Here is a 72089-nt window from a genome sequence, read left to right as displayed (position 1 = left end):
GAACCCATGCATTTACCCGGACATTGCTAGACTTTATGGACTCAATTAGTCATATAATTAAGTCTAAATGCATGTGATATAATAAATAAATAGTGATTAAGTAGTACGGATTAACCTGAAAATTTGCCGGTTGTCACATTCTCCCCCCGTTATAAGAATTTCGTCCCGAAATTCATGCCGAGTCATCCTGAACAGGAGTCTTCTCAAACAGATGGGGGTACTTCATCTTCATTTGATCCTCGCGTTCCCAAGTAAATTCAAGTCCGCGCTTGGAGTTCCAACGAACTTTAACCAATTTAATACGACTTCTCCTTAGCTTTTGGACTTTCCAATCCATAACCTCGACCGGTTCCTCAACAAAGTGGAGTTTGTCGTCAATGCTGATTTCATCCGCAGGAATGATAAGTGTCTCGTCGGCTAGACACTTCTTCAAGTTCGACACATGGAATGTGTTATGAACGCTACTAAGCTCATCGGGCAACTTTAGTTTATACGCGACGGTACCAACCTTGTCTAAAACCTCGAATGGCCCGATATACCTCGGATTAAGCTTACCACGCTTACTAAACCTTGCAACACCCTTCCAAGGAGAGACTTTCAACAAAACTTTGTCTCCGACCTCGAAGGCTAAGGGTTTACGCCGAACGTCCGCGTAACTTTTCTGATGATCACGAGCCGCCTTGATACAGTCTCTGATCTAAAAAATCTTGTCTGTGGTTTCTTGAACCAATTCCAGACCAATCAACTGTTTCTCACCGACCTCCGCCCAACACAACGTGCACCGACACTTCCTTCCATACAAAGCCTCAAATGGAGCAGCTTTGATACTCGTGTGATAACTATTGTTATACGAGAACTCTACTAATGGTAAATGAGTATCCCAATTTCCACCGAAATCCATCACACATGCACGGAGCATGTCCTCTAGTGTTTGGATGGTCCTTTCACTTTGGCCATCCGTTTGAGGATGATAGGCGTACTTAGATCTACGCGAGATCTGAATGCCTTTTGGAAGGAACGCCAAAACCTTGAAATAAAATGGCCATCTCTGTTAGAGGTTATAGAAACCGGCACCCCATGACGTGCCACTACTTCCTTGATATACAATTCATATTGTGCTTCTCGCGGATAGGTAGAAAGTGTGCGGACTTTGTCAAACGATCCATGATTACCCAAATCATGTCATTACCCCTAGATGTTCTAGGTAACTTTGAAATGAAATCCATAGAAATTTGGTCCCATTTCCATACCGGGATTTCAGGTTGTTGTAACAAGCCAGATGGCTTCTGATATTCGACCTTAACTTTAGAACAAGTCAAACACTTTCCCACGTAGGTCGCAATATCGCCTTTAAGATTGGGCCACCAATAAAATTCCTTCAAATCATGATACATCTTATCAGCACCTGGATGAATCGAATACTTCGACTTATGAGCTTCATCTAAAACTAGATTACGTAACCCACCAAACAATGGAACCCAAACACGACCCATGAAATACAACGTTTCATCTTCCTTAGGTTCCAATTGTTGTTCCATGCCACGCAAAGATTCTTCCTTAATAAACTCTGGTTTAAGAGCTTCACGTTGTGCGTCGCGACTTTGAGTGATGAGGCTCGTTTGGATCGTTAATCCTAACGCACGAACACGTAAAGTCTTAACCCTTTCTTTCTGACTCAAGGCATCCGCAACAACGTTGGCCTTTCCCGGATGATACTTTATTTCGCAATCGTAGTCGTTCAATAATTCCACCCAACGACGTTGGCGCATATTTAATTCCTTTTGATCAAATGTATGTTGAATACTTTTATGATCCGTGAAAATGGTACACCGTGTACCGCAGAGATAATGTCGCCAGATTTTCAAAGCGAACACCACCGCACCCAATTCCAAATCATGGGTGGTGTAGTTCTTCTCATGGACCTTTAATTGACGTGATGCATACGCGATGACTTTGTCTCGTTGCATTAACACACAATCTAGACCTTGATGTGATGCATCACAATAAACCACAAAATCATCCGTACCATCGGGTAGTGACAGAATTGGAGCACCGCAAAGTTTCTCTTTAAGTAACTGGAACGCTGATTCTTGTTTATCTCCCCAGTCAACATTTCTATCCTTTTGGGTCAAGGCGGTTAGAGGCTGTGCTATCTTTGAAAAATTCTCAATGAATCGTCGATAGTACCCCGCCAATCCTAGAAAAATGGTGTATTTCAGTTGGAGACTTTGGTGCTTCCCAGTTCTTTATAACCTCTATCTTGGACGGATCGACATGAATCCCTTTCTCGTTTACTACATGACCGAGACACTGTACCTCGCGAATCCAAAATTCTCACTTCGAAAATTTTGTGTATAGCTTCTCGTTCTTCAGCAATTCAAGAATAAGCCTTAAATGTTTCTCATGCTCTTCCTTCGATCGCGAATATATTAATATATTGTCAATGAAAACGATCACAAATTTGTCTAAGTAAGGTTTGCACACGCGATTCATCAAATCCTTAAATACGGTCGGTGCGTAGTCAAGCCGAAAGGCATGACAAGAAATTCATAATGAGCATAACGGGTTCTAAATGCCGTCTTGGGAATACTCTCCTCATGAATCCACAACTGATGATAGCCCAAACACACATCAATCTTCGAACAGAAACTAGAACCTTGAAGTTGATCAAACAAGTCATCGATCCTTGGTAAAGGGTACCTATTCTTGAAAGCGAGTTTGTTCAACTCCCGATAATCTATACACATACGGAAGGTTCCATCTTTCTTTTTCACGAACAAGACCGGAGCTCGCCAAGGCGAGAAACTCGGTCGGATGAAACCCTTGTCTAAAAATCCTTGGAGTTGGTTAGATAATTCCTGCAGCTCTGACGGAGCTAAACGGTAAGGCGATTTAGCTAAGGGGCAGCTCCTGGGACCAAGTCGATGCGAAACTTGACTTGCCTTCGTGGGGGAAATCCTGCCAAGTCTTCGAGAAAGACTTCAGGGAATTCCCACACAATAGGAATATCCTCAAGTTTAAGCTCCTCTGTCTTCTTATCAACTATGTGCGCCAAGAATGGGGAGCAACCCTTACGTAGGCACTTTTGGGCCTTCGTGCAAGTAATAATTCGCAATGGGGTTCCACGTCTTTCTCCATGGACAGAAAGCGTCTCACCATTGGATAAAGGAATAGAATTATCTTTTCATAACAAATCACTTCGGCACAATTTTTCGACAACCAATCCATGCCGACTACGACATCGAAACTACCCAGTTGGACCGGCAGAAGATCTATACTAAATTTCTGATTACACAAGATCAACGTGCAACCCTTAACAACCCCACATGACTCAACCAACTTTCCGTTAGCCAATTCAATAGAATAGGGTATATCTAACTTGCTTCACTCTAAATTCAACATACGTTTAAAGTCGGTAGATACGAAGCTAAGGTCGGCACCAGTATCAAAAAGAATTGAAGCATAATGATTATTGAGCAGAAACGTACTAATGTCACATTCGGATCTTATCAAGCATCCAAAGTTCTAATCACAAACGCTCATCCGCTAGCTGGATTCAACAAAAGGCATTCTCGTTTAAAGTGGCCCTCCGAGCCACACTCAAAACATCCTTGTTTTTTTTGGGTACTACCCTTTTTGAAATTAGACCGTTTCCTTATTTTAGATCCTTTGGATTCATCAACCGGATCCTTTTTATAACCACTCTTCTAGACAATGTTCCCATACGTACACGTCTTTGGAAAGTCTAATCGCAAGACTCGCCGCACTACGAATGGTCGTGAGGTGGGAAGAGATAATCATGCTATGAATTTGAGGTGCCAAGCCCCAAATGTATTGTTCAGACTCTCTTAAACTTGGCATAATGAAGTAATGAACAATTCTTAATAGCTCATGAAATCGTTGCGTATAGCCTACAAAATCGGATTACCATGATTAATTCCAAAACTTTGTTTCCAACCTTTGATTTTACCTCGCGAGCAATACTCCTCTCGCATAAGATTCTCGTGTTCTTCTTATGACAACCCGTATGCAACATCATTCCCTAAAGTTTGTACGCGAAGATCCCACCAAGTTAATGTCTTGTCAACCAAATGCATGTCACAAACACAACTGTTTGCTCGGGGGTGCACTTGCTGACACGAATAACCGACCTCGTCATTTATATCCATCGGTTAGCCTACCGCACCTTCCGTCCTAGAGAAGTCTTAGACATATATTTAAACAAATATAGTCAACCATGTGCAAGGATTAAGAATACAACCGATTGTAGAAATCCCAAATCACATCGTTGGTCATAACCGAAATAACCCCGAGTGCAAAAATGTCACAAACGACAAAAAGAATCTACAATGAGAATAATCACCATATCTAACATCCCTAACAAGGATAACTAAAACAAGGACAAACTCAACCACAACAATCCATAACATGAACAACCGCAACCCTAATGCATTGTACGTCTTGTGGGTATCACCCACATGCCTAAACGAAACAACAACCTAATGAGAGGGGACACCATGCGGTCTTAACTGCTCTCACAACATGCATTCCATTGTCTTTGGGCCTCAATCATCCAAAACATGGAATCCTTTGTTGTATTAATCCATGTGATGAATACATTATTAACGCTTGAGCTCCACGAGCTCCAATAGATTACTAGACTCCTCGTAGATGTCGGATAAAATGCGATAAGGGAGTCACAGCATGGCTCATGCCATTCTACCTTGAGACAAAACGAAACCAAATGATGGAGTTCTTCATCACAACCCCAATGGATGAGGTAAGGTACTACACTTACCAGGAACTATCCCACGTACAAGAATCCCAGAATGTTGAGGGGAAATCCCCTCTGGGTTGCTAACCTATTTCGTTCGCTTAGATACCGAGTCTTAACCTACCCAAAATATAGATAAAATGCTTGGCACCTTAACAAAAAAGGGTAGATTTCCCGCATCGTACGGTATTATGGCAATCACCCTAGTTAGCGTTCCACCAAATGGAAATTGAAGCCCATGTAGCAACTTAAGAATTTCGAATAAACAGTGATCTTTAGTTTGACCCACAAAGCCCACAAAGATTCCCATGCACCACAAGTTATGATTACGTGTGCACCCGTAATCATAAATTGCCTTGCATGGTCATCCAAGTGTTCTCTAGTTCGAAACTTAAATGATTAGTAGGAGAGGAGACACGACGACCGCCTACTTTCAACACAAAAGGATCCTATGTGACGGACCACGCGCTAACACCCACTGCCCCAACTCGTGGGATGGCGCGTCAGATGAAATAGAAGTTGAGAGAATCCATAACAAGAACAACTGGAAGGGAACCATCAAGGTGACTGCATCCCAGTCCATAATTACATAGAGGATACCATCCATACCAACAGAACACCGAAAACAACTTCCCTAACTACAAGACGTCACCACCATGGCTACGACCTCAACATCGTCGTCATTACCGAAGTCAGGCATCTCCTCATCATAGGGGAAATCAGCCACCTCCTTCGGAATAGAGCTCACGGTCCAACTTAAGAACTGCATCCACCATAAGCCTTTCATCAGACATGAGGTCAATACACTAATCACCCGAGTTAAGAATAACCATAGGGTTCGAAGACGAAGACATCATGACGTGGCAAAATAATCCGTACGAAACATATATATATATATATATATATATATATATATATATATATATTAATCACATAAACCACATAATCCAACTAACCCGTCTATCCCATGTAGACTAAAACCATGTAACCCGCCTATATCACATAGGCAAAACAATGAAACCCACGTATACCACATAGACAAAACCATGAAACCCGCCTATACCACATAGACAAAACCATTAAACCCGCCTATACCAAATAGACAAAACCATGAAACCTGTCTATACCACATATACAAAACCATTAAACCCGTCTACGACACGTAGACCAACCCATGGATGAAATGCAATGCATTGAAACATTTCATGCAAGTGAAAATGTTTCGTGCAAGCACCCTAGAGATGAGATTATAGTCTAGACTCGAGACCGAATCCTAGTTCGCTATAATCGAGGCTCTGATGCCAATTTGTCACACCCCGCCGAAGGCGGAAACGCAAGGTGCGATCATGAAAGGTTTTCAAGCATACGATAAGCAAACAACTAATATGATTAAGCATCAACGATACCGTAGTTTAACGTTTACAAACCATGACAATATATTTAGTTTACACAACCCAAATATAATACTTCTAGTTTCAAAACACATACGACCAAAAGTTATATCGTTTATAAAGTTCCTAGGATTTGTCAAGTATATTTCCGATACGATGAAATATACAAGGCAAAACCCCCCAAAAGGTATCGTCCAAGATGCATGTAACTTCCAAAAGCCGTGAACCAAAGTTCACTTGCCTGAAAATCATGCTTAAAATGTCAACATAATGTTGGTGAGTTCACAGGTTTAAATGACACAAATGAAACTTAAACTCATTTGATAAAAAAAATTAGTATGCGTAGTTAATGAAATCACGAAAGTCAAATCATGGTCTTGCAAAAACAGTGATACATGTGCCGACATAAGCCCGTAACCAAACCATAACGATGATGCCTCGCCACATCGTGCACCATGACGATGTCTAAGAATAATTGGACACAATTGCACCCCACTGGGTCACAACCGACCAGGAGCGGGGCTCGTTAAACCCAATAGATCTATTCGACTGTTCCGCGGTCATTACCACGACTAATGGTTACTAAAGAAACAATAACACGAGGACTTCCGAGCTCTAAAACCGACCAACTTATGCGAACAAAAGAGACAAAGATGGATTTCATTCCCACTACCATACCCCGTAACCAAGCATGAGTTTCCCCCGATTTAAATAAACATTTAAATAAGTAAAAGGGGCCGTGAAGACTCACAAATTGCGTTCCGTGCGTATGCTAGCAAAACCAAATGTCCAAAATAATTCCCGACCTACACGTGTCCTAATTCAATAAGACACTAGGTTTATGTACGTGTCTACCTAACAAGTCGTTCACCAAACTTGTTTAGACAACGAGATGTTAACCTTTTTAAATAAAAGTGTTTAATTCTTACGATGCGTTGGTGGGTGGTTATCTGAGAATTCCCAAGTATTTATATATATTACAACAAATATATATATATATATATATATAGTGGAATAAATACTCCTGGTAATTATGCTAGTATATTTAAGACCGCTTTTTTTATAATATTTAATTATAATTCACCAAAAGTATATAACTTTCACTAACTTGACTTAAATGTCATTTGACTTATAGAAAGATATAAATATATTTCTCCTCATCATGAAAGAACCAAATTTGTCTACGTAGGTTATATTAAGGGGGTTGGTTCTAATAACACACTTTAGGATCATCAATATATATACACACTCATGTATACACCAGATAAAAAAATATTTGACAAAAGCCATATGCTACTCCTTTGAAACAACTTGATGTCCACGTGTATATATCCACAAAGATGTGTGTGTATCCAGAACCGCAAGTTTATGAACATTTTGTAAGCGAGTAAATAATTAAATATAGCATCAAATCTTGGATTATCTTCATATGTATATATAAAAAAAACTTATATACGTTGGCTATAACAAGTGTGAATATGTTTTGTGATATGTATATGGACAAAGACTTGAGTTATTAATTCCAAGGATTAACATTTATACGTTCATACATGTATGAAAATAGCAAGATATAATCCTTTTAGTTTAACTTTTAGATTATATAAGCAGGGTGGAGATACAATATGAAGTTTATTTGGCTAGGAAGGATAGCAAGTGATCTTGACCATCCATTAAGTTAATCAAGGGCTAAGATTAAATCAGGGAAATTAAAAGGAAGAAAAGAGGCGCGTGAGTTTGTTCAAGGGCATTCTAGTCAATCCAAGCCAATAGTTTCTCTCTCCTCCAATTCCCCCCCCCCCCCATTTTTTAAACGTTAGTAACTCTTTCATACGACATTATTTTTTTTATAAAAATTGCACCAAAAAAACGAGCGTTTTTTTATCTTTAAAACGAGTATACTATTGCTATATTTAAAAAAAAAAAATTAAACCTAGTTGCGTAAAACGCAATAGAAAAACCACGTAAAACACAATGAAAAAAAAACCTAAAAAATAACATTTTTCTAAAACGCAATGCACCAAAAACACAAAAAAATGACTTATTTGTAAAACGCAATGGCCAGAAAACACATAGAAATGTCTTATTTGTAAAACGCAATGGCCAGAAAACACATAAAAAAGTGTTTTACCTAAAACGCAATGCACCAAAAACACAAAGAAATGACTTATTTGTAAAACGCAATGGCCAGAATACACTTAAAATGTCTGTTTTCTAAAACGCAATGGACTGAAAACACATAAAAAGTGTTTTACCTAAAACTCAATGCACCAAAAACACAAAGAAATGTCTTATATGTAAAACGCAATGGCCAGAAAACACTTAAAAATGACTCATTCTAAAACGCAATGGACTGAAAACACCTAAAAATGTGTTTTACCTAAAACGCAATGACTAAAAACACTTAAAAATGTGTTTTTTTCTAAAACGCAATAGCCAGAAACCACATAAAACTCTCTTATTTCTAAAACGCAATGGACACATAAAACTGTCTGTCACTGTGAACTGTCTGAATTGTCTACGAATTACTGTCTTCGAAATGAGCCAATTTCTGGAAAATTAATTTTTCTGATGCGTTTTTAGTACAGCAATTTAATTGAAAAAAAAATAGCCAGGGGCTCTGCCCCTTAGACCCCGCCAGGGGCTGCCGCCCCCGGACCCCCGCAAAGATCGTAAAACGCAATGACTAAATCAAAAACCCAGATCATGAAAATGAAATTAAAGAATTTCTTACATGGATTGAAGCCGATTTCTTCATCAATTGACGAAATTTGAATGATAGAAACACTTATCAACACTCGAATCGAACGAATCGAGTGATTATCTCCAAAATCACCGGAAAAACGAGATTTTTTTTATGAAATTAAACTGGGTTTTCTTCAAAAAAAAAACTGAAGAACACGTTGATCGGGTTCTGAATCATTGATTGGTGATGAAAATCGCACTATAATGTAGTGATTATTGAGATAGAAAGTGAAGAAATAGTTGAAGATGATGGGTTTTGAAAATGGTGGGTTTTTGAATTTACTGGGTTTTGAAAAATGAAGAAGAAGGAGTTGGATTGACTAAAATACCCTTTCTCTTTATTTTAAAATTTGCCACATGTCATAATCCTATGGCTTCCTATCCTTCCTAGCGAAAATTAACTTTCTATTTGATCTTTTCCCTATATAAGCAAACTAGATTTAGCATGTGTTGGGTGACAAGGGTTTGGTCTCTATATATATACACATATATATGTCTAACATATAATATAGACAACGTTAGGTTCATATCATATAAAATCACAAAACAAAACCTCCTACAACACATATACATATCCCCGGCCACCCCCACATACATATACACTTCATATTTTCATTTTTTAACAAAGGTTTTCTTTAGTTTTTTTTTAAAAAAAAGAGAAAAAACATAGATTAACATCTCCTTGGTGAACCCATACTTGTAAAATCAAACATTTAAACAAGATTTTAACTAGTAAAGTTGAGAACCATACCAAGCTAAAAACTCCTTAAAAGTGGATGGATGAAGGTTAGATGTTGAGGTGTAGCTCCAAATTTACTCCTAAAGCTTCTAACAACTCAACACTTTGTAGGTTTTTAGTATGATTTTTGGGTGATTGAAAAAAAGAAAATGGTTGAGTGGCTGCCTTGCTTGGTCGTAAGTAGAAAGGAGGAAGAGAGTAAAGTAGTTTGTTGTTTGTAAATTGGAAAATGAGAAGTGTGGTATTCTGTATTCAACATACAACATATCCCCTAAAGTCAAGTTCACCATACATAATAGATCACCATGGTATGGGAGGTGGTGGGGCCCTTGCTTGTTCGCAGTGGCGGATCCAGTAATTTTTTTCACCAGGTTCCTTTTGGTAAATTCTCACTAATTTTTCTCAAATCATACAAGGTTTCCACTAATTTTTTTCAATTTTTCCAAACCGAGGGGGTTCCTGGGAACCCCCAAAACACCCCTGGATCCGCCCCTGCTTGTTCGTGAATTTGGGGAATGGGTTTGGAGGTTTGGGTTGTTGAGTATGTTGACAAATGAGTCACCTTGTAATGATTTTATTCTTAGAGATATTTATGTAATTAGGCTAATTAGGATGCTTAGGAACTAATTAGCTATTATCACACTAATCGCCATTAATTAGTTCATTAGATATTGGTTTGTAGGCGATTTGGTGCAAAACGGTTATCACTCGTGCTAGTTATTCGGCTAACGAACTATTAGGAAATAAACATCGGGATTTATTACTTAGATATTCTCATGACAACTCTATTCCCCTAACATACCATACATTAACCATTGTCACTTATTGGTTATATTTTAGAGTTCGCTTGGTGAAAAGCGTTTTTAGAACGATTAATTTTTGACAAAATTAATTTATAAGCCATACGAACCCAAAATACAATACTCCAATATCCGTATTACGTTTTCATTTGTTTTTCACACTGAACATATAGTAATGCTATAATTTTAATGTTCTAGGCACATTGGACCGTATCAGTATATATATATTGATGCGTGTTTGTGTATATATGTTTTAGGTGTATATTTTAAGCCCTTTTTACACTTTTTAGCCAAGTTTTAAATTTATAAACATGATATTTACTAACACTAAACACACATAAGGGCAAGTGCACCCATCGTGGACGTAGTATAGTGCTGGTAAGATACCGAGGTCGTCCAAGGACACAAAAGCTTTTAGTACCGGTTTATCCTCAACGTCTAATCAAATCAAAATGTTAGAAAAATATTTTTAAACTAGAAAAATAAAACTAACTAAAATGATGAAAAAGAAAATAAAAGTAAAAACAGATAGACAAGATGAATCACTTGGATCCGACTCGTGTGTAGTGTAACCTTTGATTATTTTCGCACTTTTGCACTTTTTTAAGAGATTATCTTAGTTATTGTAGTAGACCCCTCTTTTGAAGGCGACGTTACCTTCAACCCAGTAGTTTGAGTCAGCAAGGATACAATCCTAAAGGGTCGGATTATTGAAAGATAATGAATTAAGTTATTAATGCATAATGTGGTAGGCCCCTCTTTTGAAGGCGACGTTACCCTTGGCTAAGTAGTCTGAGTCAGCAGAGATGCAGTCCTAAGTAGCCGGGTTAAAGTTTTAATAGTAGTTTAACTTATGAGGGGATCAAAGAGTTTGGACCCCCGCCATCCAATACCGTTGGGTATTAAAGGAGATCCTACTAAATTTGACCCAGGTCCTTTGCAGGATCTATACACTGAACAATGGCAAGACTCTTACCAAACCGTTCCCTTAACCCCCGACAAGGTAGCCAACATACCTCCATATAGACCGTGGAGATATGAATGGTGAAAATCTTTTATTTTATATAGACAGTAAAATAATGCCAAGACACCGCGGACAAACGATAAGGAAGAATCACCTTCAACATAAGAAACTAGTAATTAAAGTCATTAATACAAAACCAATTAAAAAGTGCAAAAGATTAAAAATAAAAAGTATTACACTAAACACTTGTCTTCACCAAGTGATGTAAGAGACTTAAGCAAACATGGCCTTTGATTGTCAAGAACTCTTACGATCAATCTTGGATCCCGAGACGACTCACACACTCTATGATGGACAATGGATGATGGTGGTGGATGATGGTGTTGTAATGGTGGTGGGTGGTGGGTGAAGTATGAGAGAGGTGGTGTGCCAAGGGATGAGTTGCAAGAGCTCCAAACACTCCTATTTATAGGCTGAACAAAAGCCTGGGCACGGCCCCGTGTCCACTGGGCACCACCCCGTATCCATCCGACTCTCTCTCTTCATTAATTGCAATTCGCAATTTCATTAAATGTGTCTGCAACAGTTGACCATGCCTCCGTGTCCGCTGAGCACGGCCCCGTGGTGGGCAGTAGAAGCTTCTATCACTTTGTATTTTCTGCTGACACTTGGGCACGCCCCCGTGCTCACTGAGCACATGGCGTGTTCAGTCTTCTGCCTTCTTGTTTTGCTTTGGGAAGATGCTGTTGGGGGGTCGGGCATGCCACGTTTGTTCCTTTTCTTGTATTTATGTTAGATTTAGCTGTCTTTTTGCTTCTTTTGTTCATTTGAGCTCATTTAATCCTTAAAATACAAAAGGAAGACAAAAGCACACTTTTTCCAACATTAGTACTAAAAAAGGGTTAGTTTTATGCCACAATTGATGTAATTTATATGTTGCATTTTGTGCACATCAAATACCCACACACTTGAATCTTTGCTTGTCCTCAAGCAAAACTCTTTATAATCTGGTTTTTTCACTCCCAAATGGAATGGGTAGAAGAGAAGGTTTTTGGACTTGTCATAGAGTGTCGGGATTTCCAAGATTCTTTATGTAAGTTTTATTTTTATTTATTTACAATCCTATTCGTCATGATTTATTAAAAACGTTTCATAAGATAAATTACTTATTAGGGCATAACATGCCTTTTTAAAATTCCATTTATATACAAGTTCACATACCTCACGTGGGATCACTCAACACTCAGCCGAAGGTGTATTTTTAGTGAATCACTCGAGAGCGGCATGGAACTTACTCCTACCATAGGCTTGCCGAGCAATCAATCCTCCTCCTTTTTAACTATATACCTTTGTAAATATCAAGAGGACTTTTTGGGTGAAGGGTTAGCCTTGGGCTAAAGGTGGGTGGTTGGGTTAGTGGTTAGTAAAAGGGCGAAAAGCGTAAAAAGCATCGGTTTTTTTAAAGACTTTTAATTTTTTTTTTTACTTTGATGAACCATTTTTTTCAAACAAGGTTAATTTTTGATTAACTTGTTTGTTTATTTGGTTTCATCAACTTTTTTTTTAAACTAGTAATTAAAGTCATAAGAAAAACCGAGCATTGTTACTAAAAGAAAGGGTTAAAATAAAAAGGTTTAGGTGGGTAAAAAGGGTGATTGTTTTGGGTTAAGAAATGAAAAGGTTTAGGCTCAAAGGGGTTAACTAGGGGGATTTTTGGGTAGGTGGTAAAAAAAATGAAAAATAATGGTGTAGAAAGAAAAAAGGGTTAGTCCTAATGCCTCCATCATTTACTTACTCGGGTTTAAGTTGGTAAGGACCGGGAATGCATTGTCGTGGCAAGTTCTAGAGTCGTACGAACCAAGCGGCTATTCACACAAGAAACGAAAAATGAGCATTTAGTGTAAAGATATGTATTTGTATGCTCAATAAAGGCTCAAAACTCACTTTTGTGGGAATGGGTTTTTATGTGATCAAGTATATATAATCAAATTTTAACTAAGTTTGTCATGCCGTTTCATAATTTTCTTATGTTAGTTCTTTTTATCACGACGCTATTGGTTGTAAACTTGTAAAAATATAACCTTGTTAGAACTTGAAATTCCCAACTTAAACTTAAACACGTAAAAAAATGAAAAATTTTTTTTTGAAAAAAAATTGGGATGATTAGCGGTTCCAATAGAGTTTTGTGTAAGACTTGTTAATTAGGACTTGCAAGATTCAAAGTTTTAGCACCCCCCCCCCCACACTTAAATTACACATTGTCCTCAATGTGTCCCAAAAATAAGTTTTTAGGTTGATTGAATGTGTAAAAGTGTGTTAAAAGCAAAATTTTATGTTACTGGCACTCTGGACACGGCCCCGTGGTGACCAGGCACGGCCCCGTGTTCAGGTGCCAGTGACAAAATTTAATAAAGAGGAACAGAAGCCTGGACACGGGGGCGTGTTCAGTGAACACGGCCCGTGTCCAGTTACCTAAACTGGGCGATTGCTGCAGATTGTGCAGCACGGAGCCATGTTGGGCGGACACGGCCCGTGCTAAACTTGCTGTAATGAAGAAATTTTTGTCAGATGGCCCTGTTTTCGTGCATGGGGTGATGTTTCTCGTTTCCCTTGTTATCCTTGACCATCCCGAGTGTGTTTTATTCCTGCAAATTAAACTAAAAATTAATCTAAGCTAAACTAAGGATAGTTCCGCGGAATGCCTCCGTGGTGCGCCACGTTTATAAGGGTCCTTGGCTAGAACCAAAGTGAGGTTATATATTTTCCAAGCGGGATGTTTTGCATCCCATGTTGCACCGTCGGAGAGCATCATCCAAACTCGAATCAATGACCTTCATGTAATTGATCGGGTCATCGTCCTCTACTCTCTTCCCAACTCCAAACTTCACTTCCTTATCCCCAAACTTCAAAGTAAGTGTTCCGTTATTCATGTCCACCACTGCTTGCGCGGTGGCTAGAAATAGCCTCCCTAGTATGAGGGGGACTTTGGTGTCCTCTTCCATATCTAGTATGACAAAGTCGGCCGGGTAGACGAAATTGTCGACTTTGACCAATAGATTTTCAGCGACACCTTATGGGTATTTGACGGATCTGTCGGCAAGTTGTATACTCATCTTGGTAGGGCTTGTTTTTCCTAGGCTGAGTCGTTTGAGCATTGATGCAGGCATGAGGTTAATGCTAGCCCCAAGGTCGGCTAGTGCATTACAAACGGGGGATTCCCCGATCGAGCAAGGAATTGTGAAGCTTCCAGGATCAATCTTTTTTTGTAGGAGTTTGTTGAGTACGAGGGCGGAGCATTCTTCGCCTAAGTTAACTAATTGCAATGATTCAATTTTCCTTTTATGAGTGAGGAAGTCCCTCATGAATTTTGAGTATTTAGGCATTTGAGTTAGGACTTCTATAAAAGGAACATTAACATGAAATTGTCTTAGTAGATTTTCGAATTTTGCGAATTGCTCTTTGGTCTTTTGACGAATTAACCTACCGAGGTATGGAACCAGAAGAGCCTTGGTAGGCTCTTGAATTTGAGGAGAAGTCTTCTCTTGTTGGGGCGGTGTTGTGCTTCCCTCGGTTGGCGATGGTGGAGCTTCTTCGGAACCCACGGGACGGTTTCTTAACGTTATGAGATGGACTTGTGCTTTTGGGTTTGATTCGGTATTACTTGGTAATGCGCCTTGTGGTCTCTCGGAGAAATTTTGAGCTAATTGGTTTATTTGTTTTTCAATGTTTTGTATACTAGCTTGTTGATTTCTAAAATTCGATTCCAATTGTTGAAATCGATCCGAGTTTTTCTTTTCAGTGTCGGAGATGAGGCGAGATACAGTATCTTCAAGCCTTTCTCGTCCACCTTGTTGTTGAGGGAAATTTTGTGACTCATTTCTTGGTTGTTGAATGTTTGTTCGTTGGTTTAGGCTTTGTTGGTTACTACTATTGTCGGGTTCTCTCCAACCAAGGTTAGGGTGGTTACGCCATCCTTGGTTGTAGGCACCCGTTGGAGGACCCGACGGCCTAGGTCTATTATCAATGTAGTTTACCGACTCTTGTTGATCATCTGTTTCTTTCATACAACTCCAATTTTCATGTGGCCCACCACACCCTTCACAAGCCATAACCGAGACCGTTTTTGTCATTTCTAACTTTTTGATTTTTGAAGAAAGGGCTTTGATTTGGGCTTGTAAAGAGGTGCTTTCATCAACCTTATGGGCGCCCGGGGCAATAGATTTATTGCCTCGGGGAGTGTGCCACTGAAAATTGGTTTGAGCAATTTCCTCAATTTGATTGTATATTTCATGTGGGCGGCGATTACCTAAAAGTCCCCCGAAGCTAGAGTCAAGTGTTTGTCTTGTGTGTGGCAACAACCCATTGTAGAAAGTGGATACTTGTTGCCATACCGCAAGACCGTGATGAGGACACTTTCGCAATAGCTCCTTGAACCTTTCCCAGGTTTCATATAAGGATTCCCCATCTTCTTGTGAATATGTATTAATTTCAGTCATTATTTTAGCCGTTTTAGCGGGAGGGAAATACTTATATAGAAATTTTTGGGCTAGTTCATCCCAAGTGTTTACCAACCAACTGGGAGGGCGTTGAGTCAAGCTTTTGCTCGGTCTTTTAGTGAAAATGGAAACATTAGAAGGCGGATGGCGTCATTTGATGCTCCATTGATCCGAAAGGTATCACATATTTCTAGGAAATAGTAATATGTAGATGGGGATCCTCGTCCGCAAGCCCATGGAAGGTTGCGGAGTTTTGAAGCATTTGTATCAAATGTGGCCGAAGTTCGAAGTTGTTAGCTTCAACATTCGGTGCATTGATAGCGGCCCCGAGATTACCCACGGTGGGTCGTAGGTAATCCATGAGGGTACGTTGGTCCGCCATTGGAAGTGGGTCCCCCGAAACTTTCTCTTGGTTTTTAGCTTTAAGTCTTTTTCTGAGAAAGCGTTCGGGTTCTTCTAGAGGTTCTTTTATGTCTCTACTAGAACTGGAGCTCATACACTACGTAGAAAGTTCGGATGTGGTGTCTGGTTCCAAGTCCTGCAATAAAAACAGAAAAGAATGTTGGTTAGAAAGTTCACCACGGCCCCGTGCTCAGTGAACACGGCCCGTGGTCGGAGATACAGCGATTGTTTTTCGGATCCCTGTTACTGGAAAGTTGGACACGGCCCCGTGTTGCACCGACACGGCCCCGTGCTCAGCTCTCTGTAACACGAAAAATAAAAACTGCCAGTGACACTGCTGGGCACGGCCCGTGTCTGACCAGGCACGGCCCGTGCTGAGCTCTGCAGAAACTGAGAAAAACTAAGAAAATCTTAAAAAATAAAAATAAAATAGAAAAAATGATTAGGCCGCTGATTCCTAACTTTCTTAAAATCCTTGTGTCCCCGGCAGCGGCGCCAAAAACTTGATGCGTGTTAGTGTATATATGTTTTAGGTGTATATTTTAAGCCCTTTTTACACTTTTTAGCCAAGTTTTAAATTTATAAACATGATATTTACTAACACTAAACACACATAAGGGCAAGTGCACCCATCGTGGACGTAGTATAGTGTTGGTAAGATACCGAGGTCGTCCAAGGACACAAGAGCTTTTAGTACCGGTTTATCCTCAACGTCTAATCAAATCAAAATGTTAGAAAAAGATTTTTAAACTAGAAAAATAAAACTAACTAAAATGCTGAAAAAGAAAATAAAAGTAAAAACAGATAGACAAGATGAATCACTTGGATCCGACTCGTGTGTAGTGTAACCTTTGATTGTTTTCGCACTTTTGCACTTGTTTAAGAGATTATCTTAGTTATTGTAGTAGGCCCCTCTTTTGAAGGCGACGTTACCCTCAACCCAGTAGTTTGAGTCAGCAAGGATACAATCCTAAAGGGTCGGATCATTGAAAGATAATGAATTAAGTTATTTATGCATAATGTGGTAGGCCCCTCTTTTGAAGGCGACGTTACCCTCGGCTAAGTAGTCTGAGTCAGCAGAGATACAGTCCTAAGTAGCCGGGTTAAAGTTTTAATAGTAGTTTAACTTATTAGGGGATCAAAGAGTTTGGACCCCCGCCATCCAATACCATTGGGTATTGAAGGAGATCCTACTAAATTTGACCCAGTTCCTTTGCAGGATCTATACACTGCACAATGGCAAGACTCTTACCAATCCGTTCCCTTAACCCCCGACCAGGTAGCCAACATACCTCCATATAGACCGTGGATATATGAATGGTGAAAATCTTTTATTTTATATAGACAGTAAAATAATGCCAAGACACCACGGACAAACGATAAGGAAGAATCACCTTCAACATAAGAAACTAGTAATTAAAGTCATTAATACAAAACCAACTAAAAAGTGCAAAAGATTAAAAATAAAAAAGTATTACACTAAACACTTGTCTTCACCAAGTGATGTAAGAGACTTAGGCAAACATGGCCTTTGATTGTCAAGAACTCTTACGATCAATCTTGGATCCCGAGACGACTCACACACTCTATGATGGACAATGGCTGATGGTGGTGGATGATGGTGTTGTGATGGTGGTGGTTGGTGGGTGAAGTGTGAGAGAGGTGGTGTGCCAAGGGATGAGTTGCAAGAGCTCCAAACACTCCTATTTATAGGCTGAACAGATGCCTGGGCACGGCCCCGTGTCCATCCGACTCTCTCTCTTCATTAATTGCAATTCGCAATTTCATTAAATGCGTCTACAAGAGTTGACCACGTCCCCGTGTCCGCTGAGCACGGCCCCGTGGTGGGCAGTAGAAGCTTCTATCACTTTGTCTTTTCTGCTGACACTTGGACACGCCCCCGTGCTCACTGAGCACGGGGCATGTTCAGTCTTCTGCCTTCTTGTTTTGCTTTGGGAAGATGCTGTCGGGGGGTCGGGCATGCCACGTTTGTTCCTTTTCTTGTATTTATGTTAGATTTAGCTGTCTTTTTGCTTCTTTTGTTCATTTCAGCTCATTTAATCCTGAAAATACAAAAGGAAGACAAAAGCACACTTTTTCCAACATTAGTACTAAAAAAGGGTTAGTTTTATGCCACAATTGATGTAATTTATATGTTGCATTTTGTGCACATCTATATATATATATATATATACATACATAGGGGGAGGTTCATTTGAGAAGAAAATTTAATTGAGAAGAAAAAGAACAAATGGTATAATTGTAAAATATTAAGTAGTTTTTTCTTTAACCTCATTTATTACTATTTTTAAGTAATTAATTACTCATAAAGACTATTATTCTCTATCATTTTTATGCAAATTTGACTAATATTTTTAGATTATGATATCTGATGGCGATATTGGGCTTTTTTTCAGATTGATTTTATTATCCAACTTGTATTAAAAGGGATGAAATGATGAGATTCAGAACAATCGAAGGTTCTACTGAAAGCATAGGTCACGACTGGTCTGTTTATTTTGTTTGTAAAGAATTCAGGTTTTGCGAAGAAAAAACATTCCGAACTAATGTCAGATCATGTACCGAAGAAGAAGTTGAAACTTCTCTTTGTTGTGAAACATGTATTTGGCAAAGGTCTATTTTATGTTTTGAAAACCTCTGTTTGTTATGAACAGATGTTAGAAAATAAAACAGTGGTTGATATATCTGTTGACTTTGGTCAACAGATGGATGAAAACAGATGGTTGAAACCACTGTTGGGATAAAATCAATGTTTTGTGGAGAAAACAGTGGTTGAAACCACTGTTGGGTTAAAACAGTGGTTTGAAACCATTGTTGGGTTAAAACGGTGGTTTGAAACCACTGTTGGGTTAAAACAGTGTTTTGTAGAGAAACCAGATGTTTGAAACCACTGTTTGGTTAAAACGGTGGTTTGACTGTGGTCGAATAATACTGTTTCTTTAATCCCTCACGTTTAATTTAAAACCATTGTATCGAATAATACTCTACCATGGTTTTAAGTTGATTTACAGGTCTTGAACGAGTGCTCGGAAGTAGAGACTTGGTTGAGAAAGTAGCAGCAACTTTAAGACACTTCCAAAGCACACTGAACCCGTTCTTCTGTCATTTGATATTAGAAAGAAAGCAGAAACACTCCATAGGTATATTCTCAACTTAAACCATATAGCAGTAACACGCATGAGGACATTATATCTTTGTGTAGTTTTCCAAAGGAATGGAACAACAGTTGATGATATTTTTTTTTATTTTTATCAGTTTTTTTTTTTGTAGTATTTATCTTTGACTTTTTTTTAGGCAAACCTAATGATGATTGACTTTTTGTAATTTGAAAAAAAGAACGTGAAAGGTTTGTGATTTCTACTAAAAAGCAAACCCAATGATGATTGACTTTTTGTTCCACATGTGGTAGTAGCCGATACATATTCAATCACATTAAATAAAGTTGTAGTTGTAGAAACCGCCGGCGAGAATGTGAAGCAGGTGTGTGAGTGTCTACTCGGTAAAACTAGCTGTAGAAACCACCTCGACAACATAGTCTTAGGTTAGTTTACATATTTGTAGTATACAGATAATTAGATACTGCATAATACATCACACTCATAAGTCATAAGTTCTCATTAGTTATTTAAAAAGTCATTTTTAGCTAAAAAATATATCTACATGACAGTGGCTATTCATGTTGATTTGAGTTTGAGAACTTTATGATGAATCTATTTATTCCTTCCATAAAATACATTTTACTAACCACTGCCAGTTACTTGCTGTCGTAAACCACTGTTAACAGCATCCAAACTTCCTACAATGGTGGAGATCGAGGAGTTTTTCGCAGTAGAGGAAAAAAAAAGAACAAAAATGGTTCTCAGACAAGTAAGTAGCATTAAACACCATTATGTGCTATACATCTAATTAGAACAATATTTTTTACACTAATTATGTTATTAATTTTACCAGGTACAACTTTGATGTGTGAATGATGTACAACAAATTCGTCCTATATATTTTATTTGTTCTTTTTCAATTTAATTAATTTACAGAAAATACAACAAATTCATCCTATATATTAAGTTACCCTGGAGGCGGCAACTAGAAACCGCCACAACCGCAGTCAAAATTGATTCGGTCCGGTAGGTCAGAGGGTGTCTGAGGAAGGAGCCATCGTTGGGGCAGAAGGATTTAAATCGGCAAGTGGAAGATTTTTTAAAAAAGTTAACAAGGGTATGAGATTACAGCGGCAAGAACTTTGTGTGTATAGTGGATAATGTTCCAAAAGAAGTATGTTTTTTCCTATTTTCTTTTTCGATTTTGATTTCCTGTTCTTATTCTGAATTAACCAATTTATGTTAGATATATTCTTCAGACTTGTGCCCATGTGATCAAATCATATATGAGGACTTTTATCACGCACACCAAGTGTTTGATGATATGTTAAGGAGAGGATATCATCCAGATGGTGTGACTTGCACAAAACTGATAAAAGGTTAGTGTATGAAAGGTAATGTAAGCTAGGTATAGAGATTAACTTTTAGTTTCTATAATTCAATTTTTAGTAATCGATTATGTACATAGTTATTAAAAAGTATTTCTAAAATAAGAGATTTTGATAGTGTACATGGTGTTCATGAAAAGTGGGCAAGGATAGAGAATCAAGGGAAGATGGTGATGAGAGTCACTGACATTTTTGGTATTTTCAAGCAAATTGAGAGAAACTTTCACATTAGCTCACTCAATTTTTTTATGTTGTGAAAACAAATTAGTTAATACACTAAAAATATAGTAACCCAATCATGTTTTTTCGGGTATTCTGAATAGCAATCAACAACCCTTTACATGCCGCTACAGGTGGATGAGGATTAAGACCTACTCCAGGAACCAGTTCTCGAACATGATGCTTCTGGTCCTTTATTGTTCTCAGTTTGGGAACTCGTGTTGAGGTACGTATATGAACATTCTTTTATCTCTATAAACAAAACCATGAAATTAGCGTAGTGTTAATTTAAGAGTTTAAAAACGAATCAAGTATTTTGCTTTTGAAATGTGCAGTGGAACTCGCCGAGCTTGGAACACATATCGTATGACATGGTGGCTGAATACTTCTCTCTCCTAGGAGCATTCGAGTCTGAACTAGAGTTGTCTACCCGACAACCTGAGCCATTTCATGAGCAAATTCGAATTTAAAACTTAGGGGCATCATTTGATTTGTTGGATTTTAATCCAACTGGATTAGCTCATTTTGGTAGCACATAAATGATCACAACTTCGTAAATAATAATCATATAGTTTGTTGGATTTTAATTCAACATCTTGAATTTAAAACATAGGGACATCATTTACTTTGTTTGATTTTAATTCAACCTATAGGTTTTAAAATTGATTTCAATCTAAGTATATAGTTGTCTATTATAGATAACAAATTTTGGTACCATCTCATTTTGTGTCTACTATCATTCATTGACTAATAAAATGTGGTATGCATTTTCTAAAAACCACCCGTGTTTGCACACGAGTTGTACTACTAGTAATAATTAATAACAAAAGATCTATATTAAAGAAGTAAATGACATGTGTCATTTAGTGGAAGAAGAAAATGTCATATAACATTTAGTGGATTCATTTATTAGTATAGATTTTAGTTTTTAATATGCCTTTTCCCTTACCTATAACAATTACGAGTATTTGAATTCTACAGAAAATTAGATGAAAAGAAGAGTTAGTAAATATAGGGTCAAAAGTAAATAATTATTTTTATCTGAAAAAGGCCTCAATTCTTTCATCTGCTTTGGGCCTCTAAAGTGGTTTAGACGGTCCTTGTTTTGAGTGAGAGTAAACTTGATAAATAATATAGGGATAATACATATATTATTAAAGATAAAATAAGCAACATATATCCCTTTGTTTAACACACATACCTCTTTAATTAATACATCTCCAGTTGTTGTAGCAGACCAGATGGTCTCTGATGTTCAGCCTTAACTTGCGAACATGTTAGAATAGTGGGTATGGGGAGGCTCATCCCCATGAGGATGGGCCGCCACGTCAGCGCCACGTAGGAGGGGCTTGCAGGGGATGGACCTAGGGAGTGGAGGATGGGGCCCCACAACAATTAAAAAATATAAAACTTTATTTGATTTTAGAGAGAGATAGAGAGAGAGGAGAGACAAAGATGAGAGAGAGAGAGAGAGAGAAAGCAGCCCGTCAACAACGTCGTCTGGGAGCCGGGTTTCACAAGACGGGGCGAGGGGGCGGTGTGGGGGACCGGCATCGGGCTTCGCCGGGCCTAAGCCGGCCCCCATACCGCTTGGTCTTAGGCATTTCGCTACATGGGTGGCTATGGACTTTTTCATGCCCATCCACCAGGTCTTGGTACATCTTGTCTCCACCGGGATGTACTGAATATTTCGAGTTATGTGATTCCTCAAGAATCAACTCTCTGAGTCCTCCATAAATGGGAACCCAGATTCTATCATTCAGTCTTAGGATTTCATCCTTTCCAGGCATCAATTGTTCTACAGTTCCGCCTAATCCTTCAGTCTGAGCATTTGCCTCCAACAGGGCTTGCTTTTGAGCTTCTAATAGTTTTTTAGTCAAGCTAGTATGTAGCTCAATTCTTTTGGCATTAACCCTAATTGGTTTAGCCCTTTCTTTGCGACTTAGAGCGTCTGCAATGACATTTGCCTTACCGGGATGGTAACGAATCTCATATTCGTAATCATTTAGAGTTTCCATCCATCGACGTTATCGCATGTTAAGAACTTTTTTATTAAAAAGATGTTGCAGACTTTTATGGTCCGTGTATATAATACACTTCGTGCCATACAAGTAATGTCTCCACAATTTTAATGCAGACACCACGGCACCTGTAACGACTCTCATCAAAATTATTAATTTTTATTTTATTTGTCCAGTAGGAAACCCTAATTGAGACCCCCAAGTAATCCTGCATAAACCCTAAAATTTTCAGAACAATCAAAATCAGGATCAGGGCCCCTAAAACTCAGGGGGGGGGGTAAACCCTAGTTAGTATTATCTCGACAGTTTTTGATAGAAATCGAAATTTCTCGTTCCATCGACTCAGCTAGGCTACAAGCACACAGGGCTACCCTATGGTAGGGTGGTGCCCCTCGCGCCACGCGAGGGAGCCATTTTTCCAGTATATATAGAGGGGTGTGGCACTTGAGTTTTGGCGTTAGTTCGACGTAAAAATTCGTTCTGTGCACTGAGATATCGTCCATTTACTACAAAACACACACAATCACGAAACGCTGCCACGACAAACATGGTAATAACTCGATCGCTGTTACGATTCAATGTCTGATCGATTGAAACCGATCCAATGGATGTTTAAGTGCTTCCCACATTAGGGCTATACTTTGTCATTCGTCGTGAATTCGATGGATGTTAAGTGTTGCACTTTGTCATTCGTTGTGAGGGTGTTCATCTCGTGAGTTATCGTAAATGATGTATTAGTTACTGACCTAGTTTTCGTGTGCATGATTATTTGAATTAGGTTAACAGGCTTATCAGTAGGCTAAACTCTGCCCGATTAAATTTGCAATGTGATTCTCTTTTTACCAAAATTGCTTTCAAAATCATGTTTGGTTTCAAAGTTATAATTACAGGTATTAAGTCTTTGTAGTCTTCAATTACAGCCGGTATGTGGGGTTTTGTATACATTACTTGATAACCGTCCCCATTGGACAACGGGTTAGCCAATGGGTGATATGACCATAGTCACAGAAACGAGTCGAGTAACAAATACCGTTGGGTAATTGGTTGATAGAAACATTGTAATCACCCTTAATACTGTATATTATAACAAGGTGTCATTTTGTGCAAATGAATGATTCACTAGTATTTCCCCGCTGACAAAATACTTTAAAACATGTTTCTGGTGACCTGCTGTGAATCAAGGAAAAGTGCTATGGAGCACTAACAAGCTTAAAGTAGTGGCTCGGTAAAATAAATAAACATGTTTTTGTAAAACAGGGATTTCTCGGTGAAATTTCCCTTATTGTAAATTAGGGGGTTTATCCCGAATTGTGAAATAAAATAATCGGGCATTTTCAAGTTTAACGATCCTGTTAAAAATTCCGCTGCCAAATTTAATAAATACCACGGGTTTCTGTCTCGCGGCTCCTAAAACGGGTAAAACCGGGTCGGGGGCCGTGACAGAAAAATGTGGTATCAGAGCTACTGGTTTAAGCCAATTAAGTATTTAGAAATACTTAATTTTCTGATTCGCCATTCTGTGATTTTGTGAAAAAGAAAGATGGTTCAATGAGAATGTGTATTGATTATAGGGAATTGAATAAGGTTACAATTAAGAATCGATACCCAATGCCTAGGATTGATGATCTTTTTGATCAGCTTCAGGGAGCTAGATATTTTTCTAAGATAGATTTGCGCTCTGGTTACCATCAATTGAAGGTGCAAGAGGAAGACATACCTAAAACTGCTTTCAGAACTAGGTATGGTCACTACGAGTTTACAGTTATGCCTTTTGGACTAACAAATGCTCCGGCAGCATTCATGGACATGATGAATAGAATATGTAAACCATACTTGGATAAATTCGTAATTGTCTTCATCGATGATATACTAATTTATTCCAAGAGTCAGGACGACCATTGTGAACATCTACATGCACTCTTATTTTTGTTAAGAAGGGAGAAGCTTTACGCCAAATTCTCGAAGTGTGAATTTTGGCTATAGGAGGTGCAATTTTTAGGACACATGGTGAATCACGAAGGTATCCACGTAGATCCCTCTAAAATAGAAGCAATCACCAAATGGAAGGTCCTGCAATCAGCTACGTAAGTTGGAAGTTTTCTAGGATTAGCTGGATACTATAGGCGCTTTATTAAAGATTTTTCCAAAATAGTTGTGCCGTTAACTAAGCTAACCTGTAAAGCCGTAAAATTTGAATGGGGACCTAGGCAGGAGGAGGCTTTTAGGATTTTAAAGCAAAAGTTAACAAACGCCCCAATTCTAGCATTGCCAGAAGGAACGAAAGATTTTGAAGTATACTGAGATGCTTCTAAGGATGTGTGTTAATGCAACGCAAAAAGGTAATTGCATATGCCTCAAGGCAATTGAAAAAGCACGAAGAAAACTATACGACTCATGACTTAGAATTAGGAGCAATAATTTTTGCCCTTAAGATTTGGAGACACTATCTGTATGGAAGTAAGTTTACCGTTTATACAGATCACAAAAGCTTAAGGTACATCTTTGGACAAAAAGAATTAAACATGAGGCAAAGAAGATGGATGGAAATTCTAAGTGACTACGACTATGATATTCAATATCACGAAGGAAAAGCAAATGTAGTCGCAGATGCCTTAAGTCATAAGTATCATGAAAAGCAAAAACGAGTTTGTGCTCTTAGATTAAATCTACAGTTGGATTTAATGGAACAACTGAAGAAAGTCCAAGAAACAGCAATCAAGGATGATGCTGAAGGAATGAAAGGAAGAATAAAGGAATTGGAGCAAGGAGCTGATGGAATTTGGAGGTTCCACAAGAAAAAGATTTGGGTACCTAAGCAAGGAGACTTAAGAAATAAGATTTTAGAGGAAGCCCATAAATCTAGGTATACCATGCATCCTGGTAATAATAAGATGTACCAAGATTTAAGAAATAATTTCTGGTGGGTAGGAATGAAAAAGGACATAGCTAGATATGTAGCTAAGTGTCTTACTTGTTCATAAGTTAAGGCAGAACATCAGAAACCTTCAGGGTTACTCCAACAATTAGAAATGCCTGTTTGGAAATGGGAACTAATAACCATGGATTTTGTTACTAAGTTGCCCAAAACCAGAAAAGGTAACGACGCTATTTGGGTAATTGTGGATAGATTAACCAAATCAGCTCACTTCCTACCCATGAAGGAAACTTTCAGCATGGAAAGATTAGCAAAACTATACGTAGATGAAGTAGTATCCTTACATGGAGTTCCACTCTCCATTGTATCGGATAGAGATAGTCGTTTCACTTCACATTTCTGGACAAGTTTCCAAGAAGCCATGGGGACGCGATTAAATTTAAGCACAGCCTATCATCCCCAAACAGATGGACAAAGTGAAAGGACGATTCAAGCCCTGGAAGACATGCTTAGGGCATGTGTAATAGATTTTGGTGGAAATTGGGATGACCACCTGCCCTTAATTGAATTCTCCTATAACAATAGTTATCATGCAAGCATTGAAGCTGCCCCATTCGAAGCACTGTATGGACGAAAGTGTAGAACTCCAGTTTGTTGGGCAGAAATAGGAGAAAGTCAATTATCAGGTCCTGAAATAGTACAAGAAACCACTGACAAAATCACACAAATTAAGGAAAGACTAAAAACAGCTCGAGATCGCCAGAAGAGTTATGCAGACAATCGACGCAAGCCACTAGAATTCCAAGTCGGTGACAGGGTACTCTTGAAAGTTTCTCCTTGGAAAGGAGTAGTTTGATTCGGGAAAAAGGGAAAGCTAAGTCCAAGGTACGTAGGACCATTCCCAGTAATCCAGCAAATAGGACCAGTTACCTATCGGTTACAACTACCAGAAGAGTTAGCTGGAGTACATGATGTGTTTCATGTATCCAACCTCAAGAAATGTTTATCTGACGAATCCCTGGTAGTACCTCTCCAAGATATAGAGGTAAATGAAAAGTTAAAATTTGTGGAGAAACCCCTACAGATAGAAGACAGAAAGGTCAAGTTTCTCAAACACAAACGACTAGTGCTAGTCAAAGTCAAGTGGGATTCAAAGAGAGGACCGGAGTACACCTGGGAACTAGAATCGGAAATGAAGCGGAAATATCCTCATTTATTCCGGTAAATCTCGAGGACGAGATTTTTATTAAGGTGGGGAGGATGTAACGACTCTCATCAAAATTATTAATTTTTATTTTATTTGTCCAGTAGGAAACCCTAATTGAGACCCCCAAGTAATCCTGCATAAACCCTAAAATTTTCAGAACAATCAAAATCAGGATCAGGGCCCCTAAAACTCAGGGGGGTAAACCCTAGTTAGTATTATCTTGATAGTTTTTGATAGAAATCGAAATTTCTCGTTCCGTGGACTCAGCTAGGATACAAGCACACGGGGCTACCCTATGGTAGGGTGGTGCCCCTCGCGCCACGCGACGGCCCCTCACGCCACGCGAGGGAGCCATTTTTCCAGTATATATAGAGGGGTGTGGCACTTGAGTTTTGGCATTGGTTCGACGTAAAAATTCGTTCTGTGCACTGAGATATCGTCCATTTACTACAAAAAACATAAAATCACGAAACGCTGCCGCGACAAACAGGGTAATAACTCGATCGCTGTTACGATTCAATGTCCGATCGATTGAAACCGATCCAATGGATGTTTAAGTGTTGCCCACATTAGGGATATACTTTGTCATTCGTCGTGAATTCGATGGATGTTAAGTGTTGCACTTTGTCATTCGTTGTGAGGGTGTTCATCTCGTGAGTTATCGTAAATGCTGTATTAGTTACTGACCTAGTTTTCGTGTGCATGATTATTTGAATTAGGTTAACAGGCTTATCAGTAGGCTAAACTTTGCCCGATTAAATTTGCAATGTGAGTCATTCTCTTTTTACCAAAATTGCTTTCAAAATCATGTTTGGTTTCAAAGTTATAATTACAGGGATTAAGTCTTTGTAGTCTTCAATTACAGCCGGTATGTGGGGTTTTGTATACATTACTTGATAACTGTCACCATTGGACAACGGGTTAGCCAATGGGTGATATGACCATAGTCACAGAAACGAGTCGAGTGACAAATACCGTTGGGTAATTGGTTGATATAAACATTGTAATCACCCTTAATACTGTATATTATAACAATGTGTGGTTTTGTGCAAATGAATGATTCACCAGTATTTCCCCGCTGACAAAATATTTTAAAACATGTTTCAGATGACCTGCTGTGAATCAAGGAAAAGTGCTACGGAGCACTAACAAGCTTGAAGTAGTGGCTCAGTAAAATAAATAAACATGTTTTTGTAAAACAAGGATTTCTCTGTGAAATTTCCCATATTGTAAATTACGGGATTTATCCCGAATTGTGAAATAAAATAATCGGGCATTTTCAAGTTTAACGATCCTGTTAAAAATTCCGCTGCTAAATTTAATAAATACCACGGGTTTCTGTCCCGCGACTCCTGAAACGGGTAAAACCAGGTCGGGGGCCGTGACAGCACCCAGTTCTAAATCATGGGTGGTGTAATTCTTTTCGTGTATCTTGAGTTGACATGATGCATAGGCGATCAACTTGCCTCTTTGCATGTGCACGCAACCCATTCCTATGTGCGAAGCATCCCCGTACACGAAAAAATCTTCAATCCCCTCAGGCAGGGTTAAGACTGGAGTATTGCTCAGTTTTTGCTTCAAAATCTCAAAGGATTCCTTCTGCTTAGGACCCAGTCGAATTTTACATTCTCACGGGTCAATGCAGTCAAAGGAGTGGCAATTCGAGAGAAGTTTTTGATGAATCTTCTATAATAGCCTGCCAATCCTAATAAACTGCGGATTTCTGAAGGGGTTTTGGGTGTTTCCCAATTCATGATAGCTTCAATCTTAGCGGGATCCACTTGGATACCACGCTCACTAATCATGTGTCCTAAGAATTGGACTTTGCATAGCCAAAATTCGCATTTGGAGAACTTAGAATAGAGTTTCTCCTGCTGCAGCAGACCGGGTATACATCGAAGATGTTTCTCATGATCATCCTTGTTGTGCGAGTAGATAAGTATGTCGTCTATGAAGACTATGACAAACTTATCTAAGTACGGCTTGCAGACTCTATTCATGAGACCCATGAATGCTGCAGGTGCATTCGTGAGCCTAAAAGGCATTACGAGAAACTCATAGCGGCCGTATCTAGTTCAAAACGCAGTCTTCGGAACATCTTCACTTCGGACTTTCAATTGATGATAACTAGATCTCAAATCAATCTTTGAGAAGTAGCTAGCTCCTTACAATTGATCAAACAGATCATCGATCCTTGGCAAAGGATATCGATTCTTGATCGTGATCTTATTTGGTTCACAGTAGTCGATGCACATTTGCATCGAACCTTCTTTCTTTTTGACAAAGAGAATAGGAGCTCCCCAAGGAGAGGAACTCGGCTGAATAAAGCCCTTCTCTAACAGTTCTTCCAGTTGTGCCTTCAGCTCCTTCATCTCAGTAGGTGCCAGACGGTACGGTGTTCTGGCTATGGGAGCTGATCCAGGAAAAATGTCGATTCTAAACTCGACTTGCCTATCCGGGGGCAGACCGGGTAGATCCTCAGGAAAAACATATGGATATTCTGAGATGATTGGAATGTCTTCAATCTTCGGCTTCAGCTTGTCAGTGGTCACCTATGCCATGTAAATGACACATCCTCTTTTCAAGCACTTGGATGCCTTAAGTAGAGACGCTCCCTCGGGAAATCCATAGTGTTGATCTCCACGAATAATGAGTATATCTCCAGATGGGGATATAATCTCGATAAGTTTCTTATCGCAGGCAATACGGGCTTGGTTATGAGCTAACCAATCCAGGTCTAAAACTATATCGAATCCCGCGAGATTCATAGGCAAGAGGTTTATAGGAATAGTGTCACACCCCGATTTCCACGTGTCTCACCGGTGGGCCCGGTGGGGGATTACCGTGACGTAGTTGGCAACAATATAGTCAAACCACACAATATATGAATGCACAGCGGAAGCATAAAGATAATTATATTTCAACCATTGTTTGTAATATCAAATGTATTACGAATAGTCGAAAAAGTATCCACAGGGGATCAAACAAAATGTAAGTATTGTTCAACAGACGTAGGCATCTTAAGCTTGCGAGACTCTTTATTGATGCTAAGGAGAAATAGCCAGCCAATTACGCTTAGTACCTGCATTTAATCTTTTTGGGAAAATACGTCAGTTTACACTGGTAAATACATTAAACCGACACTTTTGTAAAATGTTTATTAAAATTGATTTGAATGCACAAGGCACAAACTCTTTTATAACTTGGGAGAATTATTTAAATTTATAATCTTGTTAACGGATTACATGTTCCTTATGCGTTCAGTAGCCTGGATCTTGTCCGGGTTAAAGATCAATAGACACACCACATCAACTATTTATGCACTGACGAGTGTACGCCTACACTCCGCGCTTAGGTCGTGACCATTTCGTAAAATGATGCCAGGGATATCCGGGACATGGTCATTAACCCCCCAAAGGCTTTTAAGTAACATGACTGTTTAAACGAGCCGATCAAATTTATTCAATTACCCACTCAACGGTGGAGAATTTGATGCCCGATCAAGCGGTATGCTATATACCGTAACCCAAGCCCGTATAACGGAAAATAAGTTAAAAGTATTTACCTTTGCAAGTATAAATCCTTAATCGAATAAATTGCAAATAGCTTTTACTGGTCTCCTATTCTGGAACGAAGGTTTAAAATAACCTATTAGAATCCTAACGGGTCTTTAATTTAGCCTTAGCTTAGACCGGTCAGTTTCAAAGGATAGATACGGTTTAATCGCGTGAAAGGCGAAAACCGGGAATGGAATGTGATTTGGACCCAACAAGTTTGAAGACTTGTTTTATATGGGTATAATAATCACACTCTGGATTTTGGGGTCAGAACAATATGGTTTAACCCGTTTCGGCTAGTTTATGTAAACTAGTTACATAAGCCGAACCGTGCGCGCAAAAGGCGTAACGGGTAACCGTAAGAGTCCTAAACTGGTTTCCTAAGTCAATATGCTTTAAAGAGGTTGTGGCATCAGTAGGATACCTTCCATAATGCCCGTAACGAGTTTAAATCCATTTTATGCCCCGTAGGGGTATTTCGGTCTTTTTAAAGATTATAAAAGAGGTTTCTGAGTTCTACAGGAAATCTGAGTTTCCCGAACAGTTTAAAAAGTCTGAAATACTTTATTTATTATTTAAAATCATTAGCAACTGGAATCGGGTCAAAAGACCTTGTAGAACTCAAGTTATGGCCGAAAAGGGTATATTCGGTAATTACCGAACCGTTGCCATAACCGCAGGTTATGAGCAGGTTAAAAATAATTAAAAATCTTTAAAAATCCCAAAATATTATTTTACATCAATGTGTAAAAGGTTTGGTGTCTAAATCTGGGTTTAGATAGGCGTTATGCTAATTGCGCTATTTAATTACTAAAGTTTCCGTAATTTGCGCTATTTAGCATAACTCCTATTCTGGACCTCGGATTGACGTGAAATCTTAGGGACATGCTTAGAAATCAGTAACTATTGTTACGGTCCTTTCACATGTCCGAAATTCTCGTTTTAAATTAAAAAGGGCGTTACGGTCAACTTTTAAGCATTTAACGGAAAGGTGTAAAAGACTCGGACAAACAACGAATCGGTTACAGAGGGTTATACCATCATGTAACCTGGTCCTAAGAGAGTCCTAAGGCATATCTAAATCATACTTTAACAGGTCAGAACTGAAGTCAAAGCAAAAGTCAAAGTTTTTGCGACTTTCGGCTCCGAACCGGGTCAAAACAGTAAATGGTCGGATCAAACAAGCTTAGACTAGTTAATATACTTATTATCATGTTTTATGAGTGTTTAAACAGGTTACACATCATCTACATTACTGATTATGCATGAAATCGCAAAATAGCATTTCTGTTGACTTTTTCTAAGCACGTTTGACTCGACATTTGGACTAGTTAGAGTGGGAATCAGAGGGTGCCCTTTTAGGGGTTTAAAGCCCACATGATACCAACATATAACTACCTTTGATTCGACAAACCACTGGACCATTTGTGATTTATCGCAAAGTCAATCGTTAATTACAACAGATTGACTTTTAAGCTAAACTATGCATAAACTAAGCCACAAAAGGGTAGGCATACTTACAGAAGCTTGGTGCACGACTAGAGATATTAGAGAAATGCTTTGGAGGTCCTGAGATGAACTAGAAGGCAGGTTTGAGGTGTGTTTCACATTGGTGCAATGCCTTGCCTTTTATAGTGAATTATGGTGCACAAGATCATTACAACTCACTCTAGGATTGCTCATGGATGATCAGTAGGTGTCCTATCGTGCTAGGGGACATGTAGAGGGCGCCCATGCTTCAATTAATGCATACAAGATCGTTCACAAGCTCAAACATTGAATCTGTCCAAACATTGACTCGTACGCGGCCCGCATTGAGAATCAGGTTACTTGGACGCGGGCCGCCTGAATCCTCATGTCAGTAAACGGATCTTTAGATGGCGCGCGGCCCGCATTGGCTTGCTTGTTTCCTTCACGTGGCCCGCTTGAGGGTTGATTTCCAAGATTTTCAAATCTTTTGTAATCATTAACCTGACCTTTCGGTTTCGAAGGGGTAACTTTGCGATTTGGCCCTCGAGTATTTACAATTAAGGGCCTCGTGACTTTTACCCGCATTGTTAAGTCCCCGGTTAGTTTAATTACTATCCGAAAAGCCTTAACTTTTATTGTTGACGCTTTTAACCCCTCGCATACGAATTTGATCATAACTTTCTCGTTTTAACACGGAACTTCGCGAAATTTATATCGTATATTCGAGTGAGCGTATTTTACTGTTACAAAGCCTCGGGTTCGTCAAAGGGTCACTCAGAGGTATAAATTAAACATGTTGACACAATTAACCCCTGTAGCTTGTAATCTCTCACTTTCTTCCGCGTTTTGCTCCGTACGATCCATGATTTATTCGTTTGAAGGTACGAGCATCATTTAGGGTTACTATACAGTATATTTACCCTTCGTTGACATTTTTAACCCTCGAATTTACATACTTTCAAGGTTTGTCAACTTTAGTCCTTTATTTAGTATTCAATGCCACGTGTAACTCAAGACACGTGTCAATACATTATTGGACACAAAATTTCGAGGTGTTACAAATAGATTGGTTTTTGATGGATATAGCACATCCATCAAGAATGGTGGAAGCTACTTCTATACTACCATCGGCCATTTCGGCCTCATATGTAACATCTAAAGTTCTTAAGGGCAGGTTTAGAAGTTTGCTAAACTTATGGTCAACGAAGCTCTTATAAGCTCCGGAATCAAATAAGACTCTAGCAAATATATCATTTACGAGAAATGCACCCATAATGACTTTTGTGTCATTCACTACTTCCTTTGTAGTCAGCTGAAAGGCTCTAGAATTACCTTTCTTAGTATCAGTGGCCTTGTTCTTGGCGTCAGCTGCCCATTTAGGGCAATGAGTTTTGATATGCCCTTTTCTCGCCACACCCGTAACAGGTGGCATTTTTCAAATCTTTGCACTCATGGGATTTGTGGTCCATCTGTTTACAGATACCACAACCTTTGGGTTAATTAAGCTGACATTTCCTAAAATGTCTTTTCCCACAGGTTTTGCACTCGGGCTTTGCCTCATTTGGCTTAGAGTGGTAATAGTTTGAACCCGTCTTACCCTTCTTGGAATCCCTAGTAGGAGTGTCATCACGTTTCCGCTTGTTATTGTCACACCCCGACCGCGTCATACAACAAACCGCGGTGGAAACGTCGGGGAGTGGAGTAACAGAATCATTGTTTCATAACACATGGTATTTAAAGTTTGGTTTTATTGGAAATGTTTACAATGTCTTGGTAGTTAATTGAAAACATAATGTAAATTAAACCGTCTTGCTTCATTTTAAGTCACTAAGGCCCAAGTCCGCCTAAGTGTAGCACGATCATCATCATACATTAGCTCCTGAAACACATGTGAAAATAGGTACGTCAGCATAAAAATGGCTGTGAGATACATAGGTTTTGTTAAGGCAGGATTCATGACTTGTAAGTTAAAAGAAGTGTTTAACAAAAAAGTAGTCATGAACCTTATAAAATGTTTTCTTTTATAAAATCATTTGAAAATCGATACGAAAACCAGATGATATAAAAGAATGATGCATGGTTAAATAAATAACCAAGTAAAAACAAGTTTGTATAAAATTTGTTATTTGTAAAACAGTGCCTTGTAAACAATATGTCGTGTCTTTGTATAAATGTATCATGTCTTTGTTTCTGTCAAAGTGGTTTAGATAACGCTACGATATGTAATATCATAAAGCACTTATATATAGGAAGTACCAGCGGCGTATCCACCATGCTTTTATCATATTACACACGCCTCGTTATTTAAATCATTTACCAAATAAACCACCAAAATGTCTTGTCAATCCAATGTCAAATGTTATGCACAAACAATGTATAATGTCATAATGCTAGGTATAAACTATGCCTTGTATAATCAAATGTCAGATAACAACCAATGTCTTGTATGGTGAATAAAAGTCTTTACTCAAACCATAGGTATAATGTCATGTATAATCAAATGTCAAGTGTAACCAAATGTCATGTATGGTGAATAAAAAGTATTTACTCAAACCATAGGTATAATGTCGTGTATAATCAAATGTCATGTGAAAACCATGTACTAAGTATGCTGAGTAAACATACGAAGTAGAAATGTTTATGAAATCAATGTGCTAGCATGCTAAGTAAACATACATAGCAAAGCATAAGTGAAATCATGTACTATACGTGTACTAGATGAACATAGCAAATATAAGTCATGAAAGCATGAAAACATGAAAGTAATAAGTAGGCACATGTGTATCACCCCAAAATATTTGAAATCGGTAAAAGAGGGGACTATGTACTCACTTGATATTGCTTAATAGTCTTGAAATAACAACCAAGTAACGCTCGAAGGATCACGGAATCAAACGGATGCGTTACAGTCTTAGGCGAATTTGCTATGATTTAATTACTGTTTTGAAAACTAACTGTTCGTTTCAAATTGTTAAACTAGCGAAGCTTTGAAAGTTTCGGCTTAGCTGTGGGTTCACTTGTTAAATATTAGTTTTGATAAAACTCCTGGTTTGAAACGAAGCACGCTCGTCCAATTAAGGAGTTGGTAAATCAAGACGCCTATCACATTATTAATATATTCGTTTACCATAAGTAGTGGCGGGCCATTATTTTTTTTCAACGGGGTCCACTTATTTTGGTATTCAACTTTTTCACAACATAACGTTAAAATTTTCGGGTCGGCCGTTGTTCGGGTCAGGTCGGGGCAAGAAACATGTAACAAAAATACATAATCATTACTCGTCAGAAAACACAATTCAAAACCAAAAAGACATTGCAATTTTTTAAAGATCAAATTCATAGCATACAAGGTTTGTGAGTAGGTGGTGTGTATGTGTGCATGTGTGCGTTTTATATTGTTTCCGCTTGTTTTTTGGTGTTAAAAAAAACACACACACACACAAAACATTGGTTGTACAAGAATTGAACCCATGACTTTTTGTTTATAAAGAGAAGGAATTACCACTACACCAGCTTTCCTTTTCTTTCTATGAGGTCCACCTAATTATTTTTATGGGATCCTTAAAAAAATTAATATACCGGATCGATTACATTTTTAGAAAACATTAGGGTTCGAGAACCCTGACTCTATGTGGGTCCCTGACCATAAGCTTCATTCTTTCTGCGTCAAAGCCTGGCATACAAAAAAATCGAAAAATATGGTTTTTATTATATCAATTATTGTAACACTCGTTCTTAATATAAAAGTTTATAACAATAAAACGGAACTAAGCTATATAAACACTAAATCAAAACATTACATTGCACTTTTAGCTTAGTACTTACGAGTTTGACAAACATTCAAAAACGTCATTAGGATACATAAGTATTCCTTTGATTACATAAGTTCTACTAATAAATAATAATAACAAAAGTTGCGGAACAAGATCTTGAATGTGTTCGGTTCGGAAGCGTTGACTTGATCATCATCCACGTGCTTGTATTATCCTAAAGGCTGAAAAATCCAATAAACGTTAGTATTAGGATTCTAGAAATTAGCATAATCGAAAACCATGCTCGAAAACCAACTCGATTAGCCACAATAAGCAAAACTCAACAAAAATGACTGGGCACTACCGTAGCTTACGGTGGCCACCGTAAGCTACGGTAGCCGCTGGCAATGTGAAGTTGCCGTAAGGCAGTAGAGAACCAGCGTAATGACTTCAGTCGGTACTGTAAGCTACGGTAGCTTACAGTAGCTCTCTCGCGCCCCGCGTAAGAGCAGGCCGAGCTATCGCGGCCCGCCAGAGACTCATCTGCAGCAAAATCTTTGCTGTCTTGTTGTTTTGACCCGTTTGTTCCCCTTTCGCACTTTTAAAACATCAAAACGTAATACGGAACATCTTAAAATTACTAGTGAAAGTGAAGATCTCCTATTTTCAAGCTATTAACATTCTCATAACATAATTTGTAACGAACATGCATCATTGGATACATAATCAAACTCATATATATATATATATATTATTAAACATTCTAATCAACTTTACCCTCTAGTTCATTCTACCCGAAACCATACGGACGGGATTTTACTACGTAATGAGATGACCCATTCCCGGGTTCCTTATCTCACACACTCGCACTCCCATTATCGGTTTGTGCATTAACAAATCATTACCCGCCACCCGGGCTTTGTAACACCTCGTAAAATCACATCCAATGGTGTATTGACACGTGTAATAAACCCTAATGAAGTCAAATGTTGAATTTAAAGAACTAATTTTTCGAAAAATAAAAAACCTTGATTATGAAAGGACTGAAAGTGTTATCATACCAAAAATAAGTTTCTGAATAACCTCTCACGATGATTATATTCACAAATGAGCCACTTGTCGATCGAGTGTAGCCGTTTGCGTAATTAATTGAAAGTTTGCTCAATGAAGGGATAAAAGCGTCAACATGTTAATTCTTACCTCTGAGTGACCTTTTAACAAACCGGGAACTTCATGATATTTGATTATACTCTTGGGAATGCCAATTATTGGCCGCCTAAGGTTTTTATGCCTATAAGTAAAGTTACGCGCAACTTTGCAAGTTAGAGGGACTAAAAGTGTCAATATGTTTAATTATACCTTTGAATGACCTTTTAGCGAACCCGAAGCATCGTGATGTTTAATAATACTCTCAAGAATGTCTAATATGGATTATATGAGGCTTCAATGCTATTAAATGATGAGATGCGCAAGTTTGCGCAATAGAGGGACCTAAAGCGTCAACTTTTGAATCTACGCCTTTCGGTGACCATTTAAGCAAACAGGAGTGTAGTAATATTTAAGTATATGCTTGGGAATGCCCATTATGGGCCATGGAAGGCTTGGATTTCAGTAAACGACATTTCGCGCTACTTTGTGCGATTAAAGGACTAATTGCGTCAAACTGCTAAAGTATGCCGATTCGTATGGTAACGTACCTTCCGGAATATGACCATGAGTTAAACATGCCCTAATTATCCTTTATATAGCTTAGATATAGGTTTAGAGGTGTTTGGTGCGCAAAAATAAACTTTTAAGTCATGAAGGGACTAAAAGTGTCAAAAAGTGCACAAGTTTGCACTTTCGCGCATATCTCACATTCTGAATATACCCGGGCACCCAAAAATTTATGTAAGCATTAAAATATTTTATTTTAGTGTTCGGCTTGATAAAATTCCATTCGTCGCGTAATTTGGATCGTTTTTCGCGTCCGTTCGTGTTTCGTCGTAATTAGACGAACAACGTGACCGTACGGCCAAACGAACCGACATCCGACATGTTTTTGAGCATGTTTCATGTCCCTCATGTTTAGGCTTCATTGTAGAGCCTTGTAAATAGCTTAACGGGCCTTAAACGTGCCAAACGTGACCTTAAAAACTATCAGGGACCATTTCTTTAATTATTTCAAACTTAATTGCTGAACCAGGGACCTCAGGCGGCCCGCGTAAGCATCCCAGGAACCTTACGTGGCCCGTGTGAGCATGTCAGAGCTGCAAAACTGATTTCCCAGCTGTTACCAATTGTTCCAGTTGTTTGAATCACTTGCAAATGGTATTTCTTCAATCTTTGGGCACCCATAGTATTGAAAAACAGTGGGTAATAGGTGTATGGTCCAGATTTAATCACGTTTATCGAGGAACGATCCTAACGGTCCTCTAAATCCTATAAATACCCCATTGATTTTGGGTTTCACTTGCACCTCATTTCATTTCTGATTGCTCTCTGAATTCTTGGAGGATCTTGAGCTTCTTGAGAACCTCCTTCTGTCCTTTGGACCTCTTGTAAGTATCCTTTCATGCTTAGTTTAGTTGTTTAGTGATTAAAAACCGAAAAGTCAAGCGTTTGCGATAAACGCTTTGACTTTCAAACGGTTGAGCCATTGTTCGCAACGAACATGGCTACGTGATCGTAATTAGGTAGGTATTAAACCCTCAAAAGGGCACCTCCTAATTACCACGTTTACTTAGTTAAATTGCCAGGTCAAATGAAAGTCAAACGGGTTAGTTTTAAATAAATTCATAACTATTAATATAAGAAACCATAAAATTAGTTTTCTCACTTTAATAACTTGGTAAATATTAGTTGAACATGCCTAAGCATGATTCAACCCGACAATTCTAAGTATAGGCTCGGTTCGGAACCGAAAGTCGCAAAAGTTGACTTTTGCTTTGACTTTCAGTTCTGACCCGAGTTAGCTTAGTTTAGATATGTCTTAGAATTCCTTTAGGACCATGTTATAGGTTAGTGTAACCCTCTAAGGTTATACAACTTGGATCCTTAGTTAGCCTATTCATTGCATGTTTCCGTTATATGCTTAAATGTTGACCATTATACCCTTTTGACCCTAAAACGAGAATTTTGAAAATGTGAGAGGACAATAATCTTTATTACTGATTTATAAACTTGTCCTTAAAATTTGACATCAGTTTGAGGTCTAGATTAGGAGTTACGCTCATTAGCGTAAATGAAAAGCTTTTTATTAATTAAATGGCATAATTAGCATATATCCTATCTAAACCCAATTTTTGAAACTAAACTTTTTACCTACTAATATAAAATAATATTTTGGGGTTTTTAAAGATTTTTATTTATTTTTAGGCTGAGCATAACATAGGGTTCTAGCTTTAATTCGGTAATTGCCGGTTTTGCCCTTTTGGCCTATAAAATGAGTTTTACAAATCATTTTGATACCAAACTTTTTGCTACTGATTTTATATGATAAGTAAAACATTTTAAGCTTTATAAAATGATAAAAATATCAGCTTTTCTTATAAAACCCATAAATCGCTTAAAATCGCTTTTTACGCGTTTTTAACGCATGGTATAAGTTAAAACTATTTTTAACATATAAGGTTTGATACCTACTGATGTTTTAAGTAAATTTTCATAATTAAACAGTAGGCAAAAGTTTTAAACTCAAAATTCTAATTTTGACCTTTAAAGCTTATGTGAAATTACCAAAATGCCCATTCGGTGCATAGTTTGGTTATAATTAACAAATTTCACATATATGTAATACCCTACTGATATAACTTATTAAAGTAAGTATTTTTACTACTTATATCAGACCTGAAACTCAGATTATTATTTAACCTCTCTTATAACCTTTAAAATGACCAAAATACCCCTACGGGGCATAAATTGGTTTTAAATTCGTTTTGGGCATAATGGAAGGTATCCTACTGATATCACATCATATTTAAAGCATATTAACTTAGGAAACTTGTTCATGACTCTTGTGGTAACCCGTTACGCACTTTTCGCGTTCGGATCGGCTTATGTAACTAGTTTGCATAAATTAGCCGAAACGGGTCAAACCTTATCCTTTTTATCTCAAAATCCAGAATGTGTTTTGTTTACCCTTATTATACAAGTATACAAGCTTGTCGGGTCTAAACAACATTCTAACCCGGTTCTCGCTTAATCATGCGTTTTGAACCATATCCTCCTTTAAAACTAATCGGTTTAAGCATAGGCTTAATTAAGACCCGTTAGGAATCTAATAGGTTATCAAAAACTTTCGTTCCAGATTAAGAGCCCAGTAAAGGTACTTGCGCTCGCTGATTAGGATATACGGCTGAGTATAAATTGCATTTTTAAGCTCAGGTAAATACTCTTAACTTATTTCCCTATACGGGCTTAGGGTACGGTATATAAAATACCGCTTGGTTGGGCATTAAATTGTTAATCATGATAAGGTTAATGTATTGAGATGACCCATTTAAATTGTTTTGTTTGCTTAAAGCCTTTAGGGGGTTAATGACCATGTCCTGTCCTGGATATCCTTGGCATCATTCATGAAATGGCCACGACCTAAGCACGGGGTGTAGGCGTACACCTGACAGTGCATATGTAAAAACTGGTAATCCACTTAGAGGAATCAACCTTGTGGGCATTATACCTGTGGTGTCTCTATTAATCTTTAACCCGGTATACAGACCGGGCTACTGAACGTATAACAAACATGTAATTCATTTACAAGTTTATATACAAATAATTATCCCAAGTTATAAAAGAATTTTGTGCCTTGAGCACTCAAATCAATTTTCTAAAACATTTTTAAAATGAGTCAGTTAATTGTATTTACCAGTGTAAACTGACATATTTTCCAAAAAGATTAAGTGATAGGTACTGTACGTAATTGGCTGGGAGCTCAGGGCGTTAATAGGGAATCTCGCAAGTTCTAGATGCCTAAAGTGTGTTGAACAATGTTATCTTTCTGTTTTAAGATCCGCCTGTGGATCCACCTTACATTCCGTTGTAATATTTGATATTACTTTTGAATCAGATTGTAATATATTTATCTTTTTCTTCCGCTGTGCATTTAAATTGTGTAGTTTGACTATGATGATATCAATACGTCACGACACTCCCCACCGGTAATACGTGGAAATATCGGGGTGTGACAGGCTTAAAGTCTACGGATAAGGTACCTCCGTCACCCGGTTCGTACCTACCCTTTTTAACCCATTTGGTTTGCCTTTATGAAGTCCATCATTCAAGCAAACTAAATCCCTCAATTTCCATGTCTTAATTTAACAACTATTAACACTAGCAAAATACTAATGGACCGTATTGACGATGTGTTTAGCCATATACCTTATTGCTTTTCCTTCAACTGTGCAGTTGCCCTGGCTTGACTTCCCGAAGCTCCACCCGAGTTGCCTATATCGTGCAACCCAATCGTTAATATCCTCTTTTTCACAATTTCTCAATATGCACATTTGTCCATATCACATTCACAATTTCACATTAACATCATTTGGTGAATTACTAAGACTTAATAGTTCATTCAAGCGTTTTGTCAAACACTTTATGTGCATAATTTACTAGTAGCCATATCATTCTTGTTATTGAAGTTTTCTAATCATTGAAACTCCTACTTATCAAGTAGACATGTTTACTATAACCTTTTTATATCAAATTTATGATTATCATTTGTTCAACATCATTATTAACCTTCCAGATTTCATGAGTTCGATTATACATCAAAAACCCATTTGTTCATACTTGTGCATTCAACCAATTACCTAGTCATAGCAATTGTTCTACTTATATTTATCAAAACTTTACTTGGAATCATGTAGATTACACTATTTTAACATAATTTCAGCAGATTACTACTCAATTATGCATCATAGATTTCATCAAGAACTCAATACACAAGTATACATCAAATTCCTAACATACCTTATGAAGAGAGAATGTTAGGCACTCTAATTCGCAACATGCAATCAGAATCATTTGATTTGAGGGCTGAATTTGATGGGTAAGATCAAGAACTAGGGTTTTGGTCCCTGTTTTCTTTCCTCTGGTCGCACACACCCACACGCACGTATGTGTGTGTGTGGTTTTGATTTTATTTATTTTAATAAAACCAAGTTTCCCACTTTTGCTAATTCAGTCCCTCAAGTTTTCTTTATTTGACTAATGTTTACTAAACTAACGCCTTTCGTTTATATTTTGAGATGTGGTGATTTTAACTTATTAATTATTTTTGGGGTGTTACAATTATATAATTAAGATAACGATACCGTAATCTTACATTATTAATATTAACTAGGTTTAAAGAAGTTCGCCGCGTTGCAGCGAATTTCTTTTGATATTTAGTCTGTGTTTACATGTGTTTTGAAATCACTACGAGCGTGTTGCGAACAGAACTGCTGACAAGAATAAAAAAAATGTAGAAAAAAACACTAAAAGATAACAGAAAAAAATCAACCAAAAATTGTTCGTATGAAACCCATGGTCAGAGATGAGCAAATTGTTTTGGATACCGGTACCAAAGTTGTCGAACCGAAAGATCTTAAGTACCAATTCGGTACCGACTTTTGGCGTTCCTTTTACCGGATCACTATCGTTTTTTACCTTCATATACCGGTACCGTAACCGGTATTTTCGGTATCAGTACGGATTCTGTATCGGTTGGCACCAAGCTCATCCCTACCCCTGAAACTAAAAAAGAAAAAAATTAAAAGTTGAAGAAAATCAACATAAAAAAGTTGTACGGTACCGTTGTTCATACGGTAACCGTGACCAGGGATGAGCAAATGGTACCAGGTAGCCGCACTAAATTTCCCGAACCAAAAGATTTCCAATATCAATTCGGCACCAACTTTTGGCGTTTTCTGTATTAGTGCTGGTTTTTACCTTCATGTACTGATACCGAACAGGACGGTACCAGTATTTTCAATACCAGTTCTGGTTCGATACAGGTTAACCCCAAACTTATCCCAACCCCTGATATTAAAACAAGGATTAAAGTTAAAAAATAAAGAAAATAACTATTATTATAACTATAATATTAAAATAATAAAAGTATAAGCTATATATTATTATAACATTAAAATCATTATTAATTTCAATTTCTTTATTAATATATAGTAAACTAAAAAAGAAAAAATTAAAAGTTAAAAAAATCAACAAAAAAAGTTGTACGGTACCGTTTTTCGTACGGTAACCGTGATTAGGGATGAGCAAATGGTACCGGGTAGTCGTACTGAATTTGCCGAACCAAAAGATTTCCAATATCAATTCGGCACCAACTTTTGGCGTTTTCTGTATTAGTGACGGTTTTTACCTTCATGTACTGATACCAAACAGGACCGTACCGGTATTTTCGATACCAGTACTGGTTCGATACCGGTTGACACCAAGTTTATCCCAACCCCTGATGTTAAAAAAAAATTAAAGTAAAAAAATAAAGAAAATAACTATTGTTATAATTATAATATTATAATATTAAAATAATAAAAGTATTAAAAAACTATATATTATTATAATATTAAAATCACTATTCATTTCAATTCAATTCCTTTATTAACTAGGTGATGTCCCGCCCGCATTGCGGGGCGATAGCCGAATAATTCTCAACCAATTAAAAAAACAGTACTATAGTTTTGCTAGAAAGAAAAAGTAAAAAGCGTGGTAGACAGCTCCTTGACACGATTTTTAGCTGGGGGCAAAGTCATATTTTTATTTTTACTTGGGAGAAAAATCAAATTTTTTTCCCGAGTGTAAAATCCTAATTTTTAGCTAGGGGAAAACCATATCCAGTGCAAAAAACATAATTTTGAATTGAGGGTAATATCGTAATTTTTAACCGAGGGGAAAACCGTAAATTTTAGCTGGTGGAAAAAAACATTTTTTTTTTTTTTGAACTGGGGGCAAAGACGTAATTTTAAATTGGGGGCAAAACCGTAATTTTAAAGTTCGTATAAAATAATAAACTGGTGTAAAATCGTAATTTGGAGAGTGGGGGGGGGGGACAAAATTTTATTTTGAACCGGGGCGAAAACGTAATTTTGTCTGAGGGTAAAAGCGTAATTTTTTTACCGAGGCCGAAATCGTATTTTCGGTTTAGCTAGGTTTAAAGTCATATTTTTATTTTGAATTGGGGGAAAATCATAATTTTGAACCGAGGGTAAAATCGTAATTTTGAGGTAGGGGAAAACCATAATTTTATTTTTAGCTAGGGGAAAAAAAGAAATTTTAAAATGAGGGTGAAATCGTAATTTTGAACCGAGGGGAAAATCGTAAATTTGAGCTGGGGGCAAAAGCATAATTTTATTTTGAACTGGGGGCGAAGACGTAATTTTAAACTGGGGTTAAAACCATAATTTTAAAGCAGGTATAAAATAATAATTGTGGGTAAAATCGTAATTTTTGAACTAAGGGCAAAATCATAATTTTGACCAACTGGCAAAAGGGTTATTATATTTTTAAGCTAGGAGAAAAGCGTAATTTTAAACCGGGGGCGAAACCGTAATTTTAAAGTGAATATAAAATAATAAAATAGTTGCTCTAATAGATGAGGGGCGGCCGCCCATTTTAACCAATGATAGGGAACCACTATTCCCTGCCATGTTATTTGTCTATGTTGAAAATATATATAGTAAAGTAATAATAATATATGACGATGTGTCCGAAGATAAGTTAGGTCATCATGTGAAACAACATCATCTATATTCCTTGTCATTTTTTCACTAAGAGGCCGATGCTAAAAAAAACATGTCAATTCTCAGATTACTTCTAGTTTAATGGTTATCATTATAATAGCCTATACTACTTTCATAAATACACGGAAAGAAACTAGCCCAACAAGATATATAATAGCCTATACTACTTTCGTAAATACACGGAAAAAAAATTAGCCCAACAAGAAATACTCCGTATCATTATATTTGAAGGATAAAGATCAAATACAAATAAAGTTAACATACAAAACGTATGAATTGAAGGAAAAGATAAAAAAGTACGGTGTCATTTTTGTAATTATCAGTAAGTATTAAAATTACTCTTGTAGAGTAATTTTGATCTTCTTTGAGTAATTTTGTAAAATGTTCTTGTAGAGTAATTTTGTTCTTTTGGGTAATTATCAAAATTACTATACAAGTGTATCAAAATTACTCTACCTCAAAATTACTTTTACAAGTGAATCAAAATTACCCTGCAAGTTTATCAAACACCATACAATTCAAAATTACTCTACAAATGATCATGTAGAGTAATTTTGATCTTGTAGAGTAATTTTGTAAAATGATCATTTAGAGTAATTTTTATCTTTTGTAGAGTAATTTTATAAAATGATCATGTAGAGTAATTTTGATCTTGTAGAATAATTTTGTTAGCATTTAGTTATTGGGTTTAGCTTTATGGTTTAGTTTTTAGCTTTTAGTTTGGGTGGTGGGGGTGTTTAGGTTTTTTCTTTTTTATTTTTTTTTTTTTGGGGGGGGGGTAGTGTAATTTTGATAATTACCCTACAAGACCAAAATTACTCTACAAAAGATCAAAATGACTCTACAGTTTTTTGGGGATGGGGGTTAGTGTAATTTTGATAATTACCCTACAATACCAAAATTACTCTACATGAACATTTTACAAAATTACTCTACAAGAGTAATTTTAATAGTTAGTGATAATTACAAAAATGTCAACGCCTCCTTTTGTCCTTTTCATGCAATTCGTATGTTTAATACGTTAAGTTTATTTGTACAATAAATTTCCCCTATATTTGAATGCACCATTTCAAAATTGATATAAGATTTATACTGATGGATTATGTGTTCGAAGTATATGAGAATTTTAAAAAGCATAACAACAATACTTCATGATTTTTTAAATTGTAATAATTATAAATTAAAAAAAAACAAAACAAAAATATGTAAACAAGTGTTAAATTATTAGGGAAAATTTTAATACAAAATAGCTTGAAGAAACATAAAGTTAATCCTAAGGTTAATTTGTGGGTTTAGTCTCAACAAAATAAGGTTAATCTTCTTTCTTCTTCGATTGTTTGCTACAAGATCCTGCAAAACAAGACAAACACCGTGAAGCTCGTTACAAGGAGGAGAATAGGGGGTTCTCATTGTAACCACCTTCCGGCGTGAGAATAAGAACTTGCTTTGAGGATAATAAGTGTGTGTAATAAGTGAGTGTCACACCCCAACCGATGGCGGAATCATCGGGGCGCGGCACTAGGCGAATCAGATTGCTCAAGAGAATCCATAACAACTATATTGCGATAATATTTATTACATTTGTCATCCCATACTAACAAACAATACAATCACATAAGTTATCACAGATTTCTTGTCCTCTCGAACAATTCAAATCCGACAACCTATAATTTAGATGAGTTTCTAGACTTCCTAGCTTGATTTGATGTAAACTTTGGCAAAACCTGCAACATACGTTAAAACTTTGTCAATACAAAAGTATTGGCGAGTATACAGGTTTGATATGTGTAGTATGATAGATTAAAAGTGCTGCGAATTTCCACATGCATAAACGTAATACACAACATATATACTCACAAAACTGATACTACCAGCTAAGTCCTCGATGCTCGACTCTTTGATGGCATAACTAGACCCCGTCGGGCGAAATAGTACTATACTAGTCTTGGTGGGACGTCACGAGTATAAGTCCTAGCATACATGTACTAGCATCACATATATCTATGCATACAGTTATTCGCAAGTGATAAATAGTCCAATTAAATCATTCGTTTGATAAGTTTGGTTTTTATGGAACGTATGTTACACCCAAAATTCGATAAAAGGGGTCAAGTATACTCACTGTCGGTGTTTAACGATTAAACACAACTTGATTGGATTGAAGGGAGCACGTCCGAAGTTACCCTGATTACAGCTCGATTGCATAAGTATTGGATAGCGTGTTTACGAAATTGGGCATCACTTTGGTTGGAAGGACTGCTGGTCGATCGACTGGGCTGGTCGATCGACTTGGCTAGTCGATCGATTGGCCTGGTCGATCGATCGGCCTGTTCGATCCAATGTGTTAGTTGGTTAAGGGTGCTGGTCGATCGAATATCCTAATCGATCGGCTTGCTGGCTCGATCGAATGGACCATTCAATCCGCTAGCATTCCTAGATTTAGTAGGTTGGCCGATCGGCTAGCATACTCGATCGAATGGGCTGGCCGATCGGCTGGCATGTTCGATCGAATGGGCTGGCCGATCGGCTGTCATGTTCGATCGAATGGGCTGGCCAACCGGCTGGCCTGTTCGATCGGCTTGCTCGTTCGATCAGCTAGCTTGTTCGTTCCGTTAGCCTATTCCATTGAGTTTTGGCTAAGTTTCGAAGGTTTGCCGATGGTTTTGACTGAGACGGTGTGCTTTCGTCCTAAACAACTGAAATTCCCTTAATTTCGACCTGTCCTGCCGGCTGGGACTCACCCCGTCCGATCAGTGTTGGCCGTCCTTAACGGCTTTCACTCGTTTTATTCGTAATCACCCGTTTTTGCCTAGAAATCAGTCCTTGAACCAACTTAGCACTAAGATTGAGTAGAAAAGTCGATTCAGAGTCTGTTTCATGTATAATGAGGGTGAAAAAGTTGAAGAAGGTTTGGAAAACTCCCTTTCAGCTCTCTCACATGTGATTGATTACAGATTTGTATGAAAAGTTGTTAAACCTTGTGGAAATCTTCCAGATCTGAGTTGTTCTTGGTGAAATGAGGCCAAAACATGAAGTTCACAAGAACACCATGATGACATCATCTTAGAACACCTCAATTTCGCCGATTTCACGGTTAAAAATCCAGATTTGAAAGATAGAAAGATGGAGGATTGAGTTTCGAACAAGAAAGTACAAGGTTCGGGTTAAAAACTTACAAGAATCGCGTGATAGTGAGCGAAAAATGGAGAAGTATCCTCTGGCCGAGCAGGAGCAGTCACCTCTAGAGTGAATGGGGTGAAAGAGGAGTATTTATAGGCCAAGAGGAAGGAAGAAGGAGGGAAAGGCTGTCCGATCGGCTGGCCCAGCCGAACGGCTGGCCTGTCCGATCGGCTGGCCCAGCCGAACGGCTGGCCTATCCGATCGGCTGGCCCAGCCGAACGGCTGGCCCAACCGATCGGCTGGCTTGGCCTGTTCGGCCGGTTCCAGCCTATCGACTGGTCCTTCGGCGTTTTGCGTTTGACGTTGCGATGGTTTGTCCGTTCACTAATTTATATTTATTTATTATTATTATTTACCAGTACACTTTATCACCTTTCGATTTCGATTTGGATTGATTTGATTCGATTAGTTTCACCAACCACCACAGTTATTATTATTATTATTATTATTAATCACAAAGGGCCGTATATACGTATTTATGTATCCAATATTCAGTGCGTCGATCGAGTTACGCGTGCCTTCGAGTGCGTTCTTCGATGTGATGTGCCACAATGATTACCGGGGCACTACTTACTCGTATTGCTATCATCGTCATGATGGTTAGAGTCATAGTACTCACCCGATAACCCTCGTTAGCATTGATTACTCACATTTTGACACCTCACGCTCATCGAGAAGGGTAGTTTAGGCCCATATTCGACACCATCGTGAGTGTTATGCAAAATAGGTTTGTAATAGCGATAGAATATGCGTAATTATTCGATTGCACTTCGATTTAGCGATATAATTGATATAGTTACATTATGATCCGAATCTCCGGTGCTAGGCGTAACGAGTGTATCGAGTAGTAACAACGCACGAAGGTGCGGGTTGTTACAGTATCCCCTCCTTTAGGAAATTTCGTCCCGAAATTAATCCAGTGGTAGGGTCGTACGGGTTGATGCGATTGATGGAAGGGATTAATAGCTTCTAGACAACGAGCGATTGATTACGATTTGACGAGTGAAAATAGAGAGAGCATACGATTCGATTATTTAGAAGCAATAACACACACCAAAGCAATTCTATAGCGTTTTAGACTTACCAATACTTGATTAATCTCCGAATGTTTAATTAAGAAAAATCTCTTCATGGCGCGGTGTTGACCGTTTCGATGTCCACACCAGCGCTATGGGGAGGGTTTTGTTAATTGATAATAGGTTTTGAGTTTTACATTTTAAAAGAATCAGGTGGCAAAATAAGTTTTAAGAAAACTTTCCTACAACGTGGGTTCGAGCGGAACTCGACTGCCGAACCCTCGTTCTCGGGAAGATTCCTGTCGGTCATTGCAAAGGTTTTTAAGAAAAGAATTGGACTTATGAAATTTTCGTTGGGTACGGAGCCAAACTGATTCAATGTTTTCTCCCTGTTGCAAGGAATCTCACTTGTCCAACGGTTTTAAATAAATAAATAAAAATTTTATAAAAATAGGTTTTCCTTAATAGTATGGAAAAATAACTTACATCGGGCCCCACGTGGCACCTTCCCACAAAAGTTCGTTGATATGGTTAAAACACTTATATATAAGAAGTACCAGCGGCGTATCCACCATGCTTTACCCATATTAACTCTGTTTCATGAGGCAGTGTCATGCGTGCCGATAAGACACAGATAGAATTTCGATTCCCTTGATCCTAGCGATAGGGTGCTAGAACGAGTCTTGAATAGAAATAAGTTGGATGCAAACCAAGCGTAGGCAGCGGGTGCGAGTAGTCCGGTCGCACAACGCTGATATGGTATGCTTGGTTGGGCAACGAATGACACGATTTTGATTCGGGTAAATGAGATTTCGATTTGATTCCACACGAAGTTCGCATGGCACGTTTCCACAAGACTTGCTAATATGACAAACACCCTGTTTCCATATTAGTTTTATCTTGTGAAGCAATGTCATGCACCCTAACATTACACCACCTGCGATGACTTCCAAGTAACATTCGAACATCGATAGACAATAGATTTCAACAGATTGATAAGCGACGATTGTTGCGTTGCGAGTGATAGACGATTGATTGAACTGATTACACCACGAATAGTACTAAGGCTAGCCCACACGGCCTTTTTCCACAAAGTCAACTAATATGGTCAAAACATCACCATGTTTCAACCTTGTTAGTTTCGTTTCGTGAAGCGAGGTCTTGTGCGCTAACATGACACGTAGAATGTGTGTGTTGATAAGTAATAGCGAACCATGATAAGAGTATCGAGTTGATGGATTAGGTGCGAGGCGCGTTAAGAGTGGAAGGCGGCGAGTGATTCTCGATACTCGTCTAGCGAATCCACAATAGACGATCCACACCAGCTGATAGAAGTTCACACAATTGACAACAACTAGCGTTAGAGATTTCTAGACAAACACATGATGCGTTTGCGATTTCGAGTCACATATCGAATGATTTGATTGCGAGATCGATCCGGCAAAACTGCGATTAAGTTGCGTTCTAGACTTTACGACCAGTCTCGCGTTGCTCCAATTGCTCTTCGGGGTGAACTTACCTAAGTTCATCGATGTGGCAATTTGTGTACGCGGACTTACGAGAAGCCTCGCAGTGATGCGGTTTAGTTTTGTTACGCCTTGTGATTGATTGATCGTAGAGTGTCAAATTAACCATAATAGTATAATAGGTCTAATAACGTCCAACTCCACATGGCACTTTCTTCACGAAGTTTCGGTAGTATGGTAAAGCGTACCCCCGCGTCACCCCTACTACTTATGCCCCGTGCCTTGGTGTCACACTTTGTTGACACGACCAAGACCCTTGACCGTGCTTTGAAACGTTATGGCACTTTCTTCACGAAGTTTCGGTAGTATGGTAAAGCGTACCCCCGCGTCACCCCTACTACTTATGCCCCGTGCTTTGGTGTCACACTTTGTTGACACGACCAAGACCCTTGACCGTGCTTTTAAACGTTATGGCACCATTAGAACTTCACTACGATCTCCGTGCACTGACCAAGGTAATCCCGTGTGCACCCGTGATTAGTTGTCCCTTGCACGTATACCGTACCTCATTCTAAGAGTGTTATAGGGATAAAATACATAATATAATACATAGTGCTAGCGTTTAGATAGTGCTCGATTGTAAGAGAAATAGGATCCACACACGATGATATATGAAATAAGTTCCAGAAATGATAGCGTTAAGTCGCATTATTACAACAACATTAGGATTAAAATAACGTCGTTGTGGATACTTGCGGAGACGGCGGTTGCTGATGACTTCCTTCCAGGTTACGGTCTTGTACGGCACTGCGACGTATAATGCCCATACCAGTTGCAATTTGCGCAATAGCGACATTTTGCTTCTAGCGGGTGATGATACGTGCATGTGAAACACAGGGGATGAGATCCATTGTAAGCACGTTTTGACTGAACTGGGACTGATCGGAGAGGTTCGGGTTGCGGCAGTCCAGTTGTTGAAGAGTCTGGGCTCACGGTCTTTCGTTTGCGGCTCGGTTGGGCTTCTTGAGTTGATGCAGTGTCGTCTTCGGATTCGCCTGATGATTTGACGGAGACCTTGTCGGAGCAATCCTTAGAAGAATCCTCCGAGGAGCTGTCAGATGAACCACCGACCGATTCTCCAGAGGAATCGTCGGATGAGTGGATGATGATTGCTTGATGAGCTCGTGTGACAGGCTTCTTGGAGAAGAATCCGTCCACGACTCGTTTGCTGTTGAGCTCTGCGGCTAGACGGTAGGCTTCTTCGATGGTAGTAGGTTTTGCAGCTTCGACAAAATCACCCACACACTCTGGTAAGCCACGAATATACTTCGCGATAGCTTTCTTTGGAGTGTCGACTTGACTTGGGCAGATCATGCTAAGCTGTTTGAACCTTGCTGTATAGCTCGCATTGTCACCTTCGGTTTGCTTGATTTCCCAAAATTCGTTCTCTAGCTTCTGGACTTCGTGAGGGGAACAATATTCTTCCTTCATGAGTTCCTTCAGCTCACCCCATGAGAGGGCGTAAGCTGCGGAGATCCCACGTTTGTTGCGTTCGGCGGTCCACCAATCGAGTGCTCGGGATTGGAATACTCCGGTGGCGCAAGTAGTTTGAAGGTCCTCGGGGCACCCACTCTGACGAAGGGTAACCTCGATGGCATCGAACCACTGGAGTAATTGAGAAACATCTCCTTCACCCGTGAAAGGCATCGGATCACAGGCTTTGAAGTGTTTGTAGAGGAATGCAGATTCCGTCTTGACGTCTTCCGGGGCTCGAGAGTGGCTCTGAGAGTGCACTTGCGCGACAATTTGAGGAATGAGCTTGACCACTTCCTTGGTCACAATTGAGGCAATCCTCTTATCGGCGCGTCGTTGGGCTCTTCTCCTAGCTACTCGTCTCGAGATCGAGTTGTCGGAGGGCATCTAGACAGAAGGATTCGGAATGAGATTCGATCATAATGATTTCTGAACTTTTGATGCGATTTGATTCGATCAAAACTTGTTATAGAATTTAATTAAACACATAGGAGCCACATAGGAAAATTCTAGATTCCTAAACTTTCACATAATTGATTCGTTTTGTATTTAATACATATAGATATAGTTGTAGGTTACACATAGATATTGATTTAGAATTTGCGAGGACGCGACGAGAGAAATGGCGTAAGCGAATTCGAGTACTTAGGCGTTTGTTTTGTTGCGATCATTCGGTCTTTGTTTTAGATTGCGATGGCTGTGCAAGTTGTGCGCTTTGTAAATCTAGGATCGTAAATCCGATAAATCGAGAAATCGATAAATCGTAAAGTTTAAATTCGAAAACACCTAAACGTAATCGATACCATAAACGTAACAGCTTAGATAGAATGCCTTGGGTGTTTAGGCGTTGACTACCCAAGTAACCCGACTATACCCAACAAGTTCGGGCATACGCGTTGACCTAGGGGACTCATGCTTCCACTGGGATGCAGCTCCTGACATTCGTCTCTCTAGTCTTCGCGTAGCCTGAGTCGTTGTTATGGTCGTGTCCTTGGTGAGAGCTTTTGTAAACCATTTTATGGAGTGGAACAGTTGATTAAGGTATGGGTTTCACCCCTGGCTTAACAACTTCGTTCCCATTTGTGGTTGTGCTCATCGAATAAATCCGAGAGTTCCACCAGAATCTCGAAATGGAGACCTTTTGTCGAGATGTGGACGTCACTCCTAGCTCAACAAAGAGTTCTCGTGCTAGAAAAATACGCTGAGTGAGCGATCTTATCGAGAGTTCTTGGTTTTCACACCTGGTCTCGACTAGATCACTCGGCTTTGTTGTACGAGTAGTTTGAAAACATGTGTATTGTGTCAGCCTTAGGAAAGGCTAAGTAACCTTCTAGCCTTAGGAAAGGCTCTTTGTGTGAAGCTGTAGTATGCGGTGTTCACACAATAGTTGTATCTTTTCAACAAATTCGATCGAGAGTAGCAAGTTGGCCCAAACAAACCCTAACGAGTTCGTAAGAGTCGGCCTGTTGGTACTTAGACTATAGACTAGGTCACTTTCATAAGACATCGACCCGGACTAGGTCGAGTCTCAAACTTTGCCTAATTCCCTATAGTTATGGCTCTGATACCAATCTGTCACACCCCAACCGATGGCGGAATCATCGGGGCGCGGCACTAGGCGAATCAGATTGCTCAAGAGAATCCATAACAACTATATTGCGATAATATTTATTACATTTGTCATCCCATACTAACAAACAATACAATCACATAAGTTATCACAGATTTCTTGTCCTCTCGAACAATTCAAATCCGACAACCTATAATTTAGATGAGTTTCTAGACTTCCTAGCTTGATTTGATGTAAACTTTGGCAAAACCTGCAACATACGTTAAAACTTTGTCAATACAAAAGTATTGGCGAGTATACAGGTTTGATATGTGTAGTATGATAGATTAAAAGTGCTGCGAATTTCCACATGCATAAACGTAATACACAACATATATACTCACAAAACTGATACTACCAGCTAAGTCCTCGATGCTCGACTCTTTGATGGCATAACTAGACCCCGTCGGGCGAAATAGTACTATACTAGTCTTGGTGGGACGTCACGAGTATAAGTCCTAGCATACATGTACTAGCATCACATATATCTATGCATACAGTTATTCGCAAGTGATAAATAGTCCAATTAAATCATTCGTTTGATAAGTTTGGTTTTTATGGAACGTATGTTACACCCAAAATTCGATAAAAGGGGTCAAGTATACTCACTGTCGGTGTTTAACGATTAAACACAACTTGATTGGATTGAAGGGAGCACGTCCGAAGTTACCCTGATTACAGCTCGATTGCATAAGTATTGGATAGCGTGTTTACGAAATTGGGCATCACTTTGGTTGGAAGGACTGCTGGTCGATCGACTGGGCTGGTCGATCGACTTGGCTAGTCGATCGATTGGCCTGGTCGATCGATCGGCCTGTTCGATCCAATGTGTTAGTTGGTTAAGGGTGCTGGTCGATCGAATATCCTAATCGATCGGCTTGCTGGCTCGATCGAATGGACCATTCAATCCGCTAGCATTCCTAGATTTAGTAGGTTGGCCGATCGGCTAGCATACTCGATCGAATGGGCTGGCCGATCGGCTGGCATGTTCGATCGAATGGGCTGGCCGATCGGCTGGCATGTTCGATCGAATGGGCTGGCCAACCGGCTGGCCTGTTCGATCGGCTTGCTCGTTCGATCAGCTAGCTTGTTCGTTCCGTTAGCCTATTCCATTGAGTTTTGGCTAAGTTTCGAAGGTTTGCCGATGGTTTTGACTGAGACGGTGTGCTTTCGTCCTAAACAACTGAAATTCCCTTAATTTCGACCTGTCCTGCCGGCTGGGACTCACCCCGTCCGATCAGTGTTGGCCGTCCTTAACGGCTTTCACTCGTTTTATTCGTAATCACCCGTTTTTGCCTAGAAATCAGTCCTTGAACCAACTTAGCACTAAGATTGAGTAGAAAAGTCGATTCAGAGTCTGTTTCATGTATAATGAGGGTGAAAAAGTTGAAGAAGGTTTGGAAAACTCCCTTTCAGCTCTCTCACATGTGATTGATTACAGATTTGTATGAAAAGTTGTTAAACCTTGTGGAAATCTTCCAGATCTGAGTTGTTCTTGGTGAAATGAGGCCAAAACATGAAGTTCACAAGAACACCATGATGACATCATCTTAGAACACCTCAATTTCGCCGATTTCACGGTTAAAAATCCAGATTTGAAAGATAGAAAGATGGAGGATTGAGTTTCGAACAAGAAAGTACAAGGTTCGGGTTAAAAACTTACAAGAATCGCGTGATAGTGAGCGAAAAATGGAGAAGTATCCTCTGGCCGAGCAGGAGCAGTCACCTCTAGAGTGAATGGGGTGAAAGAGGAGTATTTATAGGCCAAGAGGAAGGAAGAAGGAGGGAAAGGCTGTCCGATCGGCTGGCCCAGCCGAACGGCTGGCCTGTCCGATCGGCTGGCCCAGCCGAACGGCTGGCCTGTCCGATCGGCTGGCCCAGCCGAACGGCTGGCCCAACCGATCGGCTGGCTTGGCCTGTTCGGCCGGTTCCAGCCTATCGACTGGTCCTTCGGCGTTTTGCGTTTGACGTTGCGATGGTTTGTCCGTTCACTAATTTATATTTATTTATTATTATTATTTACCAGTACACTTTATCACCTTTCGATTTCGATTTGGATTGATTTGATTCGATTAGTTTCACCAACCACCACAGTTATTATTATTATTATTATTATTAATCACAAAGGGCCGTATATACGTATTTATGTATCCAATATTCAGTGCGTCGATCGAGTTACGCGTGCCTTCGAGTGCGTTCTTCGATGTGATGTGCCACAATGATTACCGGGGCACTACTTACTCGTATTGCTATCATCGTCATGATGGTTAGAGTCATAGTACTCACCCGATAACCCTCGTTAGCATTGATTACTCACATTTTGACACCTCACGCTCATCGAGAAGGGTAGTTTAGGCCCATATTCGACATCATCGTGAGTGTTATGCAAAATAGGTTTGTAATAGCGATAGAATATGCGTAATTATTCGATTGCACTTCGATTTAGCGATATAATTGATATAGTTACATTATGATCCGAATCTCCGGTGCTAGGCGTAACGAGTGTATCGAGTAGTAACAACGCACGAAGGTGCGGGTTGTTACAGTGAGAGAGCAAGAGAACGGTCCTTTAACCTGGAGATGAATTTCTCTATTTATAGCCGAAGAGAGTTGTGAAGGAGATGGGCAGATGGACATTGGGCCTTACGTTGACAACAAATAATATCCTATTTGCCTCCTAGAACACAACCGTTAGTGTTTGCAGGCGAAACGAGAGTTGGCACACGCTGAATGGGTCCATGTGGCCTGATACTTGTCCTTGTTGTTGGATCTGCCATCAACAGATAAATGGAGATCATGGAGCAGTGGTCGGCGCACGGTGATTGGTGACACATCATCGTCCTTGTGTACTTCTTGTTCCCTACACGATTGATCGTCGTGCGACGCTACTAGACACAGCTTGTTGTGTGCTTATTAGCTACCTGCTCTGACACTCGTACCAGGTGTACTATCTAAAGTGGTCCAGCTGGCGCCGAGAAGCTTGCGCTTGCTGGCTTGCGCCATTTTGTTGCAAAATGGACTAAGTATTGGATTTTACCTATTTTGGGTATGGTTCTCTGCGCGAGACATGAGCTTGACTCGTGTAGTCACCGCATGATTAAAGACCATACCCCTTCATAACTTAAGTGGAGAATCACAATATACAATTACAAAGTGCTTCTGGATATAATGAGTGGGAGACAAAGAATGGAATAACACATCTTCAATGAAAAGGCTTAAAATTGTAACATATATTCATGGGTAAATTACACTTTTTGTCTTTTATGTTTGTACCGGATTGCAACGGATAGCCTTTTAACTTCAATAATTACAGTCACAATCCTTTATTTGCAAAACTCATTACACCTTTAGTCCTTTAACAATAACCAGATTAAAATTTTAAGTTAAGTTTGGTCATGTGACTTGCACATGAGGGTAGATCATTAATTTTACTCGTTTAATTAAAAAAGTAAAAAAAATAAAATTATATGGTTCACATAAATCCACTAGTCATCTTCTTCCTCTCAACTATCGCCCCACCCTCTCCCTTTCTCTCTTCAATCAACCTCTACCACCCACCACCGTATCCCAACCACCACCACTAGATCGAGCTCCAACACCACCGGATCTAGCCACCAAAAACCCACCACCACCGAATCTAGCCGACATATACCATCACCACCACCAGATCCGCCACACCACACTACCACCTCTGCCTCCATCCAGATCCCCAACTCTCTATCCCCAAATCCAATCACAAAAATTCACATATTTCTCTCCACTAGGATTTACACCAATCCAATTTCACCTTAAACTCCATCTTAATGCACCAATTTCAACCTTCTGTTAACCTCTAATCAGATCATCGATGAATGACGACAGCAACAGTGGCGATGTTAGTGGTGGTGCGGTATCTTCATCAACATTATTAAGCAGGAGAGGACGACACCGTTCGAGGCGGAGCTGCAGTGGTGGTGCGGTCGGGAGTTAGTCATAGAGTAACTACACAAAGCTCTGCTGGTTACAACCAGCAATGAATCTACCGAAACAACGAATTCATCTCAATTGTACTATACATTGAAATGAAATTGAATGAAATGGATCCTGTAACGATAACCAAGAATCAGTGATGAAGATATTGTGTTCAAATTGAGGCGGAAACTGGTGGAGTTTGAGGTGATAATGGAGAACTTATAGGCTTTTTGTCACTCTCTCTAGACCGGCATGATAGAAGAAGAAGGAACAGTGATGGAGGAGAGAGATAGGGTTTTATGGAAACAAATCCTATGTTTCAGGCGGCCGGAGTCATAGCCGGAAAATGGCGGTGGTGGTGACTGGATGTCGCCGGAAAATGGCGATGGTTGTTATCAAATTAACGGTGGTGGTGACGACTCCGGAAAAATGGCGGTGGTTGTGACTACTCCGTGTGTTTCGAGAGATAAAGGGGTGTGTGTTAAGAGATGGGATGTGGATTTGGTTGTTATCAAATTGCAGAATAGGAGGATTTGGATTGGGAAGGAAGAGTTTTGAGAGAGAGAGAGAGAGGGGTGTGTGTTAAAGAGTGTATATATATATTTTAGTTTTTTGTTTTTTATTAATTGGTAAAAAGACTAAATTACGATTATATGATAGAACTTAACTTAAAATTTTAATTTAGTTAGTGTTAAAGGGCGAAATGTGTAGGGAGTTTTCCAAATAAAGGATTACAACTATAAGTTTATTGAAATTAAGGTTATCCACTGAAACCCGATACAAAATAAAAGACGAAAAGTGTAATTTACCCAATATTCATTCATCGCTTATATTAGATTTTCACCCATACTTCAATACTTTTTTTTTTCATCCCAATCTTATAAACGCCCTTACAAATCATTACATTTTCACACCAAAACTACTTTTTTATATTTATTTTCATAATCAAAATATATTTCTTATACCAAATCATATTATTTGTAAAAAAATATGTAATTATTTGTTTTATTGTAGGGAATATGCCACAGAACAGTAATGAAGTTTTAGGAATGTTCCAATTAGGTCACTAATAAAATTTATTGTTCCAATTAGATCATTCTACTTTATTTTGGTGTTCTAATGGTAGATATTTTACCTGAATAGCAGGTTAAAGTCCTACATTGCATTTATTTATGATTAATTGTTTATCTTCTTTTATGACTATAATTTAAATGCTTTTGGTGTAGGAGTAATTAGTACTTTCTTTCATTAAAAATTTACTGACATCTAACTATTTTTCATGATTTTATAAAAATTTTGATAACTTTTTAGAGATTTTGAAAAAAAAATCACATCTTCTATTTTTTCACATTTTTTTTAACTTTTCTACATTTTTAAATTTTTTTTTAAATCTATTTCGCATTTTTTTCTAACCCATTTGGCATTTATGTGCCATGTTAACAATTTTTTAAAATAAAAAACCTAAATAAATGCCATGTAGGATGGATGACCTTCTGTTTAGGTAAAATATCTAGAATTGAAACATCAAATGAAACTTGAATGACCTAATTGGAACAAAAAATTATGAGTGACCTAATTAGAACACTCTTGAAACTTGGTTACTATTGTACAAAATTTAACCCTTTATTGTAATAGCAAATGTTTTGTTAGCCAATAATACATATATATATATATATATATATATATATATATATATATATATATATATATATATATAATATATATATATATATATATATATATATAGGTAACGTTCCGCTAAAAAGTCTATTTTTCCTACAAAGTGTACAAAGTCATAAAACACACTCAAAACCCACAAATAACAGAGTAAAAATCACTAAAATACAATATCTAAACCCTTAACAGTCCATAAAAACTTCAAACACACTATCGTAGAACTAAGAATATAAAACACAACATGATAATCAACATAAAACACACTTATGTTAGTCATTCGATAATCAAAGTCTTATCATCCAAAACAAAACAAAACACAACACAAAACTCACAAATATGACGTTTTAGTTATCTTCACTTTGTTATTTGTGGATTTTAAGTGTGTTTTATAGTTGACATTACCGTGTTTTTTGACTTTTTACACTTTGTAGGAAAGTATTGTAAGCATAAAAAAAATCAAATAGTGTAAAAATATACAAACAAAAATTAATGTTCGTAAAACAAATACTTGAACATATTATTTATGTACCGATAAAAAGAGAAATATTGGTGAACATTCCTTTCCTTTTTAAGCCCCTAACTTTTCAAAGTTTTCTTTTTACCCCTTGGTTTTATTAAGACATGTCTTTTTTCGCAACATTTTCAAATTTCCTTTTTACCTCTTAGTTTTGCTAGGATTAGGGCTGTAAATGAGCCGAGTCAAGCCGAGCCTGACCCAGCTCGAGCTCGAATTTCAAATCGAGCTGAGGTTTGAGGCTCGAGCTAGATTTGATTAAAATTAGAGGTTGCTCAGCTCGGCTCGATCTACCTCGCACTAACAAAGAACTACAAAATTGACTACTTAAAAAACCCAAAAAATGAATCTTTTCATAAAGTAAGGGCCATAATTGTAATTTAATTTAACCAAATGGCTAAATATGCAAGTATAAATGGTTAGCTCACCTTGTATATTGTCTTTACCTTCTTTTATAGGGGAGATACTCCCTTAGTTTTTGTCTTCTGAGCGATGGGGGACAAAAAAAATGAAGAATGTAAACCTTATCGAGCCAGTTAACGAGCTCACGAGCCTAGCCGGGCCAAGCTCAAGTTCGGCTCTTTTATAAACCGAGCCGAGCCGAGTTGGCTCGTTTACAACCGAGCCAATTTCGAGCCGAGCTATTTGCGAACTTTTTTCAAGTGAGTTTCGAGCGAGCTGCAAGTCGCGAGTTTTTTAAACACCCCTAGCTAGGATGGATCTACTTTACTCCTAACTTATTCAAAATTCATCTTTACCCTATGGATTTGCTACCAAATTTCAAAAATGATAATTTTAGCGGTAGGCTACCACTCTATTTTACTTATCCCTAAATTTTTAAAAATGGTAATTTTAGGCACTGGGCTACTAATCCATTTTACAGATTAATCCCTTTAGTTTCTATTGTTCCAAACTTTTCCCCTGGGCTACTACTCCATTGTATGATATAAATCCGATTAACTTTATGTTTTGATCCAATCGCAATGCTTATATAGGTTACATTGAGTTAAATCGAATACATCAAAATGCGTGTTTTCATATAATTAACGCAACACATAACGTTTGGATTAATCCTTACGATGCTTGCGATGTACTCGTACCGTAACGAATGCGGGACGTATTACTAGTTATAAATATAATAAAAGTTAGTTAGCTAAAGTGAAAACTAAATTAACTTTAAGGTAACTCATAAACAAATCAAATCAAACCATATTGGATGTGGTGACATCTACTAATTTTGGTAAAGACTAGCCTTTTTATATATCTCATTTTCTTTCTCTTTCATATATAACTTGGTGTTTTTCGGGCTCACGTTGTCGCCCTATTTTTAATTTATAATAGTTTTTTTTAATTCGCGTGTTGCGGTGAAACGGAAGTAAAGATAATAAATAAACGTGATTTGGAAATAAAGCATGTAGTTTAGAAAGCTAGACCATTAGAACGGTTTAGTTTATCATCGTACCATTTTATAATATCAAATAAATACTTTATTTTGAGTACAATTTCGTTTTTAACAAAACTTATAACGAAATGTCAGGGAAAAAATCAAGCACAACTACGTACTTAAGTTTTAGGAAAAAAATTATAAACGTAAATCATTAAATAAGTATCAAATTAATCTATAAATTAATATATGGTTTTAAAAAAGAAAAAAAATTAAGAATATATTATTAAAAGTAAATATAATAATAAAGTATTATAATATATTAAATAAAAAATAATAAAAAAACTATATATTGTTATAAAAATAAAATTATTATTCATCGCTCTTTGTTAAGTATACATATATAATAAGGGGAGGGAATTTTATCACTCCCAATATCCAATCAACTCATGCCATGTCATCACCTAATATTCTATCACTAGCGATAGAAATGTAGTGGGGGTAGTCACTAGTGATAGAATTCTATCACTCCCTGAAGGGGTAAGGTCCCAAAAACCCCATAAAAGGCGATTGGCACCATACCAAAACCTTACAGATCAAACCGTATACCTTGCGCGACCGCGCACTGGTCCTACAAACAAAGATCTAAAGAGCAGTCAAGATGTCAACACTTGCGCGCCCAAAGGGAATCATAAACCTTTGCGCTTTCTCCCATAAATAAAGGATGAAAATCCTGAGATAAATACTCCCGCCTTTATATCTAGACTTGGATATTATTTACTCAGACTTGAGAATTATTTATCCACCTGTCTCCACACAATAAGGTGGCACACCATATTGCAGCAGTAATCTTCTAGAAAGAATGCAATCGTGCACCACCAAAACGGTTACAACCGAATGGACACGTGTCACCATCTCATACGTCTCTAGGATCACAACGAAAGAATGCAAATGGAGAGTAATCTCCACTGGATCACTTTACACGTGGCAGATTCCCAGCCTTCGATCTAAGCCACAATCCGTGTGCTCTCACGTCAGATCAGAAAGCTTAACGGAATGAAATGTAACCGCTTACGGGGTTAGCATCTTCCGTTAACTTTTTATTAGCAGGTTTTCCCGCCCAAATGACTCCCGGCTATAAATAAGAGATAAAACCCAGGTACGAAACAAGTTACACACACTTACCAAATACATCATCTTCTTCTTCATACCAATACTTATTCTCACACCGGAGTCGGGTCAAGGAGAGAACCCCCTTCTCCCCTTGACGAGGCTAACGGTGCTCTTTTTTGCAGAGCTATCGGAGAAGAAGGTCAATCGGATCTGAATCAGTCGAGTGGAAGCTAACCTTTTATGCGGATTCAAACCCCCTAGATATTTCGGTTCCGACCATTTATCTAGTGTTTCTTCATTGGCGCCCACTAATTCCTCTGTTTTTTCAGTTTTCATCTCATTTCGATTCAGTTCTTTTTTATTCTCTGTTTTCACATGGCAGAGAATTCATTGTCTCACCCATCAGGTCCTCGATCTGAGTTCAAGGGTTCTACAACCCAAAATACCCAGATTAACGGAATCATGGGAGCAAACGAAAACAACGGTCGTTCAGACGGAAAGAATTTCTCAGATCCAATCATAGAGAGATCCTTAGAGTATTGGTTTAACAGATGCCGGATTGCTTTAAACACAATTGTTATGCAAATTGCCAGATCCGAGTTCCCAAACATCAGATCTGGTGAAGAAATTGACACCGTAGTATTGGACCCACCAACACCCTGTCGGGGGGACATCCAATCTAGTCGTAATGTTGATATACGTCAGCAATCCAGAAATAACAGCCATCAGAAAGTTAAATCAAAACATATAAACATGGTACAAGGAGGCCCTTCGCGGAGGCCAAATAAACGATGTCATGATCAACATTGGAGGGAACAACAAGTTGTGTTTCCTGTTGTCCCTGGAGGCCCTCAGGAAGAACGACCAGTAATCATTACTGGCATCTCCGGCCATTACCGGACAGACTATATGTTTATAGACCCGGGAAGCTCGATGGACATCATATACGAGCAATGCTTCAAACATCTCGATCCAGAAGACAAAGCACGTTTAGAACCGGCTGATTTTCCTCCCACCGGATTCTGTAACGAAGCTGTATTCCCACTAGGGCAGATAGCTTTCCCGGTAACTCTATCGGATGGTGAGCTTTCCCGACACACAATAAGATCCAACTAAGCGGTTGGAAATGTAATCGCTCATTATGTTCTCTTTAAAACGAAAGAGTTAATATGGTGTAAACAAGTTGAGGTCTCTCGAAATGGTATGTATAATAGGAGGATTCTTTAGCTTCACTAAGTTTGATTTCTTTTTTTTAATCTTACCTCCCCAACTTTTAGCATTGACACTTACATACCTCAACTTTCTAAATACTTTGTAAAATGTCATTTTGAACCCCTCGAGTTTACGTGTTTATTTTTATATACGTGTCAATATAAATTCAAATTAGTTTTGTTTTAATGTAATTTTTCCTCAAAAATGAGTCATGTCAAATACGTTTTCGTGCTTATTTTTATGGACATATTCAGTTGGTGTACGTTTTAATGTATTTTTTTGTTCGGAAATGAGTCGGGTCAAACGTAATACGGTTTTATTATACGGTATAAATTCGATTTAGTTTACATTTCATGAGTTATGTTAAATATAACACGTGTTAGTGCTTATTTTTTTGAGGTTTTCAGTTGATCTACATTTTGACGTTTATGTACATGTCGTTATAAATTTAAGTTGGTTTACGTTTCATCATAATGACATTTTGACCCCTCGAGTTTTATGTACTTATTTTTATATACATGTTGATATAAATTCAAGTTAGTTTATAATTTTTCTAAAATGCTAGTCATGTCAAATATAATACGTTTTTATGCTTATTTTTATAGAGGTTTTGATTGATAAGCAATTATACAAGAAATTAGTACACTCAAATCATATGAAAAAAACCGACCCCGCAATGCGGAGAATTAATTCTAATTCTTTTTAAATTTCCTAATAACTACAATTAAATGAATTTAAATTAAAAATAAAATATGATGTCCAAGTAGACGTACAAGTCATCAATACACACAAAAACAATTTGACTAAAAAGAAAAAGAACTAAAATTCTTACATGGGCCCACACCACCTCCCTTGCATCCCCTTCTATACATGCGGTTTTGTTCAGGCGGATCACTCCACCTAGACCCTTACGATAGGCTGCTTCACGTTGTCGCGCCATAGGGTGCCTCGGTCAACGCGACAACGCCCACTTCAAAAGCAGGGTCGTTCTTAAGAATCGATAAAAATTCAGGGCTTGTCTGTATGATAAATGAGCCCCTAAAGAACTATAAATTATAATTTATATTTTATATTTATATTGAATACGTAAAATTACTATATGATTATCAAAAAAGTTTGTGGGATTAGAGAAGCCCTTGAGCATAACGTCCCCTTGCGGCCTCGCATGTGCATTTTCGATAAAATTAAATGACAATAACTAAAAGGAATGCAAAAGGCAAGAACAATATTCTAATTGTTTATTTTAGCCACTAACCACCACGATTATCTTTTAAATCTTCTGGTCAATGGAGGCAAATAAGGTTTAAGCACCAGGTATTAGGGGGGAGGGGTGTTTTTATCGGACCACGAGGAAATGTGTACGAATATATAAATAATTAAATATCTATGACTAATATGTTTTTTGATTTACTCATATAAATTTATATGCTTAAAAACACGCGTCTACTCTATTATTTAAAACTTTAAAACAACAAAAACTTGGACCAAATGGACTTACTTTTTGGTTAAAAAAAAACAAAAGGATAGTAGTTTAGATAATAGTTATATTAATCATTGCAATACTTTGATTTTGGTAATAAAACTTGTACCATACTGATGTGCTTAAAATACAACATATAAATTATATCGAATACGGCGTAAAAGCAACCTTGTTTTAGTACTAATGTTGAAAAAAACTTGTGTTTTTGTTCCTTTTTAATAAACAGAGTTAGAAGAGCTTAAAAGAACAAAAGAAGCAAAAACCAACGTAAAATACAAGAAAGAAGGTTTGACGCAACTTGCTGAGCCCTCATCCACAACCAAACCCGAGAAATAACAAAAAACAGAAGCTCTGGCATGGGGCCGTGCTCACCTAGCACGGGTCGTGCCCGGTGGGAATTCACTGCAGCAGAAAGAGACAACAACAAAAGACAAATTCCAAGCTTAACACGGGCCGTGCTAAAGTAACACGGGGCGTGGTCAACTCTAGGATTTCCAGAATCTGAAGAAGTACAGCAAGTACATTGGCCACGAGCCGTGCCATTGACCAGTGGCGGATCTAGGATTCCTACCAAGCGGTAACGTTTTATAAATAAGCGGTAACGAAATCGAAAAAACGTCAAATTTTTCCAAAATGTACACTAATTTTTCTAAATTTTTTCCGACCAAGGGGTAGCGGACGCCACTCCTTAACTACCTATAGGTCCGCCCCTGCCATTGACGCACGGGGCCGTATTAGTACAATTCTGACACTGCAGTTAATGTAGAAGAGAGAGACTGATGGCCATGGGCCGTGCCAGGCGGGCACGGGCCGTGGTGGACGTTTTGTTTTCAGCTATAAATAGGGATGTTTGGTTTCACTTCAAGTCATCCCTTGGCAAACAACTTCTCTCTCACTTGCCACCACTCCACCACCACTACAACAGCATCATCCACCACCATCATCCATTTTCCATCTTTTAGATTGTGTGTGTAGTCTCGGGATCCAAGATTGATAGTAAGAATCTTTGTCAAACAAAGGCCATGCTTGCCTAAATTCTTACACCACTTAGTGAAGACATATCTTTTATGTATTTTTTTTTTATGATTTCCAATCTTTGACAACTTTTTAATTGGGTATGTATCAATGACTTTGATAATTAGTTTTTTATATTGAAGGAGAATCTACTTAACCATTCTTCATATGTCGTTTATTCACATATTTGTGTCTTTATAGTCTATATAAAGCACGTTAACTACTTGGAAGGGGGTTAGAAGGGTGGTTGGGCAATTCTATGTCTCGTTTAGTATATAGACCTACGAGAACCTGGTTCAAGTTTAGTACTACTCCATGGATTGGCCAGGAATGACTGGCCCGATTGAGAGTAAGAACCGCTTGAACCCCTTATTCATAAACTACTAGTAAAACTTTAAACCAACCCCGCGAGGACTGTATCCCTGCTGACTCAGACCAACGGGTTGAGGGTGACCGCTGCCTGGAAGGGGGCCCACCACATTTTTCATTAATAACTTACTTAATTATCATTCAATATTCCGACCTAGTGGGATTGTATCCTTGCTGACTCAAACCACTAGGTTGAGGGTAACGTCGCCTTCACAAGAGAGACCTACTACTTTAACTAAGATAATCTCTTAAAATGCCCGAAGTGCGGAAATCATCAAAAGGGTACATAAAAGATAAGTCGGATCCAAGTGATTCTTTCTTGTATATCTGTTTTTATTTTATTTTATTTTCTGTTTTTATCTTTTCATTAGTTTAAAAATCTTTTCTCAAAGTTTGGTTTGATTAGACGTTGACGATAAACCAGTATTAAAAGCTCTTGTGTCCTTGGACGACCTCGGTATCTTGCCATCACTATACTACGTCTGCGATGGGTGCACTTGCCCTAGCGTGTGTGTAGAGTGATAGTAGAATATCGTGTTTTATAAATTTTTGAAACTTGAAATCGGCGAGTAAAAAGAGCTAAAAATATACCTAAAAATACACTCACAACGATACACGTCAAGTTTTTAGCGCCGTTGCCGGGGACATAAGGATTTTAAGAAAGCTTAAAATTAGCGGCCTAATCAAATTCTAACATTTTTTTCAAAACTGCGCGCTCATTTTTAAAATTTTTCTAGTTTACAGTAGGTTTAACACGGGGCGGTGCTGCTGGGACACGTGTAACAACCCTCGAAAACGACCCTAAACATTCCTAAATACACCTCGTATGTGAGAAACGTACCCGAATAACATTAATATTAATAAAAATCAAAGAAAACAAGAAAAGCCCTTCACTCGCGGACCACGCTAGATGAAGGCAACTCTTTGTGGGGCGCGAGGCCCCATTACTTGCTGATCACCTGTGCTGCCACGTGTCCTTACACGTGTCAAACCTACGTAATGACTCAGCAACCCTATCGCCACCTTTAGGGCTCTCGCGGGCCACGAGAGATGAAGGGAAGGCTGTCGCGGGGCGCGACCCGCCCCTGATCAGGCTATATAAGGTGCCGAGATCAGCATTTCAATCCGTTCAGTTTCTCTAAAACTCTCTCAACTTCTCATAGGCAGAAACTATAGCCAAATACCCCCTCAAAACCCGAAGCTCTACCTCGTTGTAAGTATTATAACCCTATTTATTACCCTACACAATTGATCTAGGGCTCCGTAATGCATGTCAAGGCTCTGCCTGACTCAGTCGTTGGAGTTCAGTCTCGTATTACACCTGATTGATCTAGGACTCCATAATGCATGTCAAGGCTTTGCCTGACTCAGTCATTGGAGTTCTGTCTCAAGTTGTAAGGTTAATGCAATTTGGGTTATTTTACTAACACTTATGCATTGTTTAATTTTAAATAATAATAACCAGGAAAGGAAACAGGAAGCTATAATATTACCAGTAAGCCTGTAGAAATACCTAAATCTACAAAAGTGAGTCCATTCTCTTTTCTCATAGTTTGTGAGCCCTTATCTTAAATATTTTCCAAAACTATAAATATTTATCAGTTATAACTACAGTGATTAAGTCTTTGTAATTCTACAATTGCTGCCAGTATTATGGGGTATGTATACAGTACTTGATAACCTTCACAATTGGGCACGGGTATCCAATGTGTGATATGACCATAGTCACAGATCCGTCGAGTGACATGTACTGACCGAGTAATTGTGTAGATATAAACATTGTAATCGCCCTTAATGCTGTAATGTTATAACAACTGATGTTTTGTAAATTGGGATGTACTCGCCAGTATTTCTTACTGATAAAATGTTTTTAAAACGCGTTTCAGGTAACTTAGTGTGAAGCCAATAGAAGCCAGCTGGAGAGCACTAAAGGCTTAGAAAAGTGGCTATAAAAGTTATCTAAATAAAAAGGAGACTTGTTTTCAATAATTAGGGTCTATCCCTATAAATGTATTATCAGCAAAACTTGGGTTTTATCCCATTTATCTATTTTAAACATTTTGGAGTTTAACTCTGATAAAAACATTTCCTAATTACGGTCCTGATGAAAGTTTTCCGCTGCCAAATTAATAAACACCGATACCGTCTGACTGGTTCGCGGCTCCCGCTCCCAGGGTGGGGTCGGGGGCTGTGACAGAAGGTGGTATCAGAGCTATGCCACTGGTTTAAGCCCTTTAGGTGTTCTTCTAATACCTAAACCTTAAACATTTATGTTAGGAAATTAATATCTTATGTGTTATTCTGTGAAAGTAAAATCTTGATATTATGATTTTATGTCAGCTTAAATTCTCAGTATGTGTAACCCCTATTTGTATCTTATATTTATGTCATATATATATATATATATATATATATATACACACAAAGGGGATATATTAATAATGTTATATTAATATTTGTGATATATTATATGTATATCATATTCATACGAATATGATTCAAAATAAATCTTATAACCTTATAATGATATTATGATATTAACATTTATATCTTAATTAAAGATATAAGATAACACTCTTTAGGTATGATATCTCTGAAATATTATAACATAAAATATTATTCGATGCAAGTAGTATATTTTATGATTTACAATATAACCCAAAAATTTTACTCGACTTAAATATATATAACTTTTTATCAAAGTTTTGACAAAACAAATAATTATATTAATTTTATTAAAATATAAATGTCTTTATACAATAATTAAAACAGGATTTTCTTAATAACACTATATTAAATCTGTATAAGCACATGTACATTTATATACGCATGAAAAAGTATGTAAATATATATAAAATATTTTATATTTTTTCTGTATAACCTGTATTAATAAAATAAATGATATTTCGTCCATAAATTAAAAATATGTGCAAAAACTTTTAGTACGGTATAACTATATGGTTTAAAATATATGTACGTAACATATATATATATATATATAGGGTGGGGTTCGGCTACAAAGTCCATTTTTCCTACAAAGTTTACAAAGTCATAAAATACCACAATTTCAGCCATAAAACACACTCAAAACCCACAAATAATATAGTGGAGATCACTAAAACACAATATCCAAACCCCAACAGTCCTTAAAAACTTGAAACACACCATCGTAGAGTTATGAATATAAAACACAACATGATAGTCAACATAAAACATACTAATGTTAGTCATTCGATAATCAAAGCTTTATCATCCAAAACACAACCAAAACCCACAAATATGGTGTTTTAGTAATCTTCACAATGTTATTTGTGAGTTTTGAGTGTGTTTTATGGTTGACATTATGGTGTTTTATGACTTTTTACACTTTGTAGAAAAAATGGACTTTGTAGCCAACTCCCACCCTATATATATATATCGATAGGAAAATTTTTTATCATTTAATAGCTTAACTCATTTCTTAAACTATATTTGAGTCATATGTACATATATTCTAATATAGGAGTAATACTTCATTACTTAAATTAAAGATCAAATTTAGAAACGCCAAACCTTGTATTATCTATTATGATTCTTTAATAAATAAATATGATAAATTAAGAATTAAGTCCTAATATGTTACAACCAAAATGATTCAACCTTTCAGTTAAAAATAAAATTGTTCTAAAAGAATCCAGAAAGTTTATATTTTAATTAAACTTATTTCCTTTGGTGATTTACCCTTTTTATTCCAAAATATTATGTTCAATAAATTTAATAGAAAATTTTCAAATATACTATTACTATTGTTAGTATAAAAGTATGAATGTAGTTATGAGAATAAGCAGAATAATTGATACCATTAGTTCTATAATTGGATTCTTATAATTTGGTATTATATATTGTAACACCCCGGCCCGAATAGGGCTGATGTCTCTGATTACTGTATTGGGTGACACATTAGTATATATTGAGAGACGTATGGATCGATCCTAGGATATTATTGTTATTTATTGGTATTGGGATAGGTGTGTATGCCCACATCCCCTCTACATATTGGTACATTGGAACTGCAGCTAATATATACATTGCTTATTATTTATTGTCATTGGTTCACATGGGTATTTCCACATAGATTCATTCCGTATTGATTGACCATTGATTAGTGTTGACTGTATCGTATAACAACCCTCCTAAAGTATTTATAACACCCCTATATGTCCAAAAATACACCTCGTACACGAGAAATAGGCCCAAAATACCTTTATTTTAACAAAAATCAAATAAAAACAATATTTTAACTTCCTCGCGGGGCGCAACAGATACCCCATGGTCTGTCACGGGGCGTGACAGCCTGGCCACCAGGCTTAACCCGGTGCCGCCATGTGTCAACATCGTATCGAAGCTAGTGGGGTGATTGATCAACCCTAGGCCCTACCCGACCTAGCTCGCGGGGCGCGAAAGCCCCTTGTGTATCTTTCGCGGGGCGCGAGAGACCCCAGATCAGGCCCTATAAATTGGGTTTCGACGTTCAGTTTCAATTCGTTCATCACACAATTCTCTCTCTAAATTTCTGAATAGCTAAAGTAATTCCCAGGTATTATACCCCCCCTAATTAGCGAAGCTCTGCCTCGTTGTAAGTATTATAACCCCCGGTTACGTATTAGATACGCTACCCGATTGATCTAGTGCTCCGTAACGCATGTCGAGGCTCTGCCTGACTCAGTCGTTAGAGTTCTGTCTCAGGGAGGGTATAACTAATGTAAATTTTGGGTTATTATAGTAACGCGTGTGCATTGTTTATTTAATTAGATTATAACTAGGAAGTCACGGGTAAATACCTAAAATAGCAATGTGAGTGATTCCTCTTTTCACAAACTGTTTTTACAAAACCTCAATTGTTTAAATTACATTTCACAGTGATTGAGTATTTGTAATTCTACAATTATCGTCGGTATGTTGGGGTTTTGTATACAAAATTTGTTACTACACTGTGAGTAGTAACATTACCACCAGTCAGGATTGACAGTACCGTGGGTGGTAATTAACGTAGATGGAAACAAATGTAATTGCTCGATTGCCCTCAATGCTGTAAAATGATAAAACTTTGAAACACCCGCTTTTGCGTCTAGAAGAAATGACATCCAAAGACGCTAGAAAACATAAACTTTTAAAATATACGAATCTTTCACAACTCAAAAAGGTAAATTACTTACTAGAGTAATTTAATAGACATAAAAAACACCAACTTGAATACATAATTAAAATTTTTACAAAAATTGGGTATGACCCGTCCGTAAAACGAGTATGCCCCTGTTTTAACCATAATCAAAACAATATCATTCTACAAGATACTACTAGAACTAAAACATCAAGTACTTAAAGGCGTTTTACCAACAATTTGTACAAAAAGTATTTTGACCCAAAATATTAACATAGCTAGCGGAAGCGCTTGGTAAGACTTATTTTGATCGTGTGCTCGCTCCATTTCGCCGAGTCGCCTAAGTAGAGGATTTACCTACATTCAATGACAAGACTTCAAAAGTTAGTCGTAATTCTCATTTAACTCAATGTAATAACATTTTAGCTTCATTCGTTTATATGATTTCATTATTCTTACGCATTCGATTTACCCAATTAAATGGGTAATGGCATATACCCTCATAATGAGGTTCAAGCTTATCGCATACGACCCGGTAACATCGGGTTAATTGCTTTCAACATAATTCTTTCTTTCCATCCGTATAATGGACTAACCTTCAAGCATTCATCATAACATTCATGACCACCCATTTAAAACGGGTGGTAGCTTATTCTTACTCGACTTGTTCAACTAGAACCGGTCGACTCGCATAGTTTATCATAACCTCCATTGGCATAACCAAATCCGCAATGGATTTGCTATTTCGCATTCGCTACAACATAACTTCTAAAACCGTCTTCGATATAATTCCTTATA

General features: G+C 38.0%; 1 long non-coding RNA gene and 1 other non-coding gene across 3 annotated transcripts; both read left to right on the top strand.

Annotated features, from left to right (window-relative positions):
• The first annotated feature begins 15805 nt into the window (after positions 1-15805).
• LOC118491762 lies at positions 15806-15912 on the top strand. The gene has a single exon (XR_004892207.1). It is a non-coding gene; the product is annotated as a small nucleolar RNA R71 (small nucleolar RNA).
• Positions 15913-18730: 2818 nt separating this feature from the next.
• LOC110934967 lies at positions 18731-21654 on the top strand. Of its 2 annotated transcripts, none has more exons than XR_002588761.2 (4): positions 18731-20196; positions 20281-20806; positions 21169-21260; positions 21370-21654. It is a non-coding gene; the product is annotated as an uncharacterized LOC110934967 (long non-coding RNA). The 2 variants fall into 2 exon arrangements; XR_004890541.1 differs by having other exon boundaries at positions 20934-21260.
• Positions 21655-72089: the final 50435 nt, after the last annotated feature.

This window comes from Helianthus annuus, chromosome 4 (genome assembly GCF_002127325.2).
Source record: "Helianthus annuus cultivar XRQ/B chromosome 4, HanXRQr2.0-SUNRISE, whole genome shotgun sequence".
NCBI lineage: Eukaryota > Viridiplantae > Streptophyta > Magnoliopsida > Asterales > Asteraceae > Helianthus > Helianthus annuus.
The sequence above is the reverse complement of the archived record's forward strand: the minus strand, read 5'-3'. Positions and strand labels throughout refer to the sequence as shown.